The following is a 70,198-nucleotide window of genomic DNA, read 5'->3' as shown; positions in this document are numbered from 1 at the left end:
GATTGTACGGTCAGAATATCCATTCATCCTGAGGGCCTGGTGTACGTGCTCCAGTTCACTGGCTAGGAGGTGCTGGTCGGAGGTGCAACGGGCTCTATGGTGTAGTGTTTTGATGAGGGAATTCTTCTGGGCTGGATGGTGGTGGGAGTCAGGCTTTAGATAGGCATCCGTGTGGGTGGCTTTCCTGTAGACAGTGTCCCAACGAGCCATCAGGTCTCTTCTCGATCAAAACATCCAGGAATGGTAGCTTGCCATCATTTTCCACTTCCATGGTGAATTTGAAATACGGGTGTATGGAATTGATGTGGTTGAGAAATTGGTTCAGTGCTGGCAGGCCATGTGGCCAGATGACGAACGTGTCATCCACGTATCTCTTCCACAAGGAAGGACATAGGGTGGATGTCTGAATGGCATCTGTGCATCAAATTTCTCCATGAAAACATTCGCTACCACTGGCGATAAGGGAGAACCCATAGGGGTCCCCTCGTTTTGTTTGTAGAATGTACCATTCCAGGTGAAGTATGTGTTGGTAAGGCAGTGCCTTACCAAAGTTGGTACATCTGGATTCAGTCCTTGTTGGACCAAGTCTTCAATTATTGCAATGGTGTCAGATACAGGTACATTGGTGAACTGAGAGATAAAAACGACACGAAAAAAAGAACAATGTATATTAAAAAAAGTATTGATTAATCAATTAAACGAAGCATACTAATTACAATTAAACATGTTTAACTCGGTGTTTAAAAAAAAACACATTTGTTTCTGTGTGCGCATGTGCTCGTATTATGTGTGTGAGTGTGTGAGAGAGTTGGTTAGCGCGCTGCGCTACGAACCTGGCGACCCGGTGTAACAGGCTAAAATAACCCCTGCCCCGATTAAACCCGGGTATAGTTTGGCCCAGGCCAGAGTATGTATACCTGGGGGGATAAAGTGTCCGAGGCTAAACTATACCCGGGGGTTTAAACTAGACTGGTCCAGACCATACCCCTCCAGACCAGAATATGCCCCATGTGAAAGTTCAAAGGCAATTATCCATACAGAGAACAGCCGACAACAAACTTCAATCGATATCTAAAAAGCGTCAAAATGAAAGTAAGAATCTCAATTTGATCAATTGAAGCATTTTTAGGGTTAGGGTTATTATTAAAGTTTTTCTGGTTGAAGCAATCAAAGTCTATGTGTTTACAGTTTTAAATAAAATTTTGGAAAAATTTAGTAATTCGTGTTAATATCGCTCAACACTTTACTATCATGGGGGGGTATGATTTGGCCTAGAGGGGCATGATTTGGCCTAGGACATAATATACCCCAGAGTATAAATTCGCCGAGGCCATAAGATATACCCGGGTATAATCTTGCCTCGGCCGTTTTAACCCCGGGTATACTACGGCCTGTTACACCGGGTTCGATTCCCGCTCACGGCCAACAACAGTGACGATTATCTGAACCGGTCCTGGGCCTCCCCTAGGTCGACTCAGCCTCAAATGAGTACCTGACAAAAGCGGCCGGGCGTGGTGTTGGCCATCCACCCCCTCGTGTGCTGTGCTGGCCCTTATAGGTGCTCGCTAACAGCACTTGCCCCTACAGTCTGTTACAGGCTATACGGGGGATCTTTGTTTTTAGAGAGTTGGCATGGAGTGGTGGTGCACCGGTTAGCGCGCTGCGCTAAGAACCTGGTGTCCCGGGTTCGATTCGTGCTCACGACCAACATCAGCGACGATTATCTGAACCGGTCTTGGGCCTCCCCTAGGTCGACTCAGCATCAAATAAGTACCTGGTGCGGTGTGTAAGCATCGCCATTAGAGAGACAAAAGCTGCCGGGTGTGATGCTGGCCACCAACCCCCTCGTGTGCCGTTCTGGCCTTCATAGGTGCTCGCTAACAGCATAGTCTGTTAAGGCTATACGGGGGATCTTTGTCTTTGTGAGAGTTAAGCTACATGGAGGAGACTACTGGGTAGTTTTGCTACCCATCAGGATGACTCGTAGGTCTATGCTTGAAGTTATTGAGGGATGATGATGATGATATTTGGGCAATGTGAAGATAGTAAGGGGCCGTCCATAAATTACGTCACGCACCTAGGGGGGGGGGGGTCAGACATTTGTGACGCCGTATGACGAGGGGGGAGGTCAAAATCGTCCAAAATCACGTGACGTCATTTATAGACGGCCCCTAATTCCAGAGCACGGTCCCTCCGTATTTGATGGAGAATTGCCTCTTTGCGTGGTGCGGCGGTGGGGAGGGTGAAGGTTACCGGAGTGTCTCGTGTTGGTTGTACGCACGGATTCGGGAATTAACCTGGAGGAATACGTTGAAGGGTTTCGGTACGATGTCGCGAAGGTATCTGTATATTTGGAGTAAAATTAATGTAGTGCATCTACATCATGGGGCCTCCTTTGCCAGTACCGAAATATGAGAATAGGTTTTTTCCCACTTTTTTCTGGCAACAAAAAAAAACACATTTTACAAGGAATCATGTCTGCTTAAATTGTTGATTGGCTCTAGTTTTCAAGATATGCTACTGGGTCAGTATATACGACCCTTGACTTGGGAATGGCGGAGGATAAGTCAGTTATAAAGGGAAGGGATCTCAATTTAAACCATAAATTACTAAAATACATCTTTGACTGGATCTATGAATAAATATATGACTGAGTTTGGACAATACTTGTTTTTTGAGCAGAACAATGATTAATGCAATCTGAACCTGGTATTGCATCATACATGATATGAATTGCATCATGTTATTCCTAGAAGTCATGAATGATGCAATCATAACTAGGCTTACATCCCTCTGCTGAACAAATTGCTCTATATCAGCTCTAGAAATCATACAGTGTCGTGCTCTTATTTGTCAGTGTTTGATTTTGCAAAGGGGACACATTTATGTTTCGCCAAAGTGAGCAGAGATGCATCGTGTTTGTGTGAACAAAGCAGATAACTTCTGCTATGTTTGTGGTGAAGTGACTTTTGCATCGCAAAAGTGCAGTTAAGAAAGCATATCACCTTTATTTTGGCTCAGCCAGAAGACACTCTCTAGGCGCCCAGGATGAGAATTGCTCGGAAACGGAACCGCCGAGTCAGGATTCGTCCCTCGGCTCATCGGCGGAAGCCGAGGCAGCTGCTCGCCCCGGGTGGGCACCTTCCTCCACCAACCCGGTGGTGCAGACCCAGCGCCGCCGCCGCTGATCCATCCTCCAGGGATCGGAGGATGGATCAGCTGCTGGAGGCAGTAACAGCGGCGCTTCGCCGGCTGAGTCCTGAGGTCGAACGAGCGGGGGGAACTTCAGCCGCGTCACTTCCCCAGCGAGGGGACAGGAGCCCCGGTCAGCCTTCCAGACCCATCACTCCGCAGCAGCTATCAGGGGATGGAGCAGCATCAGCGATGCCGCTGACCGTGCGTCCCGCGCGAGACCCAATATCCGCTGACAGCAGCAGCAACCGGGGGACGTGAACGACCGGACCACAGTGGAGAGCAGCTTACCAGGCAAGTGGCAATGGCACAGGGCGGGAGCGAGATTCAGCCCGAAACTCGGCCTGAAACTCGGCCGAGGCAGCCCGTGAAGGGTGGACCAGGATGGAGCCACCAGCTGGGCACGATACAGAAGTTCGCGTCCAGATTGGGAGAATGGCGCTTTCGTCTGCCGGTTCGAGACGGCCACCCGGGCACTGACGTGGACGGAGGAACATGCCCTGACAATACTACCCACTGTGTTGGACGACCCCACGCTGGCGGTGTTCGTCTGGATTTTGCCTCCAAAAAGAGCATCCCTGCAGGGGGTCTACAATGAGATGACGGAGGTGTTCAACTCTCCGTCCGGGGCACGCCAAAAGTTTAAAACCGCCAGCGGGAAGCGTCCGACTCGCTCCTGGTCTACCGGACAGAATTGTTGATGCTGGCAGAAGCCGCATTCCCGCGGCTCAACAAGCCGGGCCTGGACTCGCTGGCGGTGGAGCAGCTCTTTGCCATGGCACAGAAGGCGGGAGTGATGCTGCCGGTGGTGGAGGAGGATGCCCGCACTTCGCTATGGGTCGCACGACAGCTCTGTGCATCATTGGAACCTCATTTGGCGTCATCTGGTCCAACCCATGTGAGACTAGGCTCTAAGGAAAGCTGTCTCGGGTGTGGACCAATCAACTTCAAGGACAGTGCATATATTATCAGAGTTGTGTTTTTTGTTTGCATATGGCTGCAGGTATTGTGGTCTATGCAAACATGACTCCTTGTAAAAAAATAAGTGTCAGTTTTGTTGCCAGATAGAAGGGTAAAAAAACAATTATCAGCTCTGTGCATGTGAAGAAATGGCAGGCCCGTGCGAAGTGTGGCACACGTTGCAGGGAATCTCGGCGATGTCAACGGGCTGCCACGGCCCCCAACCAGACACACGCCGCCGGCGGAGGAGGACGAGGGAGAGATGGTGGCGGCCCTGCGGCGGTATCCGAGGATCCCGCGAGAAGCGGAGTGCCGACCACGGCGCTGGGCACCTCGCCAGGCAGGAGAGCATCCTCTGGTCACGAGAGAAGTCATCCGCCATCGCTGCGGTCGCAAGGGACACATCGCCTGCGGATGCCACAGCAGGACAAGTGCACCGGGGATGACCAGCCGGGATCGTCAGCCTCGGTCCGCGGCCCTTCCGACTCAGGCGAGGGCTGACACCTCGGACACCCGGCCAGAACCATCCACCCCATGTTCACCCCATGTTCACCCCATGTTCACCCCATCACGCATCTCATTCCTCGGGGGCGGCGGTGAGGATTCCCGCTGCCCGTCCGAGGACATGGCCGGAAACAGTCACTAAATGGCGTAGTTTGGTCAGAAGGTGGTAGCGGCCACGGCTGGGACGTCCGTGTTGGTAGGCTCGGTGGCAGGGGTTAGCGTCCGCATGTTGGTTGACAGGGGTGTGTCAGGTTCAAGCCAGCATCATATCCCTGTGCGTCTTTGACTTGTTACAGGAGGGACAGCGTCATCTCGCGCCGGTTCAGGCAAGGTACATAGCCGCGAATGGGAGAAGTATGGGGATCATAGGCCAGGTGGTAGTGCCGGTCCGCATCGGGGAGCTGGAGGTACGGGCACCAGTACTGGTCTCCAATGTGCTCACGGTTCCCTGCTTGCTGGGCACAGACCTGTTGAGTCACATGCCCCTTCGCATTCTGACGGACGAAGGCTGTGTCGAAACCCCGTCGGGGGGTCGCTTGTATTTCTTGCGTCCAGACGGGGATCGGAAGCAGCTTCCACGAGGTCAGGTGCTGGTAGGGACTACGGTCTCGATCCCGCCTGGTGTGCAGGCCTTGGTGCCGCTTAAATATCACACCCCGCTCGTCACTTCCTGGTCGGATGCGCCGCTCGTCATCTCCATGGTGCCGTCGGTGGTTGGTCGCCATTGCTAAGCAGCAGCTGACATGCTCGTGCACAGGAATTATCCACTGTTCCTGCAGGTCCTTGACACGACTGACACACCCATTACAGTTCAGGAAGGGACCTTGTTTGCAAATGTCAGCCCCATGCATTCGGACCCCGAGGCGCAGACCGTCAACAATGTGCATTTGGACGGTCCATCGGTCGTCGCAGAGGATTTGTCATGAATAACACCGATCTGTCGACAAAGGAATCGGGGGAGCTCAGGACTTTGTTGTGTGACTTTGCAGACGTGTTCAGTAAGGGTCCCTACAATGTTGGTCGCACGTCAAAGGTTAAACGCACGGGAATACACTAGGCGGGGGTCAAGGGTTAAAGGTCACCGACATCACACGCACACGGCACGCGCAACGGAGATGTTGATTAGGAAGTGGGGCAGAGAAAGAGGATTTAAAGGGGGCTGCGAAACGGGTGCTCGGGTTGGTTTGAGGAATAAGTGTGGCTGTGGTTTGAACAATAAAGGAGTCATCTTCTTGGTTCTTTCGGTAAAGTCACGTAGAAGCGAAATAATAAAATAATAAAAATAAAACATAATTAAATAATTATCACGACGTTTCGGCCACAACGCAAGCAGCCGTCCTCAGGTGAAGAACAGGTCTGTCGTCTTTCCGACAGGGAAATAATAAAATAATAAAAATAAACCAATAAAATAATTCTCACGACGTTTCGGCCACAACGCAAGCAACCGTCCTCAGGTGAAGAACAGGTCTGTCGGGAAGACAGATTCTGTCACCTGAGGACAGCTGCTTGCGTTGTGGCCGAAACGTCGTGAGAATTATTTTATGATGTTTGATTTTTATTATTTTATTTTTTCCCTTCTACGTGACTTTACCGAAAGAACCAAGAAGATGAATCCCTGCAGTCTCCGACTCTTCAAATGTTTGCTGATGATGCGATGCTTATGGAAACAGCTCTCTTGAATACTTAGTGCGTGTTTTTTTTTACTTAACAATTAAATAAGATCAATGGCAATGGCCCCTAAAATGAATGTGAAGAAAGACAAGAAAGTGTGGAAAACAATTAGTGTGAAAATTAACCCCTTAGGCCACCCATATTCTTAGCCTAAGGTAAGAATATTTGTGTCATGCTCTATTTGTGCACCTTTTTATGCTATGTTTATTCATTATTTATTAAAATAAATGTTTAAATGTTATAAACGATGTTCTTAGCGTGAAAAGTGTTAACTTCCGATCAACTTGGAGAAAAATTTAGCCCCTTGAAACATGCATTGCCTAATATTCGAGCATCTCAATTCACGATAATTTTCGTAGAAGCAATGAATACCGGTAGGCGCGTGTGTGCGTGCGTGTGCGCGTGTGTGTGCGCGTGTGTGTGAGTGCGTGTGCGCGTGCGTGTGTGTGCGCGTGTGTGTGAGTGCGTGTGTGTGTGTGAGTGCGTGTGTGCGTGAGTGCTTTGGGTACGCGGTCCAGACCTCCCCAGAAACCCTGGCTGACGTAGGAGGTGTTCAGATTAATTGAGAAAAAGCGACAGGCCCACTCTCATCGGCTACAGCATCCCACGTCGGAGAATGAGGAGGTTTACCGCAGCCTTCGCTCGGAGGTTCGGAGAGCCGTAAGGCGCTGCAAGGATGGGTGGTGGTCGCGGAAAGCTGAGGAGATGGAGTCTGCCTCAGTTAGCCCACGATCACAAATCACTATTTAACTCCATCAAAAAAGTAACCTGCAGCGCCACACCTATTACCATCATTAGGGGAAAAAACGGTGATCCAATCTCCGACCCCCAGGAACAGGTTTGCAGATTTGCTGAACATTTCTGTGAGGTCCTGGGGGAGAGAAAATCTCTCAGCCAGGAAAACATCATGGCACAAAGTGGGGATAACCCTGCTGAGGCTGCCGTGCCTCAAATATTAGAAGAGGTCACCCCCTGTGAGTGGCTGGCTGAGGTGCCATCTGTTGAGGAAGTACTGAAGGCGATCCAGAGTCTGAGACCAGGAAAGGCACCGGGCAGAGATGATCTCCCAAGCGAAATGCTGAGGGAGGGTGGCGTTTGTGCATAGACTGCCCTATATGACATCATAACAACAGTCTGGACCGCTGGACAGGTACCGCAGGATTGGAAGGATGCCCTGGTGGTCCCCCTCTTTAAGAAGGGGGACCGCACAGACTGTAACAACTACAGGGGCATCTCACTCCTCAGTGTGCCGGGAAAGGTCCTGGTAAGGATTATTCAACATCGCCTTGCTAGGCACGCTGAGGAGAGACTTGCGGAACCCCAATGCGGTTTCAGGAAAGGGCGGTCCTGCACAGATGCCATATTTTCTGTCCGTCTGCTACAGCAGAGGTGTAGGGAATTCCAACAAGACCTACATCTCTGCTTTATTGACCTGGTCAAGGCCTATGATACTATCAATAGGCCTGGGCTCTGAGTTGTTCTTCGTGCTTTCGGAGTCCCTGACCCTCTGCTCACGATCATTAAGGACCTTCATGATGGTGAGCGGGCCCGGGTAAAACTACGTGGCCGGGAGTCGGAGCCTTTCCCTGTACACCTTGGGGTGCGACAGGGATGTCCTCTGGCTCCCACATTATTTAACATCTATTTCGACTGCGTAGTTCGTGAAGCCTTCAATAGCTGTACCGGGGGAATTTCCATTTGGTACAGATATAATGGGAGGCTGATCGACGCCCGGGTGCGATCAAGGGATGGCTCCCTATTGGTCAACCACGTTATGTATGCCGATGATTTGGTAATAGCTGCTCATTCAGAAGAGGAGTTGGAGACGCTGCTGCTGAGACTGGAGCGTGCCACTAAGAGATGGGGCCTTACCATCAGCCCCACCAAAACTAAGCACTTGCCTGGGTATTTTGTACCATCGGACACTCCACCCCCACAACTCCCAATCGGTGATGGGGAAGTTGTGGAGAGAGTGGAGAGTTTCCCATACCTGGGCAGTGTGCTTATGACCGGCTCCAGTTTAACAGCAGAGGTCTCACTCCGAATCAGTCGAGCGGCAATATCTTTTCATCGGTTGCGTAACGCTGTGTGGCAAGCTACCTGGTCTGTCGCTCCGCACGAAGTTTCAGGTCTTCTCGGCCACGGTCATTCCCTCCCTTCTCTACGCTTGCAAAACGTGGACCCCCCTAATGGAGCATCTTCGCCGGTTGGAAACATTTAGGCTGGCCTGTCTACGATCCATCCTGGGTTTAACCAGGCTGGATTGTGTGAGGAGCTCACAAGTCCTTGAAAGATCTGGGCAAAGTCCCATCGGTGAGCTCCTCCGGCAGGCAAGGCTGCGTTGGCTGGGTCATGTAGCCCGCATGCCCAGCCACCGCATGCCTAAACAGCTTTTGTTCGGCCGGATCGAGGGGGCTAAACGGGCGCGGCACGGGCTAGATAAGAGATGGAGTGATGTGGTACAGGAGGACGTGGAGCTGAGTGGACTTGCCGATGACTGGTACCAGCGGTGTCAAGATCGGCCTCAGTGGAGGAGGCTCGTGAAGGACGCTACTGGGCAGTTGGAGGCAGTCGCCCTCCAACAACAACGGAGGGCGGAGGAGCGACGCTCACAACAACGAGCGGAGCGCCGGGTGGCTAAAGCACAGCAAGTTGGTACAGTAGGGGGCAAAGATGGTGCATCAGCCAGTCATCTTGGTCATCTCGGTCAGTCGACCCGTGGCACCTGCTGGGTCTGCCCCGTGACCTCCTGCCAGCGGGCGTTCGACACTTCACGTGACCTCAAGGTGCACTTGGCCTGGCACAAGCGTCGTGGTGACGTCACCACCACTTAGTGGCGAATGGCGGTTGTTGTTGTTGTGTGTTTAGTTGTTGTGGTGTTGTTGTTGTTGTGTGTGAGTGCGTGTGTGCGTGCGTATACACGCGGACACACATACACAAGACCTCCGGAACCAAAACACAGGCCCCATGTTGGGGTGGTGGAGGGGTGGATGGGGGCTGCCTCGCGTTGCTACCCGGACGGGGGCGCGCGCGCCCGAATGTGCTGGGCGGGGGGTGTGCGGGGGGGGGGGTGTTTGGGTGAGGGGAGGGGTAGGGGGGTAAAGGGGGCGGAGTCGCGAGGGTGGGTGGGTGAGGGGCGGGGGGGGTGCGCGAGGGTGGTTGGGGGAGGGTGGTAAGGGGGGGGGGTTGTGGGGGGAGGGCGCTAAGGGGGGTTGGCGGAGGGTGCGCGCGCGCGGGTGTATGCCTGGGGGGGCGGGGGGAAGAGGGAGGGGGGGCGGGGGGAAGGGGGAGGGGGGCGGGGGGAAGGGGGAGGGGGGGCGGGGGAAGGGGGAGGGGGGCGGGGGGAGGGTGGGGGGCGGGGGCACCACACGAACACAAAGACTGCCCCTCCCCCCCACCCCGTGCTCCCCTCCCCTCGCTGAGCCTCAGCAGAGGCAGCAGCAGCAGGAGGAGGCTCAGCAGAGGCAGCAGCAGCAGGAGGAGGAGGCGGCTGAGGCTGAGGAACAGCAGCAGCAGGAGGCTCAGCAGCAGCAGGAGGAGGCGGTCGAGCAGCTGCAGCAGGAGGAGGAGGTGAGCGCGGCCACTTCGCTCGCTGGCAATGTCCGAACGCGGCCGGGTTGTACGCTCACCCGACGCACCACCAACCCCCCCCAAAAGCCACGCTCACCCCCCACGCTCACCCCCCACGCTCACCCCCTCACCGAGGGGGGCTCTCTCGTCCCGCGGGCTTCGGATGCACGGAGCCCCCCCCCGGGTCGCTAGGCCACGGCCGCCGCCTCCGTTCGGGGCTTTTGCGCGGCCAACTCGGCCGCCCACGGAGGGCGAGTTGAGCGCTGGGGCCGAGTGCGCGACGTCGACTAGAACAGGCCTCCCTCGCCTCCCTTCATCGTGGTGGTGGTGGTCACTTGTGTGGGTCTCTCTGTGTGAGTGGCTGTGTGAGTCTCTGTGTGAGTCTCTGGGTCTCTGTGTGTGTCTCTGTGTGAGTCTCTGTGTGAGTGGCTGGGTTCTCTATGTGAGTCTGTGGGTGTCTGTGTGAGTCTGTGGGTGTCTGTTTGAGTCTGTGGGTCTCTCTGTGTGAGTCTCTGGGCTCTCTGTGTGAGTCTCTGGGTTCTCTGTGTGAGTCTCTGGGTTCTCTGTGTGAGTCTCTGGGTTCTCTGTGTGAGTCTCTGGGTTCTCTGTGTGAGTCTGGGTTCTCTGTGTGAGTCTCTGGGTTCTCTGTGTGAGTCTCTGGGTCCTCTGTGTGAGTGGCTGTGTGAGTCTCTGTGTGAGTCTCTGGGTCTCTGTGTGTGTCTGTGTGAGTCTCTGGGTTCTCTGAGTGAGTCTCTGGGTTCTCTGTGTGAGTCTCTGGGTTCTCTGTGTGAGTGGCTGGGTTCTCTGAGTGAGTCTCTGTGTGAGTCTCTGAGTCTCTGTGTGAGTCTGGGTTCTCTGAGTGAGTCTCTGGGTTCTCTGTGTGAGTCTCTGTGTGAGTCTCTGGGTTCTCTGTGTGAGTCTCTGAGTGAGTCTCTGGGTTCTTTGAGTGAGTCTCTGGGTTCTCTGTGTGAGTCTCTGGGTTCTCTGTGTGAGTCTCTGGGTTCTCTGAGTGAGTCTCTGGGTTCTCTGAGTGAGTCTCTGGGTTCTCTGTGTGAGTCTCTGGGTTCTCTGAGTGAGTCTCTGGGTTCTCTGTGTGAGTCTCTGGGTTCTCTGTGTGAGTCTTTTGGTCTCTGAGTTTATTGGTCTTTCCGAGTCTAAATCTATGTTGGTTCTCTTAGATTATTTTAGTCTCTGTGTGAGTCTGTTTGTTTCGCAGTGTGTTTGAGTCTCTGTGAGTTTGTAGGTCCATGTTCGAGTCTGGTTCTCCGTGTGAGTCTATGTTTGGGTCCTATGTGTGAGTCTATTGGTCTCCTGTGTGTGAGTCTATGGCTCTTTGCGCGATTATGTGGGTCTGCCTGAGAGTATGGGTCTGTGTGAGTCTATAGACATCTACGTTCTTCCATGTGAGTCTGTGGGGTCTGGGTCTGGTTGTCTCTCTGGGTCTCTAAGCAAGTGTACGCGTCGTTCTAGTCTGTGGTTCTTGACGTGGTTATCCTGGTCTGTGCTCGCCTGTGAATGATATCTTTGTAAGTTGCTGAGTCTCAATGCGACTCTTTGACTTCACGCCAATCCGCGGGTCTCCCGTGTGTCCGTTATCTTCCCGACAACGGTAAAAAACAATTTCCCGCAAACCGTAGCCCGTATCTTCTTACCTTCACAATAAAGTTAGTTTTTTTTGGTTTGGATGCGTCGTGTAACCCACCACCACCCGACCAGCAGCCAATTGGTGCCAATTTTAGTGACTGCTTTCAGGACTCTGGTGTGTTTGAGAGTAAAATCCACTACCTTTTACAACTTGAGTAACAGTTGTAGCCAGCGGACACGCCACTTTAATCAAATTCTCAATGTTGTGGGTTTACTCTCCCAACGCACAACCGATGGTGCCACTTTGCGTGTCTCGCTCATCATCATCATCACGGTGGCTATGAAATGTTAACTACCTCGCCTGGTATGGAGGAAGTCATGGGCTCGATACCGACCCTGACGCCTGCTGCTGTCAATTTGGAGTTTGCGTGTCTCTCTCCCCATGGTCGCGTGGATTTTTTCTCCGGTTTTTCCCTCCACATTTATAATCGTCGTCGTCACGCGTTTAGAGAGTATTTGGCTGCCGCTACGAATGCCACGCGATGATGAGCTCACTTCGTTGAGCTATCATTTGTGATTGCCAGGTCGCTTCTGATAATAGATCTACATAGCTCAGTGAGGCTCTTACACCTGGTGACAATAAGTAATAAATGTTTCAATGGGTTTTAGTTTGTAGACTCTTTAAACGCATTTGTCAAAAACACTCCAAATATACAGCAGCAGGCGTCAGGGTCGGGATCGAACCCACAGCTTCCTGTCCACCAGGCGAGGTAGTTAACATCTCCTAGCCACCGTGATGATGATGAGAGAGAGACGCAAACTCCAAATATACAGCAGCAGGTGTCAGGGTCGGGATCGAACCCACAGCCTCCTGTACACCAGGCGAGGTAGTTAACATCTCCTAGCCACCGTGATGATGATGAGAGAGAGACGCAAACTCCAAATATACAGCAGCAGGCGTCATGGTCGGGATCGAACCCAAGACCTCCTGTACACCAGGCGAGGTAGTTAACATCTCCTAGCCACCATGGCCCTTGCCTCCACCTACCCTGTAAATCATTGGGCTTTGGCTGGTAAGATGAAACATTGTTTAGTTTTATCTGTTTTTCTATATTTTTAAGTGATGTGTTTACCTTTCCTATACTTTGCTGCACTCCGATCGTGTGTTTTGTATTTGTACGTTCGTACCCCGTGCCCCTACTGGTGGACGCCTGTGAAAAAAGAGCTTTATAGCTCTTCGGATTCCTCCGCTATAAATGAATACTCTTGATTGTGATACTGCTTTGATTCACGTCGTTTCGATGTTCGTCGTCGTAACCTTTTCAGGAACGCGTGAAGCGCCGGTGTTACTCGACTTGATTTGTAGTAGTATAGTAGTAGGGTTTTACCCTTTCAACTGGTACAAAAACTGACACCTTTATACAAGGCATCATGTTTGCAATAACCACAACACAAGCAGTCAAAATGCAAACAAAAAGAAACAACTCTGATAATGATATGCACTGTCTTTGAAGTTGATTGGTCCACACCCGAGACAGCTTTTCTTAGAGCCTAGTCTCCATTGGTGTTGGACCAGATGACGCCAAAAGGCGTGATTTGTCTTTGCTCTCTAACGTCGTTTTCCTTCTGTCTGTTGTGCACGGCTACCGCTTCAGTTTGTAGCGTTGTAACTTGCTGACCCCGTGCCCCGACTGGACATATTTCAAAGAAGAGCTTTACAGCTCATCGGATTCTTCCACCAGTCTAAATAAAGATTCTAATTGTGTGTGTCTGTCTGTGTGTCTTTGTGTGTCTTTGTGCCTGTGTGTGTCTCTCTGTGTCTCTTTCCGTTTGTGTGTCTGTGTGTCTCTCTGCATGTGTGTGTGTCTTTCTGTGTCTCTCTCTCTGTGTCTGTCTCTCTGTGTGTGTCTCTGTGTGTCTTTCTGTGTCTCTCTGTCTCTTTTTATGTCTCTCTGTCTCTCTGTGTGCCTCTCTGTGTTTCTTTCTGTGTGTCTCTCTGTCTGTTTCTCTGTGTCTTTGTCTCTGCGTGTGTGTTTTTCTGTATGTCTCTCTCTCTGTGTGCCCTTCTCTGTGTGCCCGTCTCTTTGTGTTTCTGTGTTTCTCTGTGTGTCTCTCTGTTTCTATGTGTGTGTCTTTGTGTCTGTCTGCTTGTGTGTCTTTTGTATGTCTCTCTCTCTGTGTGCCCTTCTCTGTGTGCCCGTCTCTGTGTCTCTCTGTGTGTGTCTTGGTGTGTCTCCTCATCGCAGTCCGCTAGAGGTGTTCGCCACGAGAGCTAAAAACATGAAGAGAACACCGAGTAAAGGTTCGTTACTCGTTTACGGATTACGCATTCTGTGTGTACGCCCTTGTGTTGAACTTCTTTCGCACCGTGCATAGCCAACCGTGCTGATCGGGGGTAGCGGGGGGAAAGGGCAAAAACACTGACGGTCGTGCTGTTGGTGGTGGTGTTGATGATGGTGGTGGTAGTGGTGGTGGTGATAATGGTTATGATGGTGTTTATAGTCATGGTTGGGTGGTGCTGCTGCTGGTGGTGGTGGTTGTGATGATTGCAGTCGTGGTGGGTGTGATATTGTTGTTGGTGGTGGCGATGGTGGCGATGCTGGCGGCGGCGGTGGTGAATGAGATGATGGTGATGTCTTTCCAGGGGAGGGACCGGAGATAAAGAGAGAGAAATCTCACAAGCGACGAGGAAGACACCCAAAATCACAAAACTCGCCCAGCCGTGAGTCCACACTGCAATCACGCTCACACAGTCACCTACACAACAACAAACAACAACAACAACCGCCATTCACCACTAAGTGGCGGTGACGTCACCACGACGCTTGTGCCAGGCTATGTGCACCTTGAGGCCACGTGAAGTGTCGAACGCCCGCTGGCAGGAGGTCACGGGGCAGACCCAGGTGCCACGGGTCGACTGACCGAGATGACCGAGATGACTGGCTGATGCACCACCTGTGCCCCCTACTGTGCCAACTTGCTGTGCTTTAGCCACCCGGCGCTCCGCTCGTTGTTGTGAGCGTCGCTCCTCCGCCCTCCGTCACCCACACAACAACACAACAACAACAACCGCCATTCACCACTAAGTGGCGGTGACGTCACCCACACACCCACAGTGTCGCCCACAGTTACCCACACATGCACAGTGTCACCCACACCCAAAGTGGCACCCACGCCGCACAGCGTCGCCCACGCCGCACAGTGTCACACACATGCAGTGTCACCAAAGCACACAGCGGCGCACGCAACATTTAATCACACAATACCACACACAATATGACACACAAACACTGCATTCAGATGGAGCGTCTAAATCGGCTCGTGTGCAGGAGCGGCTCAGGGAGCACTCCATTCACCATCATCATTGTCACCAGCCTCGACAGATCTTGACTGGCAATGATGACGACGAAGATGACGTCCCGTGTGCCGTCTGTAAGACTGCATCGGAGAGCTGGACGTTAACTCGGCAGCTCAAAAATAAGTTGCTGGCAGGGGCGCCACGGTGGCTGGGAGACGTTGACGTCCTCGCCTGGTATGCAGGAGGTCGTGGGTCCGATCCCGACCCATGACGCCTGCTGCTGTATATTTGGAGTCTGCGTGTCTCTCTCTCATCATCATCATCACGGTGGCTAGGAGATGTTAACTACCTCGCCTGGTATATAGGAGGTCGTGGGTTCCGATCCCGACCCATGACGCCTGCTGTATATTTGGAGTCTGCGTGTCTCTCTCTCTCTCTCTAATCATCATCACGGTGGCTAGGAGATGTTAACTACCTTGCCTGGTCTATAGGAGGTCGTGGGTTCGATCCCGACCATGACGCGTGCTGCTGTATATTTGGAGTTTTTGTGTCTCTCCCCGTGGTCGCGTGGATTTTTGTCCTGGTCCACCGGTTTTTTCCTTCCATTTAGAATCAACATCACGCGTTCAGAGTATTTGACTGCTGCTGTAACTTTTCACATGATGAGCCCACTTCATTATCATTGTGATTGCCCGGTTGCTTCTGAAAAATAACTACTTCACAGGTCAGTGTGGCCCTTACCTCTTGAAATAAAAATAGTTTAGTTTTATAGTTTTAAATAGAATCTGTGTCTCTGTCTTTGCAGATCGGTTCAGCTGGGATGACTACCTCAAGGAGACCGGGGGGATTTCTGCTCCTCCTTCTTGCTTTAAGCAGGTTCGTACCTCGTGACACACACACACGCGTGTGTGTACGTACGCACACACACACACACACATGCGTGTGCATGTACATTGAACTTGTTTCAACAAAAGTGGAGTTGCAGAGGAGCGACGCTCACAACAACAATGAGCGGAGCGCCGGGGCGGATAAAACGTAGCACGTTGGCACAGTCGGGGGCACAGGTGATGATGGTGACGACAACGGTGACGCGATGGTGATGCCCACGGTGATGACGGTGACGACGCCGGTGACGACTGACGACGACGGTGATGCCCACGGTGACGACGATGGTGATGCCCGTGGTGACGTTCACAGTGACGTTCACGGTGACGACGATGACGACGATGACGACGCCGGTGATGACGGTGACGTTCACGGTGACGACGACGGTGACGACGACGGTGACGACGACAACAGTGACGATGAAGGTGATGACTTTGACGATGATAACGGTGATGACGGTTGTTACGACGACGGGGGGGGGGGGGGGGGGTGACGATAGCGATGGTGACCCTCGCTCGCAACTCCACCACCCCCCTCCACGGCAGCGCCCTTCCCCGCCGCGGAACGAGTTTGCGGGCGGCATGAAGTTGGAGGCGCGGGACCCTCGGAACCCCAACTCGGTGTGCGTGGCGAGCGTGGTGTCGGTGACCGGCTCGCGCCTTCGCCTGCGCCTCGACGGCTCCGACAACGCCAACGACTTCTGGCGGCTCGTCGACTCGGCCGAGCTGCGGCCTGTGGGGGCCTGCGAGCGCGCGGGGGGCATGCTGCAGCCCCCTCTAGGTACGAACCGGGGGGGGGGTGATTACGATGGCGGGTGAGGGGTATGGGGGGCATGCTGCAGCCCCCCCTAGGTACGAACCGGGGGGGGGGTGATTACGATGGCGGGTGAGGGGTATGGGGGGCATGCTGCAGCCCCCCCTAGGTACGTACCGGGGGGGGGGGTGATGACGATGGCGGGTGAGGGGTATGGGGGGCATGCTGCAGCCCCCCCTAGGTACGAACCGGGGGGGGGGGTGATGACGACGATGGGGGGTGAGGGGTATGGGGGGCATGCTGCAGCCCCCCTAGGTACGAACCGGGGGGGGGTGATTACGATGGCGGGTGAGGGGTATGGGGGGCATGCTGCAGCCCTCCCTAGGTACGAATCGGGGGGGGGGGGGGTGATGACGATGATGGGGGGTGAGGGGTATGGGGGGCATGCTGCAGCCCCCCCTAGGTACGTACCGGGGGGGGGGGGTGATGACGATGGTGGGTGAGGGGTATGGGGGGCATGCTGCAGCCCCCCCTAGGTACGAACCGGGGGGGGGGGGTGATGACGATGGGGGGTGGGGCGTTAAGGCGGCCCCCCCCCCCTTCTCCCCTCCTCTCTCACCCGCTAGGTGCAATAGTGAAGAGGTGCTGGATGCGTGATGTACGCTCTGTGTGCTGTACGCTCCGTGCTGTATGCGTGCTGCACCATTTGCGTTCTGCTACCTTCTGCATGCTGCACCTTCTGCGTGCTATGCGCTCCGTGCTGTACTCTACGCGTGCTGTACTCTCTGCGTGCTGTACGCTTGTCCGTGCTCTCTCCACGTTCAGGATTCCGCATGAACGCCTCCTCGTGGCCGATGTTCCTGCTGAGGACGCTGAACGGCGCTGAGATGGCTCCTGGGCGGATATTCCACCCGGTGAGACTCCCGCCACCACCCCCCCCAACCCCCTGTCCCGGAGTCCAACTCTCCCCACCGCGATGACAGCCCCGCATCATCACGATCCTCTTTATGTAGCCGGGAGGGATCCGACGATCTGCTAGGGTCTTTTTTTTCTCTTCCATCTCTCCTTTTCACGGATGTCCAATAAGGGGGCACGGGGGTCAACAAGTGGCGACAACAAACAATGCAACAAAACACCGATAAGAGTGGAAAGTGTAGGAAAAAGTTTGGTAAGAAAATCACGAAATTACCAAGTAAATAAGTTGAGAGATTGCGTAGGGATATGAATTTCCAGGCTTTGGGGCAAAGCAGTAAAACAACGGCAAACGGAGTCCCAGGCCCCACACCAAGACGATGCAGTCCCTAGGTTTCATACGACTCTGATACACGGCTCGCCTTTCAAATTGCTGACGCCAGTTGTGAATTCTCTCCGTGGCCTTCTTGCCGCCCCCACCTCATCATCTCACCTCTCTTCATCTCCTTTCACGTCCCCTTTGTCCCCAAGCTTCTCCGTCTCCGTCACCCTGTCTCTGTCTCGCTGTGCTCAGTACCCGTGTTCAGTCCTTGCAACACTGTCCGTAGTCTCAGCACTGCACGTAGACTCAGCACCGCACCATAGACTCAACACCGCCCCACAGACTCAACACCGCCCCACAGACTCAACACTGCCCCACAGACTCAACACTGCCCCACAGACTCAACACTGCCACCTATAGACTCAACACTGCCCGTAAGGCTCAACACTGCTCCAAGGCTCAACACTGCCACCTATAGACTCAGCATTGCCACCTATAGACTCAGCACTGCCCGTATGCTCAACACTGCCGATGGACTCAGCACTGCCACCTTTAGACTCAACACTGCCCATAGACTCAACACTACCCATAGACTCAACACTGCCCGTAAACTCAACACTGCCCATAGACTCAACACTGCCCATAGACCCAACACTGCCCGTAGACTACTGCCTGTAGACTCAACACTGCCCGTAGACTCAACACTGCCCGTAGACTCAACACTGCCCTTAGACTCAACACTGCCTGAGACTCAACACTGCCCTTAAAATCAGCACTGCCCATAGACTCAACACTGCCCTTAAACTCAGCGCTGAACGTAGACTCAGCACTGCCTGTAGACTCAACACTGCCCATAGACTCTACACTGCCCATACACTCGACACTGCCCATAGACTCAACACTGCCCATAGACTCAACACTGCCAAAGACTCAAAACTACACCATAGACTCAACACTACACCATAGACTCAGCACTGCCATAGACTCAGCACTGCCATAGACTCAACACTGCGCGTAGACTCAACACTGCCCACAGACTCAACACTGCCCATAGACTCAACACTGCCCGTAGACTCAACATTGCCCTAGACTCAACACTGCCCTTCGACTCAACACTGCACCATAGACTCAACACTGCACCATAGACTCAACATTGCACCATAGACTCAACACTGCACCATAGACTCAACACTGCCCTTAGACTCAGCACTGCCACCTATAGACTCAACACTGCCCTCAGGCGCAACACTGTCCATAGACTCGACACTGCCCGCACGCTCAACACTTCCCGTAGGCTCAACACTGCCCATAGACTAAACACTGCCCGTAGACTCAACACTGCCCATAGACTCAACACTGCCCATCGACTAAGCACTGCCACCTATAGACTAAACACTGCCCGTAGACTCAACACTGCCCGCAGACTCAACACTGCCCTGAGACTCAACACTGCCCATAGACTCAACACTGCCCTGAGACTCAACACTGCCCATAGACTCAACACTGCCCTGAGACTCAACACTGCCCGCAGACTCAACACTGCCCTGAGACTCAACACTGCCCATAGACTCAACACTGCCCTGAGACTCAACACTGCCCATAGACTCAACACTGCCCTGAGACTCAACACTGCCCGCAGACTCAACACTGCCCTGAGACTCAACACTGCCCATAGACTCAACACTGCCCTGAGACTCAACACTGTCCATAGACTCAACACTGCCCGTAGACTCAACACTGCCCATATGCTCAACACTACCTATGGACTACGAAATGCCCCTGTAAATTATGCAATCCACCTCCTTAACCTCCTTCCATCCCTCTCTCAAAGCCTCACCTTTTCTCCATCGCCCCTACCCTTCCTCATCCCCTCCACTCCGTCCCGTCCCTCCCCTGCTGCCCTTCCGTGACCGCCACGTGCCCTCTGTTACGGTCACTCATTCCTCGGCCCTTTTCACTTCCCTTGCCAGCTCAACCACTCTTTTAATGTCACCGCTTTTAAACTTCGTAAAGCGCCTTGAGCTAAGGGGCTCCATAAATATAAAATAAGATGCAATTTTTAATCATTTTTATCATATTTTCATTTCACCAGGTAAGGCCCAATGAGCTGTATGGCAAATTTTTCAGAAGCGACCTTGCTATCACAAACAATAGCTCAACCAAGTTTGCTTATCACGTGGAAATGTGTCCGGGCGAGGTAGTTAACATCTTGCCACCACGGCACCCATCTTAGCAGTGGTGCCACGGTGGCTAGGAGATGTTAACTACCTCTCCTGGTATACAGGAGGTCGTGGGTTCGATCCCAACCCTGATGCCTGTTGTATATTTGGAGTTTGCGTCTCTCATCATCATCATCATCACGGTGGCTAGGAGATGTTAACTACCTCGCCGGGTATACAGGAGGTCGTGGGTTCGATCCCAACCCTGATGCCTGTTGTATATTTGGAGTTTGCGTCTCTCATCATCATCATCATCACGGTGGCTAGGAGATGTTAACTACCTCTCCTGGTATACAGGAGGTCGTAGGTTCGATCCCGACTCTGACGCCTGCTGTATATTTGAAGTTTGCGTCTCTCATTATCATCATCATCACGGTGGCTAGGAGATGTTAACTACCTCTCCTGGTATACAGGAGGTCGTGGGTTTGATCCCAACCCTGATGCCTGTTGTATATTTGGAGTTTGCGTCTCTCATCATCATCATCATCACGGTGGCTAGGAGATGTTAACTACCTCTCCTGGTATACAGGAGGTCGTAGGTTCGATCCCGACTCTGACGCCTGCTGTATATTTGAAGTTTGCGTCTCTCATTATCATCATCATCACGGTGGCTAGGAGATGTTAACTACCTCTCCTGGTATACAGGAGGTCGTGGGTTTGATCCCAACCCTGATGCTCGTATATTTGCAGTTTGCATGTTCTCCCCGTGGTCGTGTGGATTTTTCTCCGGGTCCTCTGGTTTTTCCCTCCACGTTTTAAAATCAACGTCGCGCATTTAGAGAATTTGGGTGCTATACATTTCCACACGACGATGATGATGATAAGCCACTTCTTTGAGCTATTGTTTGTGATAGTTGTATTGCTTCTGAAAAAGAGCTACATAGCTCATTGGGCCTTACCTGGTAAAATATAAAATAGTTTAGTTTATGACCGTGATGACTGAGTCCCATGATGATGATGACACTGCGCTAGATCATCCTCCTCTCATCTCTCTCCCCTTTCCCCCTTCTCCCCCCTCTGCTCCTCCCTCCCCTCTCCCTCCGCTCTCCCCGCTCCCCTTCCTCGTCTCCTCTCTCTCCTCTCCTCCAACCCTCCTCCTCTCTCTCCGTCTACTGACCCAGGAGCCTCCGAGCCCGACTCAGAACGGGTTCCGCGTGGGCATGAAGCTGGAGGCGGTCGATCGCAAGAACCCGCACCTCATCTGCCCAGCGACGGTGGGCGAGGTGCGCGGCGATGAGATCTTCGTGACGTTCGACGGCTGGAGGGGCGCCTTCGACTACTGGTGCCGGCACGACAGCAGGGACATCTTCCCCGCCGGGTGGTGCCAGGCGTCCGGAGACAACCTGCAACCGCCAGGGCACAAAGGTGCGCGCGCCGCGTGTGGCTACTTTAAGGCACCTTTGTCTGTGTGTGTGTGTCTACGTGTGTTTAATTCGTAGTTTCGTGGTAATAAATTGAGGGTGGAGGGGTTACCAGCCCCTCGCACCCGTCCAGAGCCCCCGTTTAGCCACTATGGTGGACACAGACGCCATGAGGGGAGAGGCCAATGGGCATTGGCCCTCCCCCCACAGCACTGTCCACGACAGTGTTGCCCGTCCGGCACCGCGAGGAGGTAGGGGGTTGTTTTGCCGGACTAAGCGTCGTGGTGACGTCACCGCCACTTAGTGGCGAATGGCGTTTGTTGTTGTTGTACGTGTGTGTTGTGGAGAGAGTGGAGAGTTTTCCTTACCTGGGCATTGTGCTTATGACGAGCTCCGGTTTTACAGCAGAGGTCTCACTCCCTGGTCTGTCGTTCCACACGAAGCTTCGGGTCTTCTCGGTCACGGTCATGCGCTCCCTTCTCTACGCTTGCGAAACGTGGACCCCCCTCCTAATGGAACATCTTTGGCAGTTATTAACATTTAGCCTGGCTTGCCGACGATTCACCCTGGGTTTAACGAGGCTGGATTGTGTGAGGATCTCACAAATCCTTGAAAGATCTGGACAAAGTCCCATTTGTGAGCTCCTCCGGCAGGCAAGGCTGCCTAAACAGCTTTTGTTTGGCCGGATAGAAGGGGCTAAATGGGCATGGCATGGGCTAGAGAAGGGATGGAGTGATGTGGTACAAGAGGATGTAGAGCTGAGTGGACTTGCCGATGACTGGTACCAGCAGTGTCAAGATCAGCCTGTGAAGGACGCTACTGGGCAGTTGGAGGCAGTCGCCCTCCAGCAACATCGGAGGATAGAGGAGTGACGTTCACAACAACGAGCGGAGCGCCGGGTGGCTAAAGTACAGCAAGTTGGCACAGTAGGAGGCACAGGTGGCGCATCGGCTAGTCATCTCAGTCAGTCGACCCATGGCACCTGGGTCTGTCCTGTGACCTGACCGCGGGCGTTTTACACTTCAGGTGGCACAAGCGCCGTGGTGACGTCACCACCACTTAGTGGCGAATGGCGGGTATAAGGACATGTCTTGTTTTGTTCGTGTGTGTGTGTGTGTCAGCCGGGCATGGTGCTGGCCACCCACCCCCTCGTGTGCCATGCCGGCCTTCATAGGTGCTCGCTAACAGCACTTGCCCCAAAAGAAAAAACTGCTGTGGTTGTCCCACCTGATGACGATTGCTTGTGTTGCGATCGAAACGTCGTGATCTATTTTATTTCTACCCACGTGACTTTACCGAAAGAACCAAAGACTATGGATTTTTGCAGTCACGAAAGCTTCAAATCAAGAATGAGTTTGATAGTCCGGCGGTGGACTATCTGTTTGCTTAAAACATGTTAATATTATTGATCCCTGATCGTTTCTGCGTGGATTAAATATCGACCATTCTATAGGATTCGGGGGGGGGGGGGGGTGTAAAAAGTATGCGTGCATACAGGGAGGGGGGGAAGGGTCAAGTTTTGACATGTTTTTGTCACCCACTTCCTCGTGTGCCATGCCGGCCTTCATAGGTGCTCGCTAACAGCACTTGGCCCGTCAGTCTTTTAAGGCTACACGGGGGTTCTTTGTCGGGAGGGGGGGGGGGGCGCTAGATTCCTTCGTTCCAACGTCTCCAACGTCTAAACTTAACAACGCGCGCCCCAGGATGTTTGCAACAGATGGAACGAGTCGTTATCGAGTTTTGGGGGGGGGGGGGGTTGACCGCTTAACGTTCTGGCCGTGTCTGTGTTGTAGAACCCTCCACCAGTGGACGTAGCCAAACAAGTGGAAAACAGGGGGTTAGGCTCCGCGTGGCCTCGGCTAATACTCTCATAGAAGCCTAACTACCGCATCCTATGCACTCATTAAACTTGAGAAACATGTCCAGTACTGCAGAATGTAGAGTACCCTGCGTGAACAGAAATAATGTTAATTTACCTTTGGTATTGATAACGTTGACAGTGACGATGACATGACTACGATGAAAACGACGACGACGACGATGATGATGAGGACGACGATTATGACGACCATTGGAACATTTTGGCATCATCTGGTCCAACCCATGTGAGACTAGGCTCTAAGGAAAGCTGTCTCGGGTGTGGACCAATCAACTTCAAGGACGGTGCATACATTATCAGAGTTGTGTTTTTTGTTTGCATTACGACTGCAGGTATTGTGGTCTATGCAAACATGACTCCTTGTAAAATAAGGTGTCAGTTTTGTTGCCAGATAGAAGGGTAAAAAACCAATTATGATAATGACGACGTTGATGATGATGGAGACGACGATAATGACGACGACAATGATTATGATGATGTCGTTGTCGTCATCGTCGTCGTCGATGATGACGACTACAATGACGACTACGATGATGACGACGATGATGATGATGATGACGACTACAATGACTACGATGACCATGAAGACGACGACAACAACGAGGACGATGATGACTATCATGGTGATGTTAGGGGGGAGGGTGGGGTTGGACTCGCTCACAGCCGGATGCCGTCCCCCCGACGCCGCAAGACGATGGAGCGCCTCAACTTGTCTCTCAACTTGACAAAACCCTTTCCTTGCCCTCGCCGCGGTGCGCTCACTGCCACCACCACCAGCTCGGCGCTTAGGGGCCTCGATTAAGGACACACAATTTTTGGTGCTGTACCATAATCATGGCAAACTTTCACGAGAGATGAATTGCAGCGCCGCGCCGCACGGCAACTGAACGACACGGACGAGCGCTGTGGGCGGGCAAGCGTGGGTACGCCGATCGGAATCAGAAGGATCAAGAGTCATTATCTTCTTGGTTCTTTCGGTAAAGTCACGTACAAGGGAAATAATAAAATAATAAATAATTGAGACGCTGTCTTTCCGACAGACCTGTTCTTCACCTGAGGACGGCTGCTTGCGTTGTGGCCGAAACGTCGTGAGAATTGTATTTTATTATGTTTTATTTTATTATTTTATTATTTCCCTTCTACGTGACTTTACCAAAAGAACCAAGAAGATGAATCCCTGCAAGTCACGAAAGCTTTAAATCGAAAAGAGTAATTATTTCTACTGGAGGAATCCGATGAGCCGTGAAGCTCTTTTCCGCGGATGTCCGGGAGACGCGCTTGATGCGCCCCCGGTGGCGCGGACGCTTGGGCACGGCTGGAGATGTGAAATGTCGGTGAGCGGATAAACGGTGGCTACGCGAAGCTGTGGTTGGCGTGCGCAGTGCCATGTGGGGATACTCGAAATCGTGGTTTGGAAAAACGGTGCTTCTCGGGGGATGGCTGCGTCATGTTTAGTGTTGTCGTCCTTCCCCTGCACCTTCGATCGGCACGGTTGGCTACGTACGGCGCGAAAGAAGTGCAGCGCACACGCACGCATTGTACCTGACGCACCCCTCCCCTCCATTCCCCCCCCACAGTGGCCCCCACCCCGAAGCCGGCTCCGGTGATCCGCTCCGTACGCACAGAAACCGTCCCGGCCACCCCCCCATCGGCCAACAACCGCGACTCGGCTCTCCCGGCAACTACGCTCACGACCTCGGCGTCGGCGGTGTCGGCGGCGTCGGCGGCGTCGACGGCAACGGCGGCAATGGCAGCGGCGTCGTCGGCATCGTCGGCGTCGCACTCGGCGGCGGCGGCGGCCGTCCAGGGCAGAGGTAGCAACTCCTCCGCCGTCATCAACAGCGGCGTCGGCGGTGGCGGCGCCGCGGCAACGATGACGGCGGGCGGCGGCGGCATCGCCACGGCCACCGGCAACTCCGGCGGCGCCGCGCTACCGGGGAGCAAGACGGTGAAGGAGCGCCGGAAACCAGGCCGCCCCCCCGGCTCGCGCAACAAGGCGAAGCCGCTGGAGCGACCGTCGCACGGCGGTGGTGGTGGCGGTGGTGGCGGCGGCGGCGGTGGTGGCGGTGGTGGCGGTGGTGCTGGGATGCTGTGGGCCACCGTACGCGGCGGGTTGCACAGCAGCAACAACAAGAAGCGCGGGCCCAAGCCTGGGACACGGGTACGCCGCGCTGACGGGGGTGGTGACGGTGATGGTGGCGGCAGCGGTGAAGGTGGTGGCCATGGTGGTGGCCGTGGCGACGGTGGTGGCAGTGGCGGTGGTGTAGGGGGCCTGCCTAGGGGGATGATGGGGGTTGATGATGGGTCCCCCCGTGGACTGCAGGCGCGAGAGGGAGATCCGGAGGGGAGGCGCGGTGGGGAGTGGAGGTTGAGGTGTGATTTGGCGAAGGGAGTGGGGGGGGGTCCATGGGGAGGGCCGGGAGAGTTGGGGGCATTGATGTACCGAAGGCGAGCGGCGGCGTACCGGTTAGGACACCGCACTACGAACCCGGCGACCCCAGTTCGATTCCCGGCCAACGACAGCGCCTCCTTCGTGCCTAACCCGAGGTCGACTCGGCCTCAAATGAGTACCTGGTGCGGTGTGTAAACGTCAGCACTGGGAAGACAAAGGTGGCCGGGCATGGTGGTGGCAGCCCCCCCCCCCCCCCCCTCGTGTGCTGTGCCGGCCTTCAAAAACTAAACTGAACAATGTTTATTTCACCAAGTAAGGGCCACTGGGCTATGCAGCTCTTTTTCAGAAGCGACCTTGCTATCAAAAATTCTAGCTTCACGACGTGGCTTATCATGAGCCAAATACTCCAAACGCGTGATTCTCATCGTGGAGGGGGAAAAATCGGAGGGCCCAGAGAACGTGACCACACAGGGGGAGACAGACACACAAACTCCAAATATACAGCAGCAGGCGTCAGGGTCGGGATCGAACCCACGACCTGCTGTACACCAGGCGAGGTAGTTAATATCTAGCCACCGTGATGATGATGATAAGAGACACGCAAACTCCAAATATACAGCAGCAGGCGTCTGCCGGCGTGTCTGCGTGTCCGTGGTGGGTGCAGCGAAGGCGTGGGACTCCCCAGCCGGCCATGAGCCTGTCGGGCCCCCAGTGTGGGCCGCTGGCCATCGGCGGAGGGGGCCCCGGACCCTCGGTGCCCGACCCCTTGGGCCCCTCCCTTGTGAGGGGCCTCCCGGCCCGGACTCCTGCCCCCTCCACCATGCAGACCGGCCTCTCCACGGGTGAGGCCTCCGCACACACTCGCTCGCTCACGCTCGCTTGCTCGCACTCGCTCGCTCACGCTCGCTCACACTCGCACACAATCGCTCGCTCACACTCGCACACGCTCGCTCGCTCACACTCGCTCACTCACACTCGCACGCACTCGCTCACACTCGCACACAATCGCTCGCTCACACTCGCACACTATCGCTCGCTCACACTCGCACGCACTCGCTCACACTCGCACACAATCGCTCGCTCACACTCGCACACGCTCGCTCGCTCACACTCGCTCGCTCACGCTCGCTCACACTCGCTCGCTCGCACTCGCTCGCTCACACTTGCACACAATCGCTCGCTCACACTCGCACACACTCGCTCACTCACACTCGCACGCACTCGCTCGCACACACTCGCTCGCACACAATCGCTCGCTCGCTCACACTCACTCATCACACTCGCACACACTAACTTATTCCCACTCGCACACAATCACTCGCTCGCTCGTGCTCACTGACTCACATACACAAACTCACTCCTCGCACTCATTCGCACGTAAATATCCCCTGTACTGCATGTGAGACTGTTGGGGCAAGTGCTGCCGGTCCTGGGTCTCCCCGAGGTTGATTCCACCTCAAATGAGTAGCTGGTGAGGTGTGTAAACATCGTCACTGGGGAGACAAAGGCGGCCGGGCATGGTGCTGGCCACCCACCGACCCCCTCGTGTGCCGTTCCAGCCTTTATAGATGTGTAGGGGTGTTAAAGAGAGGGCCCGTTATGCATGGCAGCCTATGGAAAACAAACACAGTGGGCGGGGCTACGTAAGTGCACGAGGAGGTGCCCTCTACGACGTCCGAGCCAGACACCCTGGGGGGGGCTGGTTCGAACGTTATGATCCCCCGGGGCCCCACCCCTCAGGGAGGGGTTGGGTATAAAAGGGGATGTTCAAAGGGCTCGAGTCAGTTATGTTTAAGCTAAGGGAAGAAGACTGAAGACGTCTTAGATAGAGCCCTGGACTCCCCTAGTTCGATGTCCTTTTCAGGGCCGGACAGGACTGAGCCAGCGGCGTGGTCCCGAAAGCCAGAGCCGGTGCTCTTGTAAGAGCTGGTCTGGAACTCCGGGTACCGGGCCCGACTTACCAGTGTCGGGCCAGTTAGCCTCCCCTAGCCCATTAGTGGAGGATTCGGGGCTAGGACAGAGTTAGCTAGGGGTGTATCCCGAGTTATACGGGTGAGGGGGCCGATACCCCCTCGAGTGTGTATATGCCCACTGTCGTATTGTGAAATAAATATACGTGTGCCTCAACCTCGGCGTCAAGCATCTTCACCGGTACTTCAACTGGTGTCAGAAGTAATTCGAACATGGACACGCGGAAAACAGCGCGGGCAAAAGTACCGCAGGAGGAAGACACTGCCGAGATCGTCGAGCCCGAGACGGCTCCACAAGACATGGTGCAGCCGGGGCCTGACGCCTCCTTACCGGGGCATCGAAATGAAGAGGGGCCGCAGTCAGACGCGTTACGGCTGGCTCACGGGAGGCTGGCGGAGCTGCTGTATGCCGCTGCCGCCACGCTGGAGACCATCACGCGATTGGGGGCCGGTGATCCAACACGGGGCGAGGCGAGCCAACGACCAGGGCGCCTTCCCGCCATTTCGGAGCAGTCCGAATTTGAAATTCCCGCCATCGACGCTACAGCTGTTCAGGGCGTGGCCAGCCTGAACATCTGCTCCGACATCGCCGTCGCTGGAGCTGCAGCGTCATCACCGCCGGAGGGTGCGTCATCACAACCGCGACAGGCGATCCCATCGGCCGTTCGCACCGACGCACAGCCGAGTGGTGGTGACATCTGCCTGCAGGAGTCTACAACAACCGCTGCGCTTCATCAGAGACTGCCCCCGCTGAAGGAGTTCATCGGCGCGGAGGGAGACTGGGCCGGGTTTCGCCGACGTTTCCTCGCCCATCAGGAGATGGCGAAATGGTCCGATGAGGAGGCTCTCTGCGCGCTGCCGGCGCTCCTCGACGGCGACGCGCTCGCCGCACTCACATCGGCGCCGAGAGAGAAGCGGTCTACGTTACCGATGGCGCTACAGCTGCTGGGCGGGGTCTATGGACCATCAGCCGAATGCCGACAGCAATTTTACGACCGCAAACGGGGTGAGAAGGAGTCGCCCCTAGCATACCGGACGAGCCTCCTGGGGATGGCTAAGTCGGCCTTCCCTCGTATGGACGACGACGGCGTGGATGCTATGGTCACGGAGAAAATCCTCCTCCTGGCAGACGACCTTGACATCGCTGTCGTCGCGCAGGAGGACGCGGAAATGACATCGCTCCAGGCGGCGCGGCTCCTCCACGCAAACCTCCTGTCGCTCCGGCGGAAAGCCAACAGGGCATCGGCGGGGCGTGCGGTGGCTGCAGCCACCCTTCCGACGGAGGAGCTCTACGCCGTCGACCACCGACGGCAACAGGCGATGGGAGCACGGTCGGGCCGGGACGGGTTGGGCCGTTCCGACCATCCTTCACCTCCGACGGCGCTCCCGCAGTGTTTTAACTGCGGCGTCCGGGGCCACGTCGCCTCGGGGTGCCGCTCTCCTCGTCAGCGCGGGACGACACCTCAACGGGACGACGGGCCTCATCACAAGCTCCACCATCATAACCCGGCGAGTCGCGGCACCCCACATGTTTGGCCCACGCACACGCCCGTCACGCACTCAAACACCGCAACGAGAGGGGGGCCGATATCGCGCACCATCGCACCATCACGCACCACTCTGGGTACTCATATCGAACCCGGCCAGTGGTCCGTGCTGGCCGATCGTGTGGTAGCCGCATCGTCGGGGTCGTCGGCCGTTGTGGGGCACATCGACGGGGTTGAAGTGCGCATCCTGGTCGATACGGGAGCATCGGCGACCATTATTTCGGAGTTAATATACAATATTCTCCCTGTCCAGAGCCGTCCTTTGATGCCTGTTAACGTACCATTCTATGCGGCTAACGGGGGCTCACTTGGCATCATCGGACAAATTCGGGCCCAAATTTGTGTTGGGGAAATTAAATTGTCTGGGCCGATTTTTGTTTCCTCCTCGCTGGCGGTTCCGTGCCTGCTGGGGACGGACTTCCTGGCCAAAATGCCGATTAGGATATTAATCGACCAGGGATGCATTGAGCTCCCGTCGGGCAGACGCATGGCGTTTTTGCCATCACCCGTTACGACTCGGACGGCGTTCGCGACGGTGCCGGCATTCGTAGAGAGAACGGTGCGCGTCCCTCCGGAGGCACAAATGTTGATTCCCTTGAAACTTCGGCGACCCTTCGCTAAGGGTATTGCAGCCCAAGGGGTTCTGCTGGGGCCGTCTAGGGCCGGGGTTAGTGGACCTCATTTACTTCCGGCCCAGACCATAGTAAGAGGGGACGGTGAACCCTTCATCGCGGTCCTCAATGTGGGCTCGCAGACGGTGGTGGTCCCACAGGGAACCGTGCTTGCTCACGCAACGCCGGTGCCATGTGAGGAAACCGTCGCAAATCACGTCAGCGTTGTCCCTGCGCCGCGACCGCATTCGGACAGCGATGAAGGGTGGCTCGAGGCGCTTTGTGCGGGATCGACGGACCTGTCAGATTCAGAGCGTCAACAACTTAAAACACTACTGCGGGAATTTTCCGACGTTTTTAGTCGAAATAAATACGATTTGGGTTGTACTCACCTGCTGCGTCACCATATTGACACGGGTGACAGCGCGCCAATTCGCCAAAATCCGTTTCGGTTGAGTCCCGCCGAAAAGGACCATGTCAAATCGGCTATTGATGACATGTTGGCCGCCGACATCATTTCTCCTTCCACCAGCCCTTGGGGAGCGCCGATCGTCCTGGTTAAAAAGCAGGACGGATCGTTGCGGTTTTGCGTTGATTTTCGGCGCCTTAACAAAATTTCGGTTGCCGACGCATACCCGCTCCCTCGGATGGATGAATCGCTGGACGCCTTGGCGGGAGCGCGATTCTTTTCCACACTCGATTTACTTTCGGGATTCTGGCAGCTTCCTCTGGACGATGATTCGAAGCCTAAAACTGCTTTCCGTACACCGCACGGCCTGTTCCAATTCAACCGGTTGCCGATGGGCTTACACTCAGCGCCGGCAACTTTCCAGCGTTTGATGGAATTGGTTTTGGCTGGATTGCAATGGGAGTCGTGCCTCATTTATTTGGATGACGTTATCGTCTTTGGTAAAACTTTTGACGAACATCTCCAGAGGTTGCGGGCGGTTTTCCTAAAGATGCGGGCTGCTAATTTGAAATTCAAACCCCAAAAATGCCATTTGTTGCGCGATTCGGTGCGTTATTTGGGGCACATCGTGGGACGCTCAGGTATTGCTACCGATCCCGCCAAAACGCAGTGTGTCAGCTCCTGGCCGACTCCCACCTCGGTGGGAGAGGTCAGGAGTTTCATTGGGTTCGCGTCGTATTACAGACGGTTCGTCGCTGATTTTGCGACAATTGCCAAACCCCTGCACGCTTTAACATCTAAAGGGGTTCGGTTCCACTGGGGTCAAGAGGAGGAGGCTGCTTTCTGCTCCCTTCGGGACGCCCTGGTAAAAGCCCCTCCCTTGGTTTACCCCGATTTTTCTAAGCCCTTTTTGCTCGACACCGATGCGAGCAACACGGGTATTGGGGGTGTGCTTTCCCAGGTGGTTGATGGCGTGGAACGGGTGGTCGCGTACGGTAGTCGGGTGTTGTCTCCTGCGGAGCAAAGATATTGTGTCACCCGTAGGGAACTGTTGGCAATTGTCTATTTCATCCAACAGTATCGCCCATATCTGTACGGTCGGCATTTCACCGTCCGCACAGATCATGCGGCACTACAGTATGCCCTGCGAGTTCAACAACCATCGGGACAGTTGTCTCGATGGTTGGAGGTTCTCCAGGACTTTGATTTTAAAACCACCTACCGTAAGGGCGTTCGCCATACGAATGCGGACGCTCTGTCGCGCATGCCAACCACCTCGGAATGTGCATGCCTCCTGGGGTCGGGACGTTGCAGGCCTTCAGGGGACGCATCGGTTCCGGTCTTGGCAGCCACCGACGACGACGAAACATTAATTACTAATTCGATCGAACAACAGGGAAGAGATTCCCTGTTGGGGTTGCCCGTCACTGAATGGAGGCGCCTCCAGATGGAGGATACCTCCCTCCTCGGGTGGCGTCGTCGCGTCGGGGGTGCTGAGCGTGGAAAGGGTGATTCGGATGCATGGGAAATGGTGCAAGGTCTGCTGATGCATTGGGACGGGAAATCCCAGCGACATCGGCTGGTGGTCCCTTCTGGGTTTGCGTGGCAAGGTGGTGTGGGCCGCGCATGAGCGCCTATTACACCTGGGGACCCAAAAGACTCTTGCACTGCTACAACTTGATTTTTTTTGGCCTGGCATGACGAGGGATGTTGGGGATCTATTGGGATCATGCCCTCGGTGTGCGCAACGGAAACCGCCGGCGCGGGAGTCTAACCCGCCCTTGCAATCGATCAAAGTGTCCAGAATAAATGAGCTTGTCGCGCTGGACATTTTGGGCCCATTTCCCGCCACCCCCAGGGGCAATAGGTATTTGTTGACTGGTGTCGAGTATTTTACACGCTGGCCTATGGCCTGGCCCCTTGCCAACCAGTCGGCAGCAGCCATCGTGGAGGCCTTTGTTCAGGGATACGTCCTGGACAAAGGTGCTCCGGAGCGGCTGCTGACCGACCAGGGCAGAAATTTTTCCGGTAAATTACTCAAACAAGTCTGTGACCTCCTAGGCACGAAGAAAATTCGTCCCTCCCCGTATCACCCGCAAACTGACGGGATGGTCGAGCGCCTGCATCGCACCATTACGTCAATGATGTCACAGCAGGTCTCGGACTCACAGACTGACTGGGACCTGCATATTCAAGGGGTCTTGGCGGCATACCGGATGGCACCCCATGCAGCTACGGGATTTTCCCCCTTTTACCTCATGTACGGTCGCGAACCCGACCCGCCTGTTCGCGCCCAGCTGCAGATCCCCGAGCCGCAAGGGAAAACTAAATTGGCTGACCACGTCAAATTTAATCTGGCCAAATTAACAGAGGCGCGGGATGCTGCAATGCTAAACTCGGACCTCCGTCAAAAGGCGAATGAGCGCCTCAGGCTGGGTCGGGCGCACATGATACAGTGGAAGCCGGGGGACAAGGCATGGCTGCACTGTCCCCAAGTGCCACTGGCTACCTCCTCTAAGCTGGTGCGGCCGTGGCGGGGCCCTGTGGAGGTGGTCGAAGTTTTGCGACCACAGTGCGTGCGCATTAAATGGGGGAAGCGGCGATGGTTCGTGCACCCCTCTAGGTTAAAACCCTTCGTTGCGGTACACAAACCCACTTCACACATGCGTGGCCAAACGTGTGGGGGGTCGACCGACTCATTGGGTCCGTCTCCGTCGTTCTCACCTAATGCCTTGCCGGCCGTGCCACCTCCAGGTGCATCAGGACTGACGGGCTCACGCCCGACCACCCCTCCTGGGGATACCGACGGTCGCGCGGCATCGGATGAGGACTCACTCCGGGACGGACAATTGCCACCTGACGGTCCGCCACCCGGGGTTACCCCGTGTGAGGGGCCCGCGGCAAGGACGCGCGCAAAAATGCGCAGACTGTTATGAGGCCGGAAGATGTGTACATAGGTTGTGTTCATCGTGTGTTGTGTGGGTGGTGTGTTCCCTGCCCATTGAATGTACATATGTTGGGTTCATTGTGTGTTGTGTGGGTGGTGTGTTCCCTGCCCATTGAAATGTACATACGTTGGGTTCACCTGCTGTTGTGTGTATGGTGGGTTCCCTGCAAATTGTATATTGGTTGTTTTTTTTACGGAATTCGTATTTATTCAAGGGGGGGTGCGTCGGGTTGTTTTCTCTTCTTGCTGTTGCATTTTGTTGTGTTCTTGTTGCTGTTCTTGTTATTGTTGAAAAATAGTGAGGCACACGCGCGGTCAAGGTGTAAATGCACTTTTATTGTCATTTTTGTATGTTGGCAGCCGGGACGGCTGCAAGCTATGCGGGGGGGGGGGTGATGTAGGGGTGTTAAAGAGAGGGCCCGTTATGCATGGCAGCCTATGGAAAACAAACACAGTGGGCGGGGCTACGTAAGTGCACGAGGAGGTGCCCTCTACGACGTCCGAGCCAGACACCCTGGGGGGGGCTGGTTCGAACGTTATGATCCCCCGGGGCCCCACCCCTCAGGGAGGGGTTGGGTATAAAAGGGGATGTTCAAAGGGCTCGAGTCAGTTATGTTTAAGCTAAGGGAAGAAGACTGAAGACGTCTTAGATAGAGCCCTGGACTCCCCTAGTTCGATGTCCTTTTCAGGGCCGGACAGGACTGAGCCAGCGGCGTGGTCCCGAAAGCCAGAGCCGGTGCTCTTGTAAGAGCTGGTCTGGAACTCCGGGTACCGGGCCCGACTTACCAGTGTCGGGCCAGTTAGCCTCCCCTAGCCCATTAGTGGAGGATTCGGGGCTAGGACAGAGTTAGCTAGGGGTGTATCCCGAGTTATACGGGTGAGGGGGCCGATACCCCCTCGAGTGTGTATATGCCCACTGTCGTATTGTGAAATAAATATACGTGTGCCTCAACCTCGGCGTCAAGCGTCTTCACCGGTACTTCAGATGCTACTCGCTAACAGCACTTGTCCCAACAGTCTGTTGAGGCTATACGGGGGATCTTTGTCTTTGTGCGTGTGTGCTCGGGTGCGGTGTGTGTGTGCGTGCGTGTGTGGTTGCTGGCCACCCACCCCCTCGTGTGTCACCTTGCCGGCCTTCACAGGTGCCGCTCGCTAACAGCACTTGCCCCGACAGTCTGTTGAGGTTTTGATTTAAAGCTTTCGTGACTGCAGGGATTCATCTTCTTGGTTCCTTCGGTAAAGTCACATAGAAGGGAAATAATAAAATAATAAAATAAAACATAATAAAATACAATTCTCACGACGTTTCAGCCACAACGCAAGCAGCCGTCCTCAGGTGAAGAACAGGTCTGTCGGAAAGACAGCATCTGAATGAACACCACAAAGCTTGGCAGCGTATATTTAAGCTGTGTTAGAGGAGGAAGGGCGCCTTGACAAAGGAATTTGCATATCAACAGAGAAATTTTGCATATTTATGAAAAATGCAGACAAGTAGTGACTAATCCCATATCTGCATTTTCCATAAATATTTTTATTATTTTATTATTATTTCCCTTTTACGTGACTCGACCGAAAGAACCAAGAAGATGATTCTGTTGAGGCTACCCGGGGGATCTTTGTCTCTGTGTGTGTGTGCGTGCGCTGCCGCTGCGCAGTCTGCGTGTACGTGAACAAGCGCGCCGGCGCGGGCCCCTTCCTCGACCGGCGCAAGGTGCAGCTGCTGCCCGAGCACTTTGGGCCCGGGGCGGCGCCGGCCGTGCTGCAGCTGGCGGTGCAGGCCTGCGTGGACTGCGCTCGCCACCCGCCACACGTGCTGGCCAGGCTACCCAACGGGGACGGCGACACCATCGTCACTGGTACGCACGCACACGCACGCGTATGCACACACACACACGTACACGCACGCACGTACACGCACGTACACACACGCACGTACACGCACGCACGCACACGCACGTACGCACACACACGCAGACGCACGTACACGCACTCGCACGTACACGCACGTACACGCACATACACACACATACACGCACGCACGTACACACACGTGCACACACGCACGTACACACACGTACACACACGCACGTACATGCATGCACGTACACGCACATACACACACGTACGCACACAAAGACAAAGATCCCCTGTGTGGCCTTAACAGACTGTTGGGGAAAGTGCTGTTATCGAGCACCTATGAAGGCCGGCACGGTACACGAGCGGGTTGGGTGGCCAACACTACGCCCGACCGCCTTTCTCCCCTAGTGGCGATGTTTACACACCGCACCAGGTACTCGTTTGAGGCTGAGTCGACCTATGGGAGGCCCAGCACCAGTTCAGGTAATCGTCCCTGGTGTTGGCCGGTGCGGTGTGTATTAACCATCACCACTGGGGAGACGAAAGCGGCCGGGCGTGGTGCTGACCACCCCCCACCCCCTCGTGTGCCGTGTCGGCCTTCATAGGCGCTGCTCGCCAACAGCACTTGCCCCAACAGTCCGTTAAGGCAACACGGGGGATCTTTGTCTTTGCGTGGTGCGCTGGCAGCCCGGTACGACGGCGAGGTGCGCTCGCTGCGGCTGCCGTCGGTGCGGAGCGCCTCCTTCGTGCTGCGCTTCCTGGAGAAGCTCTGCCACTCGCTGGAGTGCGACAACCTCCTGAGCAGCCAGCCGGCTTGCCTCGCCAGCAGCAACGTACTGCCAGGTACCGCCGGCGGGCAGCACCGGCATCCTCATCATCATCGGCATCACCGGCATCGTCATCATCGGCATCATCGGCATCACCGGCATTGTCATCATCGTCATCGTCACCGGCATCGTCATCATCATCATCATCAGCATCATCGTCACCGGCATCGTCACCGGCATCATCATCATTGGCATCACCGGCGTCATCATCGTCACCGGCATCGTCATCGGCGTCGTCACCGGCATCGTCACCGGCATCGTCACCGGCAGCATCGTCACCGGCATCGTCACCGGCATCATCGTCGTCGGCATCACCGGCATCATCATCATCACCGGCATCGTCACCGGCATCATCATCATCACCGGCATCGTCACCGGCATCATCATCATCATCATCGTCGGCATCACCGGCATCATCATCATCGTCACCGGCATCATCATCGTCGGCATCACCGGCATCATCATCACCGGCATCATCATCATCATCTCCGGCATCATCATTTTCATCATCGTTGGCATCATCATCATCACCGTCGGCATCATCATCATCACCGGCATTACCGGCATCATCATCGTCACCGGCATCGTCACCGGCATTGTCATCGGCATCATCATCATTGTCGGCATCACTGGCATCATCATCATCATCGGCATCACCGGCATCATCATCACGGGCATCATCATCATCATCACCGGCATCGTCATCATTACCGGCATCATCATCATCGTCGGCATCACCGGCATCATCATCGTCATCATCATCGTCATCATCACCGGCATCATCGGCATCACCGGCATCGGCATCATCACCGGCAAATTTCCACGTGATGAGAAGCTGTTGTTGCAACTCTCTGACCCCGTACCCAGACTGAACATCTGTGTGTTTTTGGCATGGTTGAGTCGAAGTAGGGTTTGGCTATTGGATGCGCTAGTTGTTAGCGTGCGTTTGTGGATGTACCTGTGTGGGCCTCAAAGTGCACCTGGCCTGGCACAGTCGTCGTGGTGACGTCACTGCCACTTGGTGGCGAATGGCGGCTGTAGTTGTTGCTGTTGTTATGGGGAGCAGTAGCGCAGTGGTTAGCGCCATGCTACGCTACGAACCAGGCGACCCGAGTTCGATTTCCGCTCACCGATGGCGAATATTTGAAGCTGTCCCGGGCTTCCCCTAAGTCGACTCGGCCTCAAATGAATACACCCCCCCCCCCCCTTCGTACGTTCTCGCTCGCGGCACTTGCCCCAGCAGGCTTGTCGACGCTATACGGGTGATCTTTGTATTTGTAGGTCGTGACGACGTTGACCTGGCCCGGGGGATCAAGCGTCCGTCACAGGAGCCGTTCAACTCCCCGCTCTCCCCAAAGCGGCCTCGGCCACTCCAACACCTGCCTTCCGAAGGTACGTGCATGCGTGTGCGCGCGTGGGTTCGTACATGTGCGAGTGTGTGTGTGTGTGTAGGCATGACGGTACCAGCGGTGTCAAGATCGGCCTCTGTGGAGGAGGCACGTGAATGACGCTGCTCCTGGGCAGCTGGAGGCAGTCGCCCTCCAGCAATAACGGAGGGCAGAGGAGCGACGCTCACAACAACGAGCGGCGCGCCGGGTGGCTAAAGCGCAGACAATTGGCACTGTGGAGGGCACAGGTGGTGCATCAGCCAGTCATCTCAGTCAGCCGACCCATGACACCTGCTGGATCTGTCCCGTGACCTCCTGCCAACGGGCATTTGTCACATGTGTGTGTGCGTTTAGGAATGGACGTGTGTGCGTGTAGTCATGTGCGTGTGTGAGTGTAGGCACGTGTGTTTGTGTTAAGGCTATGTGGGGATTTTTGTCGTGTGCGTGTGTAAGAATGTGCATGCGTGTATGTGTAGGCAGACATGCGACGCTCACTACAACGAGCGCTCTTCCTTCTGATAATGGAAAGCCACAAACAATAGCTCACCGAAGTGGCTGGAGTGGAAAATTGATAGCAGGCAAAATACTGAACGTGTGACGTTGATATTAAACTTGGAAGGAAAAACTACAGGACCCCGAGACAAAGTCCCACTTGAAGGTCGGGATCAAACCCACGACCTTCTGTACACCGGACAAGGAGTGGCAGGAATTAATTTTTTGTTACTGTGTTTATTTGTCCAGGTAAGGCCCCACCTGAGCTCTGTAGCTCTTCTTCAAGAGTGGCCACACCTAACGATAGGCGTTAGAAAATCTATAGCAGCCAAATACTCCTCTAAGCGAATGATGCTAAGATCTTGATTTGAAGTTTTCGTGACTGCAGAAATCCATAGTTTTGGTTCTTTCAGTAAAGTCACGTAGGTAGACAAAATAAAATTAAAATAAATCACGACGTTTCGGGCACAACACAAGCGTCCGTCATCAGCTGATGACGGACGCTTGTGTTGTCTACTTGACTTTACCGAAAGAACCAAAGAGTGATTCTAAGATGTGACCGCAAGCTCCAAATATACAGCAGCAGGCGTCAGGATGGGGATCGAACCCACGAACCTCCTGTATACCAGGCGAGGTAGTTAACATCTTGCCCCGTGTCGCTATTCCCCCCCATCCCCCCGCCTCCCCAGGAGAGCCTCGCGTGGCCGAGGGCCTCACGGGCGACAGCCTGCAGAGGCCCTCGCTGGAGACGCAAGACTCGGCCCTCAACGCGCTCGCCGTGCTGCAGGCCCCGCGGCGGCGCCCCGCCCCTCCCTCCTCCCTCGACGTCCCTCGCCTCCTGCAGAGGCAGTTCCCTCCACGGCACCACCACCACCACCACCTGCAGCAGCAGCTCCACCGTCAGCAGCAGCAGCAGCACCGTCATCAGCACCATCAACAGCACCGGCAGCAGCAGCTGCACCTGGCGACGCGGAGGCGAGAGGAGGGGTTCCTCCTGCGGGATGGAGGCAAGCTGAACCGGCAAGCTTCGTCCGGATCAGGTGACCGATGAGATTTAACAATAACTGAATTAAATTTCGATTTCAAGCTTTCGTGACTCCAGGGAATTCATCTTCTTGGTTCTTTCGGTAAAGTCACGTAGAAGGGAAATAATAAAGTAATAAAAATAAAACGTTTTAGAAAAAACATATAAACATACAAAAATATACAGAAAAATAAAAAATATCTGCATTTTTTTGTTGGCGGTGGTTGTTATTGTTGAGGGCGGTTCTTGCAGCGCAGGTCGATCGTCATTGAAGGAAGGCGGCCGTAGTCCGGCTTAACCGCTAAACCACCCGGTCACTCGCTCGCTGACCCCACGCGCTCACTCACTCACCCACACAGTCAACAACCCACCCAGTCACTCACCCACACGCTCACTCGCCCACTCACTAACCTACACAGTCACCTACCCACCTACTCACTCACCTACTCACTCACCTACTCACTCATCCACTCACTCAGCCACTCACTCACCCACAGGCTCACTCGCCCATTCACTAACCTACACAGTCAACAACCCACCCACTCACTCACTCACCCACCCACACGCTCACGCGCCCATTCACTAGCCTACACAGTCATCTACCCACCCAGTCACTCACTCACCTACTCACTCACCTACTCTCTCACCCACTCACTCACCCACGCGCTCACTCGCCCATTCACTCACCTACACAATCACCAATCCACCCATTCACTCACTCACCCACGCACTCACTCACCCAATCACTCACCTACACAGTCACTCACACACTAACCAACCCATTCACTTGCTCACCCACTCACTTGACCCAGACGCTCACTCACCCCGTGATGTGTCACCGTGTGGCGTGTTGTGTCATGTTACGTCACTTTGTGTCACCCTGTGCCGTGTCACTTTGTGTCATCGTATATTGTGGCACATTGTGTCATCCTGTGCTACTTCACCGTGTGTTACGTCACCCTGCGTTGTCACCCTGCGTTGTGTCACCCAGTGCATTGTGTCACCCAGTGTTGTTGTGTTGTCGTGTTGCAGGCTCGGGAGGACAGTTTGAAGGCGGCCGTGGCAGCCCATGCTCGCCCTCCCAGAATGCAGCGGGGCGACGCTCCTCTTCCTCCTCGAGCACCAGCGGCACCCGCAGACTCTCACGTGCGTCACTCGCTCACGCTCGCTCACTCGCTCTCGCTTACTCACACTCTCATACACATACAGCGACACCCGCAGACTCTGACGTGCGTCACTCATACACACACAGCGACACCCGCAGACTCTGACGTGCGTCACTCACTCATGCTCGCTCGCTCACTGTCGCTCACTCTCACTTACTCACACTCTCGCTTACTCACACTCTCATACACACACAGCGACACCCACAGACTCCCTCACTCACTCTCGCTTACTCACACCCTCACATTCGCTCACTCTCGCTCACTCACTCTCATACACACACAGCGACACCCGCAGACGCTCTCACTCACTCTCGCTTTATTACACCCTCACATTCGCAGACCTACGTGTGTCACTCTCACTCACTCACATTCACTCACACTCAATCACATTCACTCACACTCACTCACATTCACTCACACTCACTCACTCAATCAGTCACTCATACTCACTCCCTCGCTGTTGCACTGGCTCGCTCACACTGGCTCACCCTCTCACTCGCTCCCTCGCACTCTCATATGCACACTGTGGCACCGGCAGACTCTCACACTCACCCTCACTTACACTCGCTCACATTCGCGCTTGCCCTTTCACTCGCTCACTCGCTCACAACCTTCATAAGTCGCTACTAACAGCACTTGCCCCAAAAGTCCGTTGAGGCTATGCGGGGGGGGGGACCTTTGTCTGCTTGCCGTGCTCAGTGCTGGTGGCGGCCGGCGCCGACGCGGAGGGGACGAGCCGCGACCCATCGGGGTGGAGCGTGGACGACGTCATGAGCTTCATCCGCACTGCCGACCCCACGGCGCTCGCCCCCCACGCGGAGCTCTTCCGCAAGCACGTGAGTTGCTCGCTCGCACTCGCTCGCACTCGCTCGCACTCGCTCGCACTCGCTCGCACTCGCTCGCACTCGCTCACACTCGCTCACACTCACCCCACCATGCTCGCTCACGCGTTGTCGTCGTCATCGAAGACGTCATCATCATCATAGTCGTCGTCTTTGTCGTCATTGTAGACATCGTCGTTGTGAACGTCGTCATTGTCATAGATGTCATTGTTGTTTTTGCGTCATTGTCATTGACGTCATTGTCATTGACGTCGACGTCATCGTCACTCATCCTCATTGTCATCGTCATTGTTGTCGTTGTCATCATTGTCGTCGTCATTGTCATCGTCATCGTCGTCATCCTCATTGTCGTTATGATCATCATCATTGTCATTGTCGTCATCGTCATCATCGTGCCCGGACAGCTGCCGTAGTTTCCGTCTCATCTCATTGCTCCTCCACCACGCCGACCCCCAAGAACCCCTCGGACAACGTCTGACCCCTGTGACGACCCCCTGACCACGTGACCCCACGACAGGAGATTGATGGCCGGGCTCTGCTGCTGCTCAAGAGCGAGATGATGATGAAGTACATGGGCCTCAAGCTGGGCCCGGCGCTCAAGCTGGCCTACCACATCGACCGCTTGCGGCAGGGCAAGCGCTGAATCACACAACCGCTCAACCTCGCCTCTCTCCCTGCTCTGCTATGTCTCTCCTCCTCTCTCTCCTCTCTCTCTCCTCTCTCTCTCTCCTCGTCTCGACGAACGAATTAGCCGTCGTTATTTCCGTTCTGCTATCGTTACTACTTCACGGCGGTCGTTTACTTAAAGACGTTTACCGTGCGGTGGCCGGGATCTGTGGCTGGGGGGAGGTGGTGGTTAGGGGTGAAGTTGAGGTTGAGGTGAGGTGGGGGGGTGAGGTGCAGATGGAGATGAGGTGGGTGGTGAGGTGGATCACGTCGTCCGTGGCATCGCCCGTCCGTGCCGTCCGTGCGGAAGTGGTCGCTGAAGGGCGGCGGCATCACCGGCTGCGGAAGTCGGCGTTGGAACGGCATTGGAACGGCGTTGGAACGGCGTTGGAACGGCGTTGGAACGGCGTTGGAACGGCGCTGGAACGGCGTTGGAACGGCGTTGGAACGGCGCTGGAACGGCGTTGGAACGGCGTTGGAACGGCGTTGGAACGGCGTTGGAACGGCGTTGGAAGGACTGCCCCCCACCACCTCCTGCTCCTCCTGCGGTGACGTTTGGGAACCTCACCGTAGCCGCGCGGCACAAACACAGACGCTCGCTCCCACCACCCACCACGCGGCACGGCCCCCATTCCCAGCCCCCACATCTCCCCCACCTGCTCTCCCCCCCTTTCCCGGAAGGGGTTCAAAGGTCAACGGCGCCTGCAACAAACAAAAAAGCTGCAAACAAAAACAGACTCTCGCTCTCTCCACCCGCCCGCGCTCGCCTTTTATTGTTTTTGTACGGTTCTCACGTTTCCGTGTCGTCGGCACTCGGGAGACGGCACCTCTTGGACGAAGCTGGCCATCGTGAACCCCCCCCCCCCGTAACGGCAACAGCAGCAGCAGCAGTGACATTGCGATGCTTTCTAGAGTGGCGTTGCAGCAGCAGACTTCACGAGTCCGGCGAGAATCCAGAGGGGGGAAGGGGGGCTTGAAGGCCTGTGAGCACACGCTGACGGGAGACCGTCAGGGCAGACTCGTGCGTCTCCACGTGAGTCTGTGAGAGTCTGTCGGTCTCTGCTGATCTCTGTGTATGTCTGCGGATCTCTGTGTGTCTCCGTGCAGGTCTATGAGTCTGTAAGTCCGAGTGTCCGTGCGAGTCTAAGAGCAAGTGGTGCGACGAGGGTGGGTGGAGATAGCTTTGGTAGCGTGATGGTGGCCTTGGCCGTGATGGTGGTGGTGGAGGTCGTGGTGGTGGTGGCCATGGTGATGGTGGTGGTGGAGGAGGGCATGATGGAGCAGTTGTGGACAGATTCCCTCCCATACCTGGGCAGTGTGCTTATGACCAGCTCCGGTTTGGCAGCAGAGGTCGGGCAGCATTATCTTTTCATTGGCTGCGTAACGCTGTGTGGAACCTACCAGGTCTGTTGCTCCACATGAAGCTTCGGGTCTTCTCCGCGACAGTAATGCCCTCGCCGCTCTCTGCTTGCGAGATGTGGACCCCTCTAATGGAGGAACATCGGATCCAGTTTAAAACATCCAGGTTAACCTGCCTACGATCCATCCTGGGTTTAACCAAGCTTGATTGTGTAAGAAGCACACATCCTTGAAAAATCTGGACACAGTCCCATCAGTGAGCTCCTCATGCAGGCGAGGCTGCATTGGCTGGGTCATGCAGCCACCGCATGCCAAAGCAGCTTCTGTTTGGCCGCATAGAGGGGGCTAAATGGGCACGACATGGGCTGGAGAAGCGATGGACTGCTGTAGTACAGGGGGATGTGGAGCTGAGTGGACTTGCCAGAGACTGGTACCAGCGGTGTCAAGATCGGCCTCTATGGAGGAGGCTCATGAAGGACGCCACTGGGCAATTCGAGGCAGTCGCCCTCCAGCAACAACGGAGGGCAGAGGAGCGACGCTCACAACAATGAGCAGAGTGCCGGGCAGCTAAAATGCAGCAAGTTGGCACAGTAGAGGGTACAGCTGGTGTGCATCTACCGGCAGAACCGGCCCTAGACCTTTGGGGGCCCTAAGCAAAATTTGGTTGGAGGCCCCTTTGATGTTTGATTGTTTTCACGCACTAGCTAGCAGTGACTCTAGGGGGCCCTCTGCTGGCCACGGGGCCCTTTGCAATTGCAAGGGTCGCTTAGTGGCTGGGCCGGCTCTGTCTACCGGTCTGCGCAGCCAACACGTGGCACCTGCTGGGTTTGTCCCGAGACCACCTCCTGTCAGGTGGTCTCGGGCCTCAGAGTCACCATGGCACAGGCGCTGTGCATGGGGAGGCCGTCATCCAGCACCGGAGTTTGGGGGGGAGCGGGGGATGCGAGGGGGGGCCGTGGCCTTGTACACCGATGGTAATCACAGCGGTGGATGTGTTTTTTTTTTGCTGTTGCGTTCTTGATTTTAGAACGTTACTTGGACACGGCCATTGGACCGTGTAAAGTCCGACAGTGGGTGAGCTGTTGCGTACTCGTCGTGGCTCCGACGTGTGCCGGGTCCGAATCTCCCTTCGGGGATTGGCAGCGGGTGGTTGAAACGGGGGAGGTTCATGTAAAACGGGGGCTTCCGCCAGGGGAATGTGGAGTTTCCAACTGGTCAGTTGGATTTCTTTTTAAATGTATAATTGTACTTTAGAAGATGGTTCTAAAGAGCTTTAACAGTTACTAAAACCTTGCGTTATCAAAAGTAGTGCACTCGGACGATGTTATTGTTAGAGATCAGATTCACGGGAAGCGGATATCACAGAGCCGCATCTGATGTGCCTTCTTCTAAATGGCACTCTGGTCCAGACACGACGGCTCGCGGGAAGCGGATCTCACAGAGCTACTACCTCTGAGATGCATTCGAATGCGCACCTCCCGATTGGCTACGCTCGGTTGACACCGCGAGACCGAGGTCCTTCAACCGAACATCTCAGCGGTGCTGGTTCGGTTGTCACGGACATTGTGAACCGCGCGGTCTGTTTGCGGGCGCCACATGCAGCGGGGCAGTGTTAGGAGCCGCGTTTGCCACTCATTGCTGTTGTTCCTGCTGCTGCGTTCCCCACCCATTGCGTTGTTTACAGTTGAAGTGGGCGGCCGTGACGGCGTTGTTGTCGCTGTCGTTGTGTGTTTACGGCTGTTAGTACCACCACCGCCATCGATCACCACCACCATCACCGCCACCATCGCTACCATCACCGACACCGCCATCGCCCCACTCTCCCACATTCGCCACCACCATCACCCCCATCGCCACCACTCTCCTAACATCGCCACCACCCCCATCGCCACCACTCTCCTAACATCGCCACCACCACCATCATCACCCCCATCGCCACCACTCTCCTAACATCGCCACCACCACCATCATCACCCCCATCGCCCTACTCTCCCACCGCCGCCGCTGCCTGTGTGCGCGTACCGGTCACCTCCACGTTATCGTCGTCATTGACGTCGTCGTTACTGCGGCAGGTTGCCGGAGGGCTGCCCTCAGCAGGTCGTACACTCGCGTACGTACGTGAGTTGTACGTACGCGAGTTGTACGTACGCGAGTGTACGTACGCGAGTTATACGTACGCGAGTGTACGTACGCAATCGGAACGGGGAAAAAGGGGGCTGTATCGAATTGGTGGGTTTGCAACTTGGCCGAATGTTGGCCGCAAGAGGCCCCGCGACCTTCAGCTCCACCGTGCGAGTCCGAGACGGTCGGCGGCGGTCGGAGGTGGCGGCGGTGGCGGCGGCGGCCCCGCGCCGGTGAAACCGCTCGTCGCCACGCGCGCCGCTTCGTGCGTTTTGGCCGTGTCGGGTGGCGGAGGGCAACACGACACGACGCTTTTGGCCGGATCGCGACACGCGTGCCGACGCCCAACCGGAGAGGGGGCGGCGGGGGCTCGCGGCAAACCTGCGTCTCCGTGTTCCCCCCCCCCCCCCACGGTGCAGCATTGCGGCTCTCGAAATATCGAGACGCTGCTGCTGTTTGTGGGGTTTTTTATTTTCTCTACCGAAATCGAAAAAGAAAAAAAGGCTCCTGCGCTGACTGCCCCCTTCCCCAACTTCACGAAGCCTCTTGGCAAACGCGTTTCCTGCATCACCGATCACAGTGCGTGCCGCCCCGTCCCGCGTGACGACTTCGCGAGCCCAGAGTCGTTCGCTGGGCGAGGTTCCTAAAGCCAAGGGGCTCCGTGACCCCCCCCCAACCCTCAGCGATGGGGTGCCACGCAAAATGTGGGTGGTCGCGTGCAACTCGTAGCAACTTGCGTGCGCGACTGGTTGTCGCAGCAACTTTAATCGTGACCGGTTTCATAGCAACTTGGCACGCGACCGGTTTCGTAGAAAGTTTGTGAGCGACCGATTTCGTAGCAACTTCGCACGCAACCCGTTTCGTAGCAACTTCGCACGCGACTGGTTTTGGAGCAACTTTCCGCGCTGCCGCATTCTGCTACTCATCACGGTCGTCTGAGACGAGACTCGGCTCTCGGAACGTCGATCCGTGCGGTGGCGGCGGCGGTGGCGATGGACGATTTGTTGCGACGCTTTCCATCTCTGCGCCAAGCGTCATTCGAGCTGAGAACCTGTTGCAGGTGGGGAGCAGAGTGGAGCAGAGTGGCCTGGGGTAGCGTGGAGTGGAGTAGGGGTGAGTGGAATGGAGTGGAGTAGGGGTGAGTGGAATGGAGTGTCGTGGGGTAGAGTGGAGTGGAGTTGGGGTGAGTGGAGTGTCGTGGGGTAGAGTGGAGTTGGGGTGAGTGGAGTGTCGTGGGGTAGAGTGGAGTGGAGTCGGGGTGAGTGGGAGCCGCCTGGTGAGGCGTCCACCGGGGCTCGCGTCGCTACCGCAGAGCACACGGACGGTGGAGACGATGGAGACGCCGCTCCTCGTCCTCGTTACAGTCGGCGGTGACGAACTTGGTGATCGCGCGCGAGAGTGACGAAGACTGCCCACGACCATCGTCATCAACAACGGCATCGTCCTCATCACGACCACCATCACAGCTACCATCACAACCACCATCACAGCTACCACCACGGCCACCACCACGACCACCACCACGACCACCACCACGACCACCACCACGACCACCACCATCGCAGCTACTACCACCACCATCGCAGCTACTACCACCACGACCACCACTATTGCAGCTACTACCACCACCATCATCACCACGACGAGCGCCATCATCACCACGACCGCCATCATCACCACGACCAAAGCGAGATCTGACTGAAATTGATCAGAGTTTGAATGAAGAGGCACACCCCAGATGGCCACGCGACGTTTCGGGGGGAACACCTCCAGTGCAGCGAAGAAGGACCACGCACACGCATTGATTGTGGCGTGTGTGTCTGTGTGTGTGTGTCCGTGTGTTGTGGAGAGAGTGGAGAGTTTCCCATACCTGGGCAGTGTGCTTATGACCGGCTCCAGTTTATCAGCAGAGGTCTCACTCCGAATCAGTCGAGCGGCAATATCTTTTCATCGGTTGCGTAACGCTGTGTGGAAGCTACCTGGTCTGTCGCTCCGCACGAAGCTTCAGGTCTTCTCGGCCACGGTCATTCCCTCCCTTCTCTACGCTTGCGAAACGTGGACCCCCCTAGTGGAGCATCTTCGCCGGTTGGAAACATTTAGGCTGGCCTGCCTACGATCCATCTTGGGTTTAACCAGGCTGGATTGTGTGAGGAGCTCACAAATCCTTGAAAGATCTGGGCAAAGTCCCATCAGTGAGCTCCTCCGGCAGGCAAGGCTGCGTTGGCTGGGTCATGTAGCCCGCATGCCCAGCCACCGCATGCCTAAACAGCTTTTGTTCGGCCGGATCGAGGGGGCTAGACGGGCGCGGCACGGGCTGGAGAAGAGATGGAGTGATGTGGTACAGGAGGACGTGGAGCTGAGTGGACTTGCCGATGACTGGTACCAGCGGTGTCAAGATCGGCCTCAGTGGAGGAGGCTCGTGAAGGACGCTACTGGGCAGTTGGAGGCAGTCGCCCTCCAACAACAACGGAGGGCGGAGGAACGACGCTCACAACAACGAGCGGAGCACCGGGTGGCTAAAGCACAGCAAGTTGGTACAGTAGGGGGCACAGGTGGTGCATCAGCCAGTCATCTCGGTCATCTCGGTCAGTCGACCCGTGGCACCTGCTGGGTCTGCCCCGTGACCTCCTGCCAGCGGGCGTTCGACACTTCACGTGGCCTCAAGGTGCACTTGGCCTGGCACAAGCATCGTGGTGACGTCACCGCCACTTAGTGGCGAATGGCGGTTGTTGTTGTTGTGTGTAACTAGTGGGGGAGTCCGGAGACCCGAGTTCGATTCCCGCTCACGGCCGCCACCCAGGCCATTGACGATTATCTGAATCGATTTCCGGAATTCTCCTCCCAGGTCGACTCAGCCGACACGAATGAGTCCCTGGTGCGGTGTGTAAATATCAGCACGGGGGAGACAAAGGCGGCCGGGCGTGGTGCTGGCCACCCAGTCCCCTCGACTGTCGTGCCGGCCTTAACAGATGCTCACCAACAGCACTTGCCCCAAATGGCTGTGAAGGCTATACGGGGGATCTTTGTCTTGTGTCTACACAGGTTTGCCGAGTTCACCGATTGGCTCAACTCGGAAAGCAATTAGAGGGGAGTGAGATGAGAGGGGACAGGTAGGAGAGTGGAGTGAGGAGAGGTAGGGGAGTGAGAGGGGCGAGGTAGGGGAGTGAGATGAGAGGGGGAGAGGCAGGCGAGTGGAGCGAGATGATGATCGTGACGTGTTCGTGTCCGACACGATCACCACCAACCCACCCTGGCTCCGTTTGGTCAATGGAGCTGGCGATCAAGTTTCTGTTGCTGCAATTGCAGCAGCAGCAATACAAACACAATGGAAAACCCGCGACATTCATGTTGCAGCTGAAGTGGACACTACAGAACCCGGAGCGGGGGTCGAACAAAGCCGCCGTGCCACGCGGCAAGTAGCAAGAGGGCGTGTTGACGGTTCCTTAGTCGAATGTAGTCGTTTTATACCATTTGATTGTCTGTTTATTTGCCCTTGCGTCACGAGAGAGATCGAGAGACAGACGGTGTGTGTACGTGCCGTGTGTTGAACTTCTTTCGCACCGTACGTAGCTGGCGGGGCTGGGGGGGAGACGCAAAGTCGTGACCACCACCACCACATGTCTGTGTTCACAACAGGTCTTCTCGGCCTCAAACGAGCACACGGTGCGATGTGTAAACTTCGCCACTGGGGAGACAAAGGTGGTGTTGGCCACCCACCCCCCTCGTGTGCCGTGCCGGGCTTCGTAGGCGCTCGCTAACAGCACTTGCCCCGACAGTCTGTTACAGGCTATGCTGGGGGGGGGACATCTTTATCTTTGTACACAGCAATCACACGTGGACTGCTGGGCTGCTGCTGCTGCTGTTCCTTCACCGACACCGTGACACACTTAGATTGTGACACACTTAGATTGTGACACACACACAAACCTTTCGCTATCTGCGTGCGTTTCTCGATGTTTTATCTTCGTTAGTTTATTTTTTTTAATGACCCACATGCGTTAAGTTTGTGTTTGTTGGGTTTTTTTTAATCTAGGTTAAGTTTTGCTATAACCGGACGGTCGCCGAAACACAATTATGCATTAAGCTCGGTCCGTTATGTTCTGTAAATGTGGATAATTTGTGTTGAGGCGGGGGGGGGGGTTATGTTTTGTAAGTTCGAAGCGTGCGTGTCGTTTTTTTATATTTAAAAAGAAGTTCCGTTTCGTTTTTCAGTATTATTCTAGTGTCACCGCCGTGGTGATGGCGGGGGAGAGATGGGCCCCCCCCCCCTCCACTGTTGTGAGAGTCGAGGGGGCTGGGGGGGTTGTGGTTAGGTGGACGAGGTTAGATTAAGCAGAGCAGATGAGTAAACAATAAATACAAAAACGAAATGTCGAGAGTGCTGAATGTGTTGACACCACCAACGCGTGTTTGGGCTCCCGTCTGCTGCTGTTAATTTGGAGTTTACGCCTCTCTCTCATCGTCATCATCACGGTGGCTAGGAGATGTTAACTACCTCGCCTGGTATACAGGAGGTTGTGGATTGAATCCCGACCCTGACGCCTGCTGCTGTATATTCGGGGGTTTGCATGTATCTATCTCATTATCGTCATCACGGTGGCTAGGAGATGATAAATACCTCACCTGGTATACAGAAGGTTGTGGGCTCGATACCGACCATGACGCCTGCTTTAAATTTGGAGTTTGCGTGTCCATCTGTCCCTGGTCGTGGAGATTTTTCTCCGGGTCCTCTGCTTTAAAAACACGCGTTTATAGTATTTGGCTGCTATAAATTACCACGTGATAGGCCACTGCGTTGAGCTATCATTTGTGGCCATGTCGCTTCTGAAAAAGAACTACGTAGCTCAAGTGGGGTCTTACCTGATAAAATAAATAGTTAAAAAATGAGTTTAGTGCAGCACGTTAACCACTGCGCCACCGCTAACCCGTGTTTTACATAAGTGTAGTGTAAACGACTGGAGACATCAACTGTAGAGACTTCTTTATTTCTTCACACACGACTACGACCCGGTAGCACGGAATATAATGCTGACAGTAGGTACGACGACGCCGACTTGACTCGATAGCTGGCTGACTAGCAACGACGATGACGTAGCGATGACAAAGACGACAGCGACGACGGCCAGGACTCCGACCCCCACGACAGCCCAGAACCCCGTTCCTGGCTCCCTTTTATCCTCCCAGCGTGGCCGTACTTCCGCCCTGGCCACGCCCCCTTTCTCGAACTCTCTCGCTGGTTCTGAGAACTCCCAGATGGATCCCCTCCCTGACCGTTGATCTAGATATGCCCCCTCGTGGTCGCTCCCCTGTATCTGTCTTTCTTTCAACCCATATTGTTGTCACACCCGCAATTACCACTTCTGCCCGCTAGTCGGCGCACTGTCTCTACATCACATACCACCCCCTCCTTTTCTTAAAAAGATAACCATCCCAGCTCATACTAAAAATCAACTATGTGATTAGGGCAAAACAACAACCTGCGAGACGAGGACAACAATGTGGTTAGGGCAAATGAGAGGAGAGGGAAAAAAACTAAAATAACCCGACGTCTGACGATCATGATCTCGACGCGCTTCCAAGATGGATGAGCGGGACAGATCTTCCCACCCGATAATAGCACAACAATGCAATATAAGTGGCCCGACCCGACAAACAATTTACAATACAATGCGGAAGACTTAGCCCGACGCACATTTCTCCCACACATGACCCTGACATTAATTGCACAACATGGGGTCTCCGTTATCAGAATTTTGCACATTTGGACCGGGTTCTTGACGCCGGTCCATCGCCTTGGGCGGCATCTTGCACCTCTTCAGACACTGGGGGCTTGCACAAAAGCCTTGAAGGGGTAGGCTCATCCCTGGACTCTTTGAAAGCATTTGACCCGGCTCCAGCCTGCGGTCTTTCGCACATGGCGGATTCTGCTGATTCCCCGAACTTCAGGGGCTTGAATCCTGTGGGTGGCACAACACATTTTCTCTGAGGCACAACTTTCGTGGCCGACTGCCCTGGCTCGTCGGACACACCAGACACCGGCCATACAGGACTTGGGGATAAGTTGTCAATCTGGGGATGAACATTTGGCTTCAGACGCGAGGGGTAAACAAACCAACAGCGACGCCCTGCCTGTATCCATATACACTGTGGCCGTTTGATTTCTACCACCTCAACAGGACCTCGCCTTGGCCGATGCAACTTGGGGGACATCCCCAGTGGTACCTGTGGGCAGTGTAGCCATGCCCTGTCCCCGATTTCCCATGGAAGCACGTGCTAACACCGCCCCGCGTTCTTTTCGTTAGCAGCTTGCACCTTGGCAGTGTGTTCCTTAGCTGCTTCGCATGCTTCCGATATGCGTCCCGGCGTAACCTGCAGATGCACTTTTTCCCGCCCGTACATATGGAAAAAACGAGGACACGTGCAAATCCCAATCAGTTTGTGCCTCATTCACCACCTGACAGCATCGATGTAAAAGTCCTGTGCAGGCGTTCCACCAGAACATCTGTTTGAGGGTGGTATAGTGATGTTTTATTTTTTTTAGTGCCTAGTGCATCGCACACTTCGCGCAGCAATTTTGACAAAACATTTCGACCCTGATCTGTGAGAAGCTGCTCGGGGGCTTCCTTGTCCATTACCGAGCCATGCAAAAATGCATCGGCAATGGATGCCACATATTGTTCGGGCAATGGCCAAGTCTTTGGCCACTGGGAAAAATATTACATCCCGTCCAGGAGAAATTTATTTCCCTTTTGCGTAGCCGGAAAAGCTTCCAGAATGTCAAGCGCAACCAATTCGTTAATTCGGGACACTGATGGACTGCAATGGAGGCTGGGCTTTTCTTAACAGTGGTTTTAGGCACACAATCAGTGCAGCCTTTCCCCAGAAGAGGTATACATAATTCGACATTCCTGGCCAATAGAAATCTCGCTGCAGATTTAACGTTTTTCGAACCCTGAGGTGTAACAATTTATTTTCATGTACCACCCGCGTCAACCTACCCCGCAGGGTAGTGGGAACCACCATGCATCCCCTCATCCCACCTCAAAAATCCTTCCTGAAGGACTACTTGCGAAACACCCGTAGGAGCAGGGTTTTTTCGATTTAACTCGGCGCGGCGCCGCAAGCTCAGCAATGACACATCCTCTACATGCCGCCGCCCCCACTCGGCCTGCGTGAGGCCCAACGTGGTGTTCCCAGGTGTGGCCACCTTGGCCGGTTCTGCGTCAATTAACGCCGCCACAACCCTTGGTGACGCAGCCACAATGGTGGTCTTCATCGGCCCGCACCCGATGAACACGCACAAGGTTTACTCAGCGGCAAATGGGACAATGCACCTGCATTACAGTGCCGCAGACCCTTGCTGTAAATTACACGGAACGAGTAATCTTGGGGTATCTCCAGCCAGCGTGAAAGTTGGCCGGAAGGCTGGTCAACTTTCAGAGAGTACTGGACTACGAAGTCCCTGCCATAAAGATAAGGCCTATATTGTATTAAATACACCATGGCCAAAAGTTCCCTGCGGGTTACACCGTATCGCTGCTCCACAGTGGACAGGGCCTGACTCCCGTACGCAACCACTCTTTCCACCCCATTCTTTACCTGGGATAGGACAGCCCCTATGCCTGTGTCACTGGCATCTGTGTCCAATATGAATGGCAGGGAGAAATCCGGATAGTCAAGGGGAGGTGCATTGGAAAGGCAATCGCACAGCGCAACAAACACAACTTCTTCCTCCCCCCATCTAAACTTTTGGTTCTTAGCGGTCAAAGCATGGAGCGGTTTTTGCAATCGTCGCGAACTGTGCAACGAACTGTCGGTAATAGGACGCAAACCCGAAAAAACTGGGCACTTCACCCACAGACTTCGGGGTTGGCCAATCGCGTATGCACGCCGTTTTGTCCAGGTCCGTGACTATTCCGAAAGCGCTCACGATGTGACCTAAATATCGTACCGAGGTTTGTAGAAAATGGTACTTAGCAGGTTTCAATTTGAGATTAGCTGACCCCACCCTGAAGAAGACCGAACGCAACCGCTGCAAATGCTAAAATTGCGGCCAAACACAATGATGTCGTCTAGGTAATCGAGACACGAGTCCCATTGCAGGCCCGCCAGGACCAATTCCATCAGTCTCGAGAACGTGGCTGGCGTCGAGTGCAATCCCATGGGAAGACAGTTAAAATGGTGTTCGAAATGCAGTCTTTGGTTTGGAAGCCTTGTCCAGGGGTAACTGCCAAATCCCCGATAACAAATCGAGTTTTGAAAAAACACGTGCACCTATGAACGCGTCCAGCGAATCGTCCATTCGTGGAAGTGGATATGCGTCTGCCACTGAAACCTTATTCAACTTCTGAAAATCGACACAAAACCGCAGGCTTCCATCTTGTTTTTTAACTAACACTATGGGGGCACCCCAAGGGCTTTTGAGGGAGAAATAACGTCAGCGGCCAACATCTCCACCGCCTGCTGTACATGTCTTTTTCCCTTGGGCTCATGCGATATGAGTTCTGCCTAATAAGAGCTGCATCGCCTGTGTGAATGCGGTGTTGCAGCAATGAGGTACGGCCAATATCAAATTTACGTTGGCTACAGATGTCAGCAAATTCCCGCAGCAATGCCCGCAACTCGATCCGTTGCTCTCAGGACAAATTTAAATTTTCTGCGCACAATTATTCCGCCCATATCCCATCCGATTCACCTTCCTGCTCCACCGCGCCTACGACCTCCCCTTCATCGAAGTCGATAGCCTCGCAACACGCAGCTGTCGCGTGAGCCATAACCGTACTTGCCTGGACAACAGCTGCCTCCACTCCTACGGTATTGCAACGGGACCAGCATTTGCGTACCAGGCAGAATCTCTATAGATTATTTCGCCGAGGCCTGAACAGTAACGTTCGCGACCGTCTTCCTGCACGATGAAATCCAAAAACGGACAACCGCTGCCCTGATGGCATTTTGACACATCCTTGGTCGGTTAAAATTTTTAGGGGCATCCTGCTCAAGAAATCAGTACATAAGAGGCAAGGCACCGCAAGCGTTTTCGAAATCAAAACGGGCCCTGACATTTCGATTACACTGATTCTGATACATGCCTCTATCTGCCCCACAATTTCCATGCTCCCCTCATTAGCCACAACACACATTCACAACTGGCCTAACAACGGTTCCTCAATGGTAACAAATTGTAAATCACATCTGAGATAAGAGTAGCTGAAGCACCCGTGTCAACCAAGACCCATACCTCTACCCCCTGGATGGAACCAGCTGCTATTACTCGGCGTGCTAATCTCTTCCACTGCGTGCTGAGCTGAACTCACCGTTCACCTGCCACAACAAGATTATGAGGAGTTAACTTGGTCCCGGGAGTGCGTGACGTCGCGACGGCCTAGATGCATAAGATGGTGGTTGGGGCCAGGTGTCCGATGTGTCGCGACTTGCCTGTCGGGCTTGGGAAGCAGTTGTCGGCGGGATGGAGGATGTTGGCGGCATTGTCGTCCGACCGTCGCTCCGGCACCCTCGCACAATGTGGCCCAGCTGCCCACATCGGAATCAGGCGATGCTGAGTTCTTGCAGCGGAGGGGTCGCCCCTTCTATCTACCTCCAATCTCGGGGCCGTCGTGATGTCTCCTCCCTGTGTCGACCCCAGCCTCGCACCACTGCTGCCCTCTCCGGCTCCAGACCCTCCTCAACCGGCCCCATGACACCTCCCGTCGACCGGACGGGTGGGCCTTCGCCCACCCAGGCACCCCCGACCATGCACCACCTGAGACCATCGACTCATATTTTCACATGCTTGTAAGCATCTGGCCACCCATAGTGACGTCTGTGCCTCCTCCACGATGGGCAGCACGACCCTCATCTACAGCGCCAACACCAACAACCTCTCCATAGTCATGGAGTCGAGTGCCACCCGATCCATGCACGAGTACGCCACCTGCCCAAGTGCCATCAGTGCGCTGCGGAAAGCGAGGGGCGTCTCCTCTGCAGGAATTTCCTCCGCACGTTGGATGGTGGATCGAAGACGGCCACCATTTCGATGTATGCTTGGTGGATGGTGGAATGCTGCCAGAGCGTCATCGTCGAGGGTCGTCGGCAAGGCCCGCACAGCTTCATCCTCCGTCCATCCTACAGACTTGTATGCTACCTCGAACCGGCAGGTAAAGGCGGTCCAATCACTTCCCGCCGCCTCGAATTCCCTGATGGGAGGTAACCATCTGGATCGGCCCGCCGCTCCCTCGTGCGCTACCGGAGCAGCCGCACCTTTCGCTGTTTCCAACGCTTTACGTGAAATGGCAGCCATCGGGCACGCCGCCGCCTCCTCAGCGGATGAAATGGCAGCCAACGACAGCGTGGTCTCCCCAGCGGGAACATCGGCAGCTGGCAACCACCCCATCTCCTCCAACGACGAGCTGCGCGGCGGATGCCAAGAGGAGGTCGAGATGGTTCACCACCTCCCGCCATCCCTCCTCGGCGTGTGGCTGCGGGGAACCAGCTGCCCTACTCGCCGACTACGCTGCTGTTTCTCTCTCGCCCACGGGATCCTTAAATGGGATTCTGGATCCCGGGGCTGCCTCGGGAGTCTCCTCATCATCCTCCCTATCGTCGGAGGTCACGACAGGTAGGTTCTTTTTTTTCTGACTTTTAGACTAAATTTTCCCAATCACTTCTGACACCAAATGTAGTGTAACGACTCTGGAGACATAAACTGTAGAGGCTTCTCCTTTATTTCTTCACATACGACTATGATCCAGTAGCACAGAATATAATGCTGACAGTTTAACTACGATGGCACCGACTAGACTAGATAGCTGGCTGACTATGTAGCGACGATGACAAATCGATGACGACCAGGACTCTGACCCCCACGACAGCCCAGAACCCCGTTCCTCACTCCTTTATATCCTCCCAGCGTGGCCATAGCTCTGCCCTGGCCACGCCCCCTTTCTCAAACTCTCTAGTGGGTTCTGGGAACTCCCAGATGGATCCCCTCTCTGACCCTTGCCCTAGATATTGCCCCCGTGTGGTCACTCCCGTGTATTTGTCTTTCTTTCTGCCCACACTGTTCTCACACCCGCAATTACCACTTCTGGCTGCTCGTCGGCGCACTGTCTCTACATAAGTACAATGAGCCCCCTGGTATAGCCTCAACAGACTGTTGGAGCAAGTGCTGTTAACGAGCACCTATGAAGGCTGGCTCGGTACACGAGGGGGTTGGTGGATGGCACCACGCCCGACCATCTTTCTCCTCAGTGGCGATGTTTACACCACACCATGTACTCATTTGAGTCTGAGCCGACCTAGGGGAGGCCAATGACTGGTTCAGAAAATCGTCACTGGTGTTGGTCGTGACAGGGAATTGAACTCGCATCACCAGTTTCGGAGCGCGGCGCGATTAACCACTGCACTACCGCTCTGTTTGATGCAAAGATCCCCCCAATAGCCTTGACAGACTCTCGGGGCAAGAGCCTTAACATGTTGGGACAAGTGCTGTTAGCAAGCACTTATGACTGACATACACAGACATAAGAGGTTTTTGGGTTATATCACGTAAGTATAAATGTCGTTAAACCCATCACGTGACACTGCCAATTAGTAAGATGTGTCACATAAATAAAACGTGCCAATTCGTTAATAGTTCAGAACTAACCGCTTGTGTGTTGGAGAGTAAACCCACAACATTTACAATTATAGTGTAGTATATAGTATAGTATATTGGTTCAGCACTAACCGGTTTTGTGTTGGAGTGTAAACCCACTACATTTACAATTATAGTGAGTCCAACTGAGTCGCAGACGTTGTCTTGGGAGCAACACTATTTATTCAATAAATCAACACAACACAACCTATACTTGGGTGTTGAACGCCCATCTAACCACGCTACGGCAGAACTAGACACGGTTCGCTATCCCGGCCTGGACCACAAGCTGGGTCCCGGACCGCGTGGCTATTCCAAAGAACACAGGATGAGATGTTACTATCCTTTGTGCAAGCACTTCCAAGAGTTCATGAACAGTGAGCCTGGTGAAATTTGGGGAGCGCATCGTCAGTAGTGACCCTTTGGTTCCTAAGGTGTTTCGGCCTTTCATACTATACACCCTCCCCAAAGGCGGCCAGCGACAGGGTGATCAATCCTACGCTTGCGTCCCATTCCCAATTAGTCATAGGAGTTGCCTTGTTGTTGGTAGCCAACATCCCATGGGACTATGCATGGCAGGGGCGTCCTCCTCCCTGAGTCAAGCATTGTTGACTGCATACCTCCTGGCCCTCTCACTTTGGGGCCCAGCTGGGGTCTTTCCTCTTCATCCAGAGCCACTGACTGCTGCCTTCTGCTGCCTCCGATACAGCTTTGATTGCCGAACGCTGGCTCTGGCCCTTAATTCCCAGGTCTCTAAGCAGTCTGGTTGTAGATGTTGCCACAAAACCTCTGCAGCCCACCTCCACTGGTCGGACTTCTGTGTTCCAGCCATGATGCCGTGCTTCGGCAGCTAGATCGGCATAGCGCAGATGTTTTCGCTCATAAGCCTCATCTACTGAGTCCTCCCAGGGTACTGTGAGCTCAATGATGAAGACCTTCTTGAGCGAACGGGACCAGAGCACCACGTCAGGTCTTAGGGTGGTGGTTGCGATCTCCGGAGGAAACACAAGTTGCCGGCCAATGTCAGCTAGCATTTTCCAGTCGCGGGCCAAGCGCAGCTGGTCTCGCTCTATTGGTGTAGAGCCGCTCTTCGGTGGTTTAGCCCCTTCGCGGACAAAGGTCGTCGGGTGTGATGCTGCTGGGGGTGGTAGGGAGTTGGTGGCAGCTCGCTTGTCCTCCAGGGCGGACGCAAGGTTTTTAAGGACTTGGTTGTGACGCCAAGTGTAGCGTCCTTGGGTGAGGCTTGTTTTACACCCTGTGAGAATGTGCCTGAGGTTGGCTGGCATGGAACAGAGGGCACAGTCCGGATCTTCACCATACCATTGGTGAAGGTTAACTGGTGTTGGAAGGATGTCATATGTTGCTCTGATGGAGAAGCTCAACCGCCTCGCTTCCGTGGCCCACAGATCCTTCCAGCTGATCTTCCTCTTCTCCACACTGTCCCATCGAGTCCACTGTCCTTGTTTGGCAAGAGAGACTGCCTTGGCCCACCTTGCAGCCTCCTCCTGATGGCGTACTTCCTGCACTACCATCTTCCGCCGCTCTGGTGCAGTGGCCTTACTCCAAGCAGCACGGCTAGTTAGCCCAAGGCCTCCTCTCCCTTGCTGAACATGACCCACAATGTCAGCATGTCTGAGGGCTGCTGTTGCCTCCTGGACTGCTTTTCCTGGCCTCCATTTGCGCCCAGTTGCCAAGGTCGGCGCGTTGTTGCTCACCACTGGGTCTCGAGATTCATTCAGTGTCATCTGGAGCCTGGTTTTTGCACACTTGAATTCCTCGTTTAGACTGGTGAGGGGCAGCTTGAGGACACCATCTCCATAGAGGCCTATGGTGGTAAGGCATCGTGGAACTCCGAGCCACTTCTTTAAGTAGCTCGTGGCTCCTCTTTCCATCTTCTCCACTGTTGAGATTGGAACCTCATACACTGCTAGGGGCCACAACACCCGGGGTAGGAGACCAAACTGCAGACACCAGGCCTTTAACTTTCCAGGTAGCTGGGTGTTGTCGATGGACTGTAGGCTACTACTGATGTCTTTGCGCAGCTGTTGCACCTGGTCTTTGTCCTTCAGGCTTGCATCATACCACCTTCCAAGGCTTTTTACCGGCTGCTCAGACACTGTTGGGATTTGGTCATCTCCGATGAAGAATTTCAGGTCACAGAGTACTCCCTTCACAATCGAGATGCTGCGTGACTTGGATGGTTTAATCTTCATACGGGCCCAGCTGATGTTCTCCTCGAGTTTTCTGAGCAGTCTCCTGGTGCATGGGACAGTGGTGGTCAATGTTGTAATGTCGTCCATGTAGGCTCTGAGTGGAGGGAGGCGAAAACCAGAGTCGACTCGCTGTCCACCAGCAACCCATTTTGAGGATCTGATGATAACCTCCATTGCCATTATGAATGCCAATGGAGAAATGGTACATCCCGCCATTATACCTACATTCAGGCATTGCCATGAGGTGGTGAACTCTGAGGTGGTGAAGCAGAACTGCAGATCCTGAAAGTACGACTTCACCAGGGTTGTGATGGTGTCCGGTATGTGGAAAAATCTGAAGGCAGACCACAGGAGTTCATGGGGCACAGAGCCAAATGCATTGGCGAGGTCGAGGAAGACTACATGGAGGTCCCTTTTCTCCACCTTGGCCATTTGGATCTGGTGCCAGATCATGCTGGTATGTTCCAAGCAGCCAGAGAACCCTGATATTCCTGCCTTCTGTACAGATGTATCGACGTACGCATTCCTTTGCAGGTACTCGGCCATCCTCTGGGCAATGATCCTAAAGAAGATTTTACCCTCGACATTCAGTAAGGAGATTGGGCGGAATTGGCTGATGTTCACTGCATCCTTCTCCTTAGGGATCAGGACCCCGCCTGCCCTACGCCACACTTTGGGTATTATCTTCTTTTGCCAAGCTGTTCTCATAAGCCTCCAGAGGAACCTCAGGACGTCTGGTGCGTTCTTATACACTTTGTACGGGACTCCATTTGGCCCCGGGGCTGATGCTGTTCTTGCCCTTCGAACTGTGTTTTCCACCTCTTTCCATGTCGGAGGGCTGGTCTCAATATGATGTTCCGGGGGTTCAATGGGTGGGATATCTGATGGGATGGCCAGATGTTCATGTCGCTTTGAGTCAAAGTTTGTTGTTCTCAGGTGCTCTTCTAGGTCTTTCTTTGTTGTTTTTAGAACTCCACTTTTTTCCTTCGTGAAGAGACTTTTAAGGAACTTGAAGGGATCTTTATAGAATCGAGTTCTAGTTTGTTCTTTCTTCCTTCTGCGCTTCCGTAGGTTCTCTGCTCTACGGAGGGATGCCAACCGGGTTTTGATGTCAGCCTGAAGTGCCTCTATGCCCTCCTTTTCCACTTCCGAGGCTTTCTTCCACTGTTTCTTAAGCTGTCTCCTTTCTTGAACGAGGCGCTTGATTTCTTGTTGCCTCCTGGAAATGGTGGGGTTGGAACCTTTCTCCCGCCTTTTGCCTCTTGCACTCCAAAGCTTTCTGCCCCGTACTCATAGATGATGTCCCCCATCCTCTCCAACTTCTTCTCCACTGTGCCTCGAAGTTTCTCGAGGGTCAAGGTAAGGTCAGTATTCACTGTTTCCCACAACTTCTTGTCACTGGCGCCAGGCCACTTCACATACGGTCTGTGCCCTGGTAGTCTCCTCTCGATTGCAGGTCTCGGAGGCTGGGTGAGTTCCACTCCTGTTGTTGTTTCACCTCAGTTGTTACTTCGGTGCTTGAGTTTACGTCCTCCATGACAGTGGTACTGATGCACTGCAAACTATGGTTTGCAGTCCAGTTGCTGTGCTTCATTCGACTGATTTGATCGCTTTCGCAGAAAGTAATCAATGCGAGGCCTCTGTCTCTCTTTACCCAAACACCCCTTCTTCCCCTGGTGGATCCTCAACCCATGGTGTGATGTAACTTTCCTCCAACCACAGACACATACCTGCATCTGTTTGTGGCCTGCTGTTGCAGCGGAACTTGTGACAGTTGCTGTGGTGTTCTCTTGTGCTGTGCTCTCATTACTCGTAGTCGTTTCCGGTCCAGTCGTTACCATGTTGTCAGTCGATGAGTCATCTTCCGCCCCCGCTCTCGCAGACTCTAGGGGTATTCTCGTATGTTGACTTTCCGTAGCTAAATCGGGTGTTTCCAACATACTGCGAAGCATGGGAAACTACAGAAATGGGAAGCTAACCCATCTTAATCACCAGCAACTCGAAGAGCCCCAAGCCCCTCATGGAGCCCCCGTGATATCGGCCTGGGCTGGGGCTGGCTCCGCCCCTCGCCCCGCCCACCTTCTAGATCTCTCGAGCTCTTTCCTGAAGGTTCCCCGAGAGCTCTTTTAGACCACGTGACCGCCCAGCGGCCCCCATCTACCGGTGGCCCCCCTCCAATATCATCCGGTCACGTGTCGGCAGGTCAACCAGCGTATCATGCCCCAACGTAACCCTGGCTGGCTGACACTCCCTCTCGCTCTCTCACCGGAAGCCCGCACCGCACACTGTACGTGGTGCCTGCGTGCTGACCAGCGCTCACCCAAGCCCTGCTAGGGCTGGTACTATGCCCAGTAAGCGGGCTAAACTTAATGCCAACACATTATCCGCTGTGGCTTAGTAAGCCCGGCATCACAATGACAATCACAGTCACTACATCACCCCCCCCCCCCCCCCCCCGTAGCTTCCAGCTGTCCCGGCTGCCAACTCCCCCACAAGTAAGTAACCGACTGTGCATTGTCGTGCATTGTCGTTCTCTTCTCGCATCATGTGCACCTTTAACATGTGACCTGTTGTTCACTTTTAGCCCCGCCCCCCCTTAATACGTTCCATTCATTGGCTACCACACTCAGATAAGCCCCTCCCCCCCTCCTCCCCCCCTTAACTTGTATTTATGAACTTGTATCTTGAAATGTTTTGCCTCACTTGATACAGTAAATCTAGCTGTGACGGTCCCACCTGATGACGGAGACTTGTGTTGCCTCCGAAACATCGTGATTTATTATTTTATTTCTATTATTACTTTTATTAATTAATTTTTTACCTACATGACTTTATCGAAAAAACCTAAAAGTATAAGTAACCGACATACAATTATACAGAACAACAACACGTGTGTTCCAACAATAACAAGCACGCAATAAATTACCCAAACCCAACTGTACAATATATACACAGAGAAAAAAAAAATGAACAACCCAACAATCGCATCGCACAAGATCCCCACAACATCTCCCACGCACAATGTGTAACAACGCCCGTGAGCTCGATGGCGAGCAGGATCAGCCAAATACTCGCCACGACTCATGCGAGTGCGACAACGCATGACGGTGTGGGAGTGTGCAATGCGCGGGGATCACGCGAATCGAGTCTTTGAACGAGTCCATGATGCCGGTCCTCCAGGCGGGTTGGGCTCGACCGCCGTGGAAGGGCCGGGGAGAACCAGCCATCGTCCCGACGAAGCCGGCTCCTCACGAAGAGCAGTAGGCCGGGTCGTCGGGTCCGACACGAGCGGCCTCGTGCGAGGCATCAATCGCGCGGTTTCTGGGGGCGGAACAGAAACACTCCTGAGGACCTGCGTCAGCAGACGCGGGTCCCAGCTCGTCGGGCACACTCGACACACTGCCCCTGCCATATGGAGATGAAACAAACTCACATGGCGCGATAAAGGGCTTAAGACGAGAGGGGTGTACAAACCAGCTCCGCTTACCAAACCGAATCTGGACACACTGTGGCCGCATTACTCGAACCACATCAACCGGCCTCCTCCATGGTTGCAGAAATTTGGGATATGTGCCCACTGACACCTGCGGACAATGCAACCAGGCCCTGTCCCCCGGCGACCAATCACACAGGGAAACACGGGTGCCTTTGAGCCTCTCGTTGGCCAACTGTTTGGCCCGAGAGTTAACATTGGCAGCTCCCTGTGCCTCGGAAAGTTTGGCGAACGTGAACCGAAGTGAATCAGAAATTTTGGACACCTTCGGGGTGGGCACGGCTTGTAACTGCACATCGATGGGAGGATCATACTCCCTCCCATACATCAAAAAGAAGGGAGAGTAGCCGGTGGACGCTTGAGGTGTCATCCTATAAGCAGCGAGAACCGCAGGAATAGGCTAATTAAAATCGACCTGTGACTCGCTGACCAAGTGACTCAACATGGAGGTCAGAGTTCGGTGTAGGTGTTCGACCATGCCATCCGTTTGCAGGTTGTACGGCGACGTGCGTACCTTTTTCGTCCCCAGAAAACCGCACACCTCACGCAGCAGCTTGGACGAACATTTTTTGCCTTGATCCGTCAAGAGGCGCTCGGGGGCACCCTTATCCAGAACATAGCCATTGAGGAACGCCTCGGGAATAGTCACCGCCGATTGATTCGGGACGGCCAGGCCATAGGCCAGTGTGAGAAATACTCAACGCCCACAAGCAAGTACCTATTTCCACGCGCGGAAACAGGAAACGGCCCGAGAATATCGATGGCAACAATTTCATTTACACGCGACACCTAGATGGATTGAAGCGGAGGGCAACAAAATCTCGCTGGCGGCTTCCGCCGGGCACATTGTACGCACCCCTTAAGCAGATCCTCGACGTCAGAGGCCATGGCCGGCCAATAAAAATCCAATGTAAGAGCGGCCAGCGTCTTTTGCACTCCGAGGTGCAACAACCGTTTATGCACAGCCCAAACAACCTCGCCACGCAGGGCAGTAGGGACAAGAATATCATAACGTCACGATCCTCGGTCCCAATACATCAGTAAGCCACCCCGCAGGACGAACGAGACGACACCCCGCGGAGCCGTGCCATCGGCGGTCTCCCTGACACGCCGGCGCAACTTAAGGAGGGACGCGTCCTCCACCTGCCGGCGTCCCCACACCTCGTAGTCCAACCCCAAAATCGCATCCCGCGCAGCAGAGACATCGCCTGTCCCTGCTATCGTGTCCGCGGCGGATGCAACGAAAGGGGAGGGAGAGGTCGAGCCGGCCGGTCGACAATGACCCTAAGCCGAAAAACAAGCACACTCCCCGCCCGCTGGCAATCGCGATAGGGCATCAGCGTTCGTATGGCGAGAACCCTTACGATACGTGATATTGAATGAAAAATCTTGCAGGATTTCGAGCCAGCATGACAATCGACCGGAGGGTTGATCCACACGCAGCGCGTACTGGAGCGCCACGTGATCGGAGCGCACCTCGAAGTGTTGCCCATACAAGTACGGCCGATATTGTTGCACAAAAACCACAATGGCCAATAGCTCCCGGCGCGTTATGCAGTCCTGCTGCTCGGCCAGAGACAGCACCCTGCTGCCATACGCGACCACGTGCTCCACGCCATTTACGACTTGGGATAACACCACACCAATACCGGTATTACTGGCGTCCGTGTCCAAAATGAACGGCAACGAAAAGTCGGGATAACGCAGGGGAGGGGCGTTAACCAGTCCATCACGAATAGAGTGGAACGCAGCTTCCTCCTCCCCTTAATGAATTTTTAGGTCCTTAGCTGTCAAGGTGTGGAGAGGTTTTTAGCTATAGATGCGAACCCCGTGACAAATCGGCGATAATAAGAGTCAAAGATGATAGCTGTGCACCTCGCTGGCCGAGGTAGGGGTCGGCCACGTCCGAACGCAAGCAATTTTCTCTGGGTCCGTCGTGATTCCCGATTCGCTGACTATATGGCCCAAGTATCGAACAGATTTTTGAAGCAGGTCACATTTTTGGGGCTTGAATTTCAGGTCGGCTGAACGCATCTTAAAAGTAGATTAGGCACAAATCCCACTAGAGGCCCGCCAAAACCAATTCCATCAAACGCTGAAAGGTGGCCGGCACGGAATGGAGCCCCATCGGAAGCCAGTTAAGCTTGAACAACCCCTGTGGTGTTCGAAAAGCTGTCTTGGGCCTTGAGGCCTCATCAAGCGGCAACTGCCAAAAGCCTGACAAAAGGTCAAGGGTGGAAAAGAACTGCGCACCCGCCAGAGCGTCCAATGAATCGTCCATACAAGGCAAGGGGTATGCATCCGCAACAGACACCTTGTTAAGCTTGTGGAAATCGATACAAAACCGCAAACTGCCTTCGTGCTTCTTAACAAGGACGATCAGAGCACCCCATGGGCTGGTGGACGGCGAGATGATATCTGCAGCCAACATTTCATCAACCGCCGCCCGAACGTGTTCCTTTTCGGCCGGACTCAGGCGGTAAGGATTCTGCCGAATGGGGGCAGCATTTCCCGTGTCGATATGGTGGCTCAAAAGGGGGGACGGTATTGTGTTGGGTCCCTCGAATAAGCTTAGTCGGGGGGATATCACTCGTAGCGTAGTCCTTCATGCCGGGTCGGACACGACGGTCATTCAGGAGGGTTCCGTGATTGCACATGCATCTCTGGCGTGTCCGGTGGCGGATTTTGTGGGAATTGTCGGGATCAGCGTTCGGGCTCACGGACCTCGGGATGTGGATGTGTAGTGTATCGTGTAGTATGCTAGTACAGCACTAACCGGTTTTGTGTTGGAGAGTAAACCCACTACATTTACAATTATAGTGTAGTGTATAGTGTAGTAAACTAGTACAGCACTAACCGGTTTTGTGTTGGAGAGTAAACCCAATCCATTTACAATTATAGTGTAGTGTATAGTGTAGTATACTAGTACAGCACTAACCGGTTTTGTGTTGGAGAGTAAACCCAATACATTTACAATTATAGTGTAGTGTATCGTGTAGTATACTAGTACAGCACTAACCGGTTGTGTGTTGGAGAGTAAACCCACTACATTTACAATTATAGTGTAGTGTATCGTGTAGTATACTAGTACAGCACTAACCGGTTTTGTGTTGGAGAGTAAACCCACTACATTTACAATTATAGTGTAGTGTATAGTGTAGTATACTAGTACAGCACTAACCGATTGTGTGCTGGAAAGTAAATCCACTACATTTACAATTATAGTGTAGTGTATAGTGTAGTATACTAGTACAGCACTAACCGGTTGTGTGTTGGAGAGTAAACCCAATCCATTTACAATTATAGTGTAGTGTATAGTGTAGTATACTAGTACAGCACTAACCGGTTGTGTGTTGGAGAGTAAACCCACGACATTTACAATCATAGTGTAGTGTATCGTGTAGTATACTAGTACATCACTAACCGGTTTTGTGTTGGAGAGTAAACCCACTACATTTACAATTATAGTGTAGTGTATAGTGTAGTATACTAGTACAGCACTAACCGGTTTTGTGTTGGAGAGTAAACCCACTACATTTACAATTATAGTGTAGTGTATAGTGTAGTATACTAGTACAGCACTAACCGGTTGTGTGCTGGAGAGTAAACCCACTACATTTACAATTATAGTGTAGTGTATAGTGTAGTATACTAGTACAGCACTAACTGGTTGTGTGTTGGAGAGTAAACCCACTACATTTACAATTATAGTGTAGTGTATAGTGTAGTATACTAGTACAGCACTAACCGTGACGTTTCGCCAGTAATTACAACAACAACAACCAGCATCGCCAGGCGACAGCCAGAGAATTGTTTTGAAATCCTCTTCCTGTTTCGATCTTAAATAAACGGGGTGGGGGATAAATGTGATGTCGCTACTTGTGAGCCAATCCGTTGCGAAGGCGGGAGGGAGGGAGGAGGTTCATGTCGTAATCTAAATCACAATGGATATCCATCACCGGTTGGGTGATTCATAATGAAGGTACATTATGTGAATGCACATGCGTGGTGCGCACACACATTATGCACGTACAACCATGCATGCACACACTTACGTTTTACGTGCAAGAAACACGCACGCACGCACACAGACACACACACGCTGACAAAGATAAAGATCCCCCGTATAGCCTTTCCCACCTGATGATGGACGCTTGTGTTGCGTCCGAAACGTCGTGATTTATTTTATTTTATACCCACGTGACTTTACTGAAAGAACCAAAGAGTATGGATTCTTGCAGTCACGAAAGCTTCAATTCAAGATTCAACAGGCTGTTAGGGCAAGTGCTGTTAGCTAGTAGCACCTATGAAGGCCGGCACTGTGACACACGCGAGGGGATGGCTGTCTTTGTCTCCGCAGTGGAAATGTTTCCACACCGCACCAGGTACTCATTTAAGGCTGAGTCTACCTAGGGGGGGGGCCAAGACCGCTTCAGATAATCGTCACACGTGCACGCACACTGACACACACACACTAACACACACACACACACTGACAGACACAGACACACTGACAGACACACGTGCACGCACACTGACACACACACTGACACATACACACACACACTGACACATACAAAGACAAAGACAAAGATCCCCCGTATAGCCTTAACAGACTGTAGGGGTAAGTGCTGTTAGCGAGCACCTATGAAGGCCGGAACGGTACACGAGGGGGTGGGTGGCCAGCACCACGCCCGACCGCCTTTGTCTCCCTAGTGGCAATGTTTACACACCGCACCAGGTACTCATTTGAGGCTGAGTCGACCTAGGGGAGGCCCGGGACCGGTTCAGATAATCGCCACTGATGTTGGCAGTGAGCGGGAAACGAACCCGTGTCGCCGGGTTCATAGCGCAGCGCGCTAACCGCTACACTACCGCTCCCCACCTGTGTGTGTGTCAGTGTGTGTGACACATACACACACACTGACACACACACACACACTGACAGACACGTGCACGCGCACTGGAGCTGTCATCGGGGCATCATTCCTGCAGGAGGTGCTCACCTGCTCTCACCTTTAAAGCCAATGTCGGAATGTGCACGTGTGAGCGTGTTTATCAACACATGGCTCGTCTCCCGCGTGTAACAGTAGACAGTGCGTGTGTCAGTGTCCGCGTGTGTGTCAGTGTCCTCGCGCGTGTGTGTGTGTGTCTGTGTGTGTGTCTGAGTGTGTGTCTGAGTATGTGTGTGTCTGGTGGGGGGAGCGGTGGTGTAGTGGTCAGCGCGCTGCGCTATGAACCTGGCGACCCGGGTTTGATTCCCGCTCACGGCCAACACCAGTAACGAGTATCTGAACCGGTCCTGGGCCTCCCCTAGGTCGACTCAGCCTCAAATGAGTACCTGGTGCGGTGTGTAGTAACCATCGCCACTAGGGAGACAAAGGCGGCCGGGCGTGGTGCTGGCTATCGATTCCCTCGTGTGCCTTGTGATAACAGCCCTTGCCCCAAAAGTCTGTTACTTTGTCCGTGCCAGTATGAGTACGAGTGTCTGTGAATCTGAGAGTCTGGGTCTCCGTGTGAGTCCATGGATCTCTGGGTGAGTCTCTGTGTCTCTGGTCGAGTCTCTGTGTCTCTGTGTGAGTTGTCTGTGGGTCTCTGTGCGAGTCCATGGGTCTCTGGGTGAGTCTCTGTGTCCCTGCGTGAGGCTTTTGGGTCCATGGTGAGTCTGCGTCTCGAGTCTTTGGGTCTCACCCGGCCACGTCCCGTGACCTGCAGCTTTCGGGCTACCGCCGCCAGAGGGAGCGATGCTTCCACTCGCCGCTGCTGCTTCTCCACCTCCTCCTCCCCATCCCTCCCTGTGAGTGGAGCGAGGAGCGAGACGCATGGGGAACTGCAGCTCGATCGGGAGCGGTGTCGGCAACAGTCCACCTCGAGCGCCGTCCATTTGTCGCCTCCGCTGTCCAGGGGCGTTCGCACCGAGAGGCGGGAAGAGGAACGGGTGGACTGGGGGACATACGGCTATGGGTCTCTGTGCGAGTCTGTGGGTCTCTGTGTGAGTCTATGGGTCTCTGTGTGAATCTGTGGGTCTCTGTGCGAGTCTGTGGGTCTCTGTGCGAGTCTATGGGTCTCTGTGCGAGTCTGTGGGTCTCTGTGTGAGTCTATGGGTCTCTGTGTGAGTCTATGGGTCTCTGTGCGAGTCTATGGGTCTCTGTGTGAGTCTATGGGTCTCTGTGTGAGTCTATGGGTCTCTGTGCGAGTCTATGGGTCTCTGTGCGAGTCTATAGGTCTCTGTGAAAGTCTGTGGGTCTCTGTGTAAGTCTATGGGTCTCTGTGTGAGTCTAGGGTCTCTGTGTGAGTCTGTGGGTCTCTGTGTGAGTCTATGGGTCTCTGTGCGAGTCTATAGGTCTCTGTGTGAGTCTGTGGGTCTCTGTGTAAGTCTATGGGTCTCTGTGTGAGTCTATGGGTCTCTGTGTGAGTCTATGGGTCTCTGTGTAAGTCTATGGGTCTCTGTGTGAGTCTATGGGTCTCTGTGTGAGTCTATGGGTCTCTGTGTGAGCCTATGGGTCACAGTGTGAGTCTGTGGGTCTCTGTGTGAGTCTATGGGTCTCTGTGAAAGTCTGTGGGTCTCTGTGTGGGTCTACGGGTCTCTGTGTGAGTCTATGGGTCTCTGTGTGGGTCTATGGGTCTCTGTGTGGGTCTATGGGTCTCTGTGTGAGCCTATGGGTCACAGTGTGAGTCTATGGGTCTCTGCGTGAGTCTATGGGTCTCTGTGTGAGTCTATGGGTCTCTGTGCAAGTCTATGGGTCTCTATGCGAGTCTATGGGTCTCTGTAAGTCTATGGGTCTCTGTGTGAGTCTATGGGTCTCTGTGTGAGTCTGTGGGTCTCTGTGTGAGTCTATGGGTCTCTGTGTAAGTCTATGGGTCTCTGTGTGAGTCTGTGGGTCTCTGTGTGAGTCTGTGCGAGTCTATGGGTCTCTGTGCGAGTCTATGGGTCTCTGTGTGGGTCTATGGGACTCTGTGTAAGTCTATGGGTCTCTGTGTAAGTCTATGGGTCTCTGTGTGAGTCTATGGGCTAAAAGGGGACGCTGGTGAACAATGGTCGAGACTAATAACGGAGCTGCAGCCAAGGGATTGAAGGCAGCATCAGAGAGGAAGGAAGGGCGGACCATCCACTCGCGAGGAGATGGAGCGATGATGACGTCACCTCCCGGGGGTGTGGAGTCGGTGGCCTTGGTGGATCGCTAAATGAAAATTTTAAACGAAACTTTCTTTTCGATTTAAAGCTTTCGTGACTGCAGGGATTCATCTTATTGGTTCTTTCGGTAAAGTCACGTAGAAGGGAAATAATAAAATAATAAAAATACAATTAAATTGTCACGACTTTTCGGCGACAACGCAAGCAGCCGTCCTCAGGTGAAGTACAGGTCTGTCGTTCCGACAGGGAACAGGGCTGTCTTTCCGACAGCCCTGTTCTTCACCTGAGGACGGCTGCTTGCGTTGTGGCCGAAACGTCGTGAGAATTGTATTTTATTATGTTTTATTTTTATTATTTTATTATTTCCCTTCTACGTGACTTTGCCGAAAGAAGCAAGAATACGAAACTCTTTTTTCAGCCACTGGATATCTGTGCTAAACAGCTTTATAGCTCTTCGGATTCTTCTGGTGTTTGGCTGCTACGGTCAATTGTTGAGCTCTCATTCGTGAGAGCCAGAGTCGCTGCTTCTGAACATGAGCTACGCAGCTTCTCAGTTTGGGGCCCTTCGGGGCCGTCCATAAATGACGTCACGCGATTTTGGACGATTTTTGACCCCCCCCCCCTTCGTCACACGGCGTCACAAAAAGTCAGACCCCCCCCCCCTCGAATATGACGTCACAAAGCTCTGCCCCCCCCCCCAAATTAAAAAAATGCTTCAAATCGCTTTAAACTATTGTCATTGTAGTGCGTATTTAATGTGCCGCTGCACCATTCTGATGTTGTAGGAGAAAACATTTATTAAAAGTCTATTTAATTAAGTAGAACGTGTTGTCTATGTTTATTTAAAGTTGCGCATTGTGATGTGACGTCACATTTCTCACCCCCCCCCCCCCTCGTCACACATCGTCACAAATGTCTGACCCCCCCCCCCACCCCTAGGTGCGTGACGTCATTTATGGACGGGCCCGACGGTAAAACCAAGAGCTTCAATTTCGAT

General features: G+C 54.3%; 1 protein-coding gene across 2 annotated transcripts; it reads left to right on the top strand.

Moving 5' to 3' along the window:
* Positions 1-9,757: 9,757 nt before the first annotated feature.
* On the top strand, positions 9,758-43,759 carry LOC133356959 (polycomb protein SCMH1-like). 2 transcript variants are annotated; one of them, XM_061574681.1, is made up of 16 exons: positions 9,758-9,897; positions 13,728-13,783; positions 14,126-14,203; positions 15,585-15,655; positions 16,210-16,444; positions 17,243-17,331; positions 20,992-21,235; positions 24,688-25,271; positions 26,167-26,344; positions 34,642-34,842; positions 35,531-35,686; positions 36,952-37,062; positions 38,240-38,590; positions 39,607-39,720; positions 40,440-40,576; positions 41,100-43,759. In XM_061574681.1, the coding sequence occupies exons 2-16, from the start codon at positions 13,762-13,764 to the stop codon at positions 41,223-41,225; spliced, it is 2,697 nt and encodes an 898-aa protein (XP_061430665.1). In that variant the 5' UTR covers positions 9,758-9,897; positions 13,728-13,761; the 3' UTR covers positions 41,226-43,759. The 2 variants fall into 2 exon arrangements, with proteins under 2 accessions (XP_061430665.1, XP_061430666.1); XM_061574682.1 differs by lacking the exons at positions 9,758-9,897; positions 13,728-13,783; positions 14,126-14,203; positions 15,585-15,655; positions 16,210-16,444 and adding an exon at positions 16,934-16,953.
* Positions 43,760-70,198: the final 26,439 nt, after the last annotated feature.

This window comes from Lethenteron reissneri, chromosome 56 (assembly GCF_015708825.2).
Source record: "Lethenteron reissneri isolate LAM-NWPU_2019-01 chromosome 56, ASM1570882v1, whole genome shotgun sequence".
NCBI classification, from domain to species: domain Eukaryota; kingdom Metazoa; phylum Chordata; class Hyperoartia; order Petromyzontiformes; family Petromyzontidae; genus Lethenteron; species Lethenteron reissneri.
This window is presented reverse-complemented; position numbering and strand designations above follow the sequence as displayed.

Excerpts from the sequence above, each read along its gene's own strand:
- LOC133356959 (XM_061574681.1), top strand. The coding sequence starts at position 13,762 with ATGAAGAGAACACCGAGTAAAG. Across the intron at positions 13,784-14,125 it reads GAAGAGAACACCGAGTAAAG|GGGAGGGACCGGAGATAAAG; the intron begins GTTCGTTACTCG and ends ATGTCTTTCCAG. Across the intron at positions 15,656-16,209 it reads CTCCTTCTTGCTTTAAGCAG|CGCCCTTCCCCGCCGCGGAA; the intron begins GTTCGTACCTCG and ends CCTCCACGGCAG.